We start from the raw sequence: 72,089 nt of genomic DNA, 5'->3' as shown, positions 1-72,089 counted from the left end.
AAAACATAAAGGAAATAATCTAAAATAAAAGTGAAGGTATAAACACTTATTTTAAACAGTCCACATGGCCATTCTGAATCCCTCCAACTCCAAGTCCACCGATCTAAGGTTCACCTGCAAAGATGGAGAAAGAGGGCGAGTTTGGAAAACTCAGTGTGTAAAGTATCCCAACCAGAGCCTAAATCAGTTCAAGCTTCCTGGGCCTAAGCCCTATTCAGAAATCAGAGTTAACTGGGCCTTAGCCCATATCAATATTAATTTGGGCCATAACCCCTTACAGTATCAGAGTGTACTGGGCCTAGCCCATATCAGTATCAATCTGGGCCGTAGCCCTATTACAAGTCGAGATATATTGGGCCTTGCCCATATTAACACAGTTGGGCCTATTTTAATACAGTTGGCCCATAACAAAATAGTCTCATATGATTAATGCATGATAACGCCATCCAACCTTGCACTTGCCTCCATCCATCCCTACACTTCCTGTAGGAAATAAATTACCCATGCCATCCCTACACTTACAGTGTTAGCACCGGTTGCGGCACTAACTATAATCCGCAGCAAAGCTGCTTATATCAGAATATGTGGCACAACCACCAAAACGGGTTCTTCCTCCATAACAAAACCCAACCCCATGCAGTATGACATGTATGTAGAATATATATAATTAACAAGGCATGCATCAGAAAGACAGTCAGATTATGGCGTAAGAACAGTTATTTACCCTCGAGGGGCGTAATCATAAACTTACCCCTTTAGGGGTATTACGGTAATTCTACCTTACAGAGGTATTTTAGTAATTTTATCAATCTTTTTAGGGTTTCATGCTCATTACAGTTATTAACGTGTCTTCAGAATACTTACCGGACATTTTTACCAAAATGGGCCCATTTCCTATTACCCAATTTCAGCCCATCGATGCCTAAATTCATCGAGGTACACGAAATTGCGCACTTTGCAATCTTACCGTTGAAGTTACCAAAATTATCAATACAAACAATCCCACGAGTGCTCGGACACTCGCAAGTTCTCGAAATGCCGACTTTTCGGCATTTCGGCATTTCGGCTTTTGCCCATCTAGTCTACTAGTAGGTGTTGTTTAGACACTTGTTTTACGATGAAACTTGACGAGTTCCACACATGAGCAGCCTACAATCGGTTACTATAACATTAGATTAAAACTCGATAACAACTTAACACATCAAACCCTTACCATATTCGGCCATAGTCCATATCTTTAACCCTTACCTTTATCGATCTCCAACTACCAGATCTAGATGCTCCAACAGTGTCAACCCTCTATGCTCCTTGATTGCTTGTCCTTAAATCCACACTAAATACATAACAGAACAATAAACAAAACCAATAACCCTTTAGTCTTAGTCGATAGCCACCCTATGCGTATAGGGGTTTGGGCTTTTCTAAAACCCAAAATAAAGAATAGATCTGAGTACCTACCACAGGTTCTTTCAACCAAAACGATTCCACTTTAGTTTCTATTCAGATCTAATGCAGATCCAGCCCTTAAACACTAGCAGAAATCGAATCTTAGAGATCTAAAAATTTGGCTATATGTCCCCCAAAACTATGGTGTTTTCGGCTTTTGGAACTGTGAAGAGGAAGATGATTTGGTATGGTGGTTTTGCAGTAGTATTGCCGACAGGGGTTGAGGTTTAGAGGATGTGAAAATCGGCCAAAAGAGATGAAGAAAATAGAAGGATTTTGGGTAGAAGAAATCGACATAAGAAACAACTTTCGGGATTTCGATTTTTATGGCAATCAGCTATCGAGGTTTAGAAAAAAATGGGAATGAAAGAGAAGATGAGTAGAATGGTAGGAATGTTTCGGCTAGAGAAGAAAAGAAGGAGAAAATAAAATAAAAGAAGAGAGGAGAAGAGAAGGAAGAATTCGGCACTCAGGAGATCTAACTTTGCGTTTTCGGCTTTTTACAACACTGAGAAGAGAATAGAATGAAAGGGAAGGCTCTAAGTGGCTAACCCTAATTCGACAAAACAAAAAGAAAATAAAGCTTGCCCTAATGGCCATTTAGACCCACGACCCAACCTTCCTAAAGTCCTAGCCGAATTTCCACTTGAGCTCTATCACATGCTTGGCACATGCATACAAAAAATAAAAGTAACAACACGCTTACCTTGTGACTTGAACTCTGGCTCCCCCTAAACATCCACACGTCATTCCCCAAACACCTAGGTGGTGCCACATGCCACTTTACCACGGATCTTTTTGTGTCCTAATTTACCATCTCAATTTTAAAAGCCCATATCGCCAGAACCCTCTCTCTCCAAAATTAAAAATTCAGAAATTGCCTCGAATTAAATTTACTCTTGGGCCTATTAAAGGCCCACTAACATACTCAAACCCACAACAGACAGTCAAAACACAGTATTTCTAAAAGTCATTGGAAATTATAGAAATCTCGAAAATCTCGAAAATTGGGGAGTTACAATTCATGTGTTCAAATTGGCCCATTTCCTCTTTATTTATTTTAGATTTGCCCCAAAACTTTGTTTTTAGATTCAATTTAGTCATTTTCATTACTTTTTTGTTTTATTATATTATTACTATTATTATTATACTTGTATTTATATTTATTTTATTCTAATACCATTATTATTACTACTTCTATTATTTTTTTACTATTATTATTTTTCATATATATTATTATTTATATTATTGTTATCATTACTGTTATTACTATTCTTATTATTGCTATTTTTTACTGTTATTACTATTTTATTTTTTTACTTCTATTATTATTAATATTATTATTATCATTTTATTTTATTACTATTATCATTTTTGTAATTACTATTGCTATTATTATTATTATTTTTTAACTATTTTTTTGTGTTTTTACTTATATGTTATTATCATTATTAAATTAATTAATTTTGAAAAATCATTTCTATTATTTCTTTTTATATCTATTTACCTAATGTCTTTAAATACATTTATTTCATTTTATCCCATCATTTTATTATTTATTTATCGATACCCTTTTATAATTATAAACTTTAGATTGTTCATAATTTCTTTTATTATTAATATTATTCTCATTATTAACACAATTTTTTTTAAAATTTATTGTAACACAATATTTATTTGCTCATTCGTTTAATATTTTTTTTTAGTTTCAAATTTTCAGTTGACTTATCATTTTTCCTTTTTATTTTTCGCCTTGTTTGTTTATTTTATTTCCGATCTTATATATTGTCATTTATATTAACGCATTTATCATGCTATGCATGTTATTACCGTAATTTATTTTTACATTTTACTACCAAATTGTGTTACATCTTACCTGACACATTACTTTTTGTTTTTAAAATAATCGATATTATGCGTTTCGAGATTCGAGAAAGTCGTTCCCTAACTTACGGGGTTTCAATTTTCTCAATAAATCTGAATACACGAGCCCTTTTTTTAACATAAGTTTTTTAAATAATCTCGAGAATTAAGAAAAGATCGTGTTCTAACTTACGGGATATGATCTCTTTCTAAAACCGAGATAATCTAACATCTTCCAAATAAATAATTTTCGGTGTTTATCCTCGTTTCGGGGATTTAAAATATTTTGTGTCCTAACTTACAGGACATAATTCTTTTACTCGATTAACGTGAAATACGCCATTTTCTTAAAAAAATTATTTTAACAAAGGATTATACTTTTAAAATCTTCAAAGTTCTCAAATTTTCGACATTAAGACATTAATTAATCAACTAGGTACCAATTTTGGGCGTATCGAGGGTGCTAACCCTTCCTAGTGCGTAACCAAATCCCGAACCCATTTTCTGGATTTTGTAGACCAAAAATCATCGTTTTAATAAATTTAATTTTTTGTTAAAACGATTGAATTACTAGGTGCTCCGATCATACCTAAATAAAAAGGATTGGTGGCGACTCCCATTTTTTTGTTTTCATTTTCAAAATAAAGTCGACCCTATCTGTTTTTCAAAAAAAAAATAGTTTCGATAGCTTGGCAACTCCGCTAGGGACAAGAAAAAGAGAGTCAAGCCACGAGTTGTGTGACAGCCCAAAATTGACCCTACTCGGGAAGTGGTTTCGGGACCGCTAAACCGAGTCACCGAAATGTTTGAATGTGATATTTATTGTCTAGAATATGTAATTATGAATGTGTGAAAATTTCAAGCTTCGATTTAGTCGATTGCATGTGAATTCAGTTAGTAGGATTTGTGTGACACTTTTGAAATGTGATAGGCTAATCTATAAGGATCTAATAGTGCATGTAATAAAAAGGGAGGACTTGCATGTCAAATTTCCCCCCTAATTAGTAGTGGCCGGCCATGCTATGAGTGGAAACATGTCACAAACATGTTATGTTAGTGAGGTATGTTAGGAAAAATAAAATAAGGAGTATGGGTAATAAAGAAATGGAAAAAAAGAAAGAATGTGTGTGAGTGTTCCCCCCCCCATTGCCGTGAGTTGAAGAAAAGAAAAAAAAAATTGTTCATCCTTTTTCATTTCTTTTGGCCGAAAATTCTAAGGAAGGAGGAAGGAGTTCTTGCTTCATGTTTGGTTTGGAAGAGGATTAGGAGGAGGTTTGGCCATACTTGTATCTAGATTAAGGTATGTTTGAGGTTGTGCCATGAGATTCATGCATGTTTTTAGTTGCTAGCTTGAGTTCTAATTAGCCCATGGTTCAAATCTTTGCTATGTCATGGGGATGATATTCGGCCTAGGTGGATTTTGTGTTAATGCCATTGCATGCTAAATATGAAGCTTGTTAATGATACATGTGATGGTGGATTGATGACTCTTGGATTTTCTTTTTAGCATTTTTGAGTGAGACATTAAGTTCTTTGTTTAACCATGACCAAAATTGAAATGGTATGGTGTTGTGATGTATTCGGCCATGGTATATCCATAAGTATGATTTATGCTTATTGCATGGTAGGTAAGATTTGTGTTTTGGATTTATGTTCATGTTTAGTTATAATCAACTTTGAGATTCGGCTCTTGCACATATATATATGTTTGCACATGACGTATTGGTATGACATATACAATATCTTAAGGTATATATTTACATATGATGGTGTTTCGGTTATGGAGTACATGATGGATGCGTATTGAGTTATAATATGTAATGCATTAGTTAGTAAATGGTATGCCATTTGTGTGTGGTATTGAGTATATAATTGGCCTCAACATAGACATGCATAATCGGCCACATGAATGAGTACATAGGTTGATGTGTTGTTCGGCCATAGGTAAGCATATTGAAGGCTTTATCTTGACTTAGAAAATTCGGCTAAGGAGAGTATTAACTAATGTGTTGAGTTTGATTCATGATTCCGTACATACGTGACTTTAATGTCTAATGAATATATGTGGGCCAAGTACCTTGAGTTCCTCTTTTCGATGCTCAAATGATTAAATCAATTTATTTGTTAAATTAAGCTCAAGAGCAAAGGGGAACTAAATCTGATAAAGGGAAGGAAAAAGTGGTCGAATAGCCATCGGAATCGTTCGACAACATCCGAGGTAAGTTTTCGAGTAATGGGACTTAAATTATGATTCGATTAGATTATGTCTTAAGTAAATTAAAATCATGCTCTTGTATGTGGCTATTGAACCGAAATTGTAAATGTGATAAGTGTCTTGTGTTTGAGCTTTGGTAATGAAAATAAAATATGAATGTGTCATGATTTATTGATATATGTGCATGGTTACTCGAATGATATCCGGGCTAAGTCCCGAAGGCTTTTGTGCTAAGCGACTACATCCGGACTAAGATCCGAAGGCATTTGTGCTAGCGACTATATCCGGGCTAAGTCCCGAAGGCATTTATGCTAGTGACCATATCCGGGTTAAGACCCAAAGGCCTTGTGCGAGTGGTTATATCCGGCTAAACCCCGAAGATGCTTGATTTGGGAACGAGCGATCTTGCTGTAAAAATTTAAATTAATACGCTCGTAAAATCCCAGCGATGAGGTATGTTTCGTGTGTGCTTTGAATTAGTTGATCCCTTACAAATCTGTATTCGCTCAGTCGATAAATGAGCTACCAGCCTTTGGCTAAGTTGATCTTTTGTGTATGAACATAAGGGTTGGTAATGTGAATTAAGTATGATATTGAGAATTTGTGCATATGAAATTATCCGTTTAGCTATATGAATGCTATACTTTTGTTGTGCTGGAATCCCTTGCTCAAAACTTACTAAGCATAAATTGCTTACTCCGTTTCTTTGTTTCTCTGTTTTATAGATTTTGGCTCGTCAGCTATCGGACTCGGGATTTTTGGAAGTCGAAGTCTCCCACACTATCAGAGCCCCCTTTTGGTACAATTTTGGTTGAACTTTGAAATGGCATGTATAGGACTACCCTTCTTGTTGTTGGTCATGTACCCATGGATTTTGTGTAAATTTGGATAGCCATGCGAAAATGGCTTATATACGTTCTTAGCATAGTACTATAATCGTTTTGTATGTTGATCACTAAGAGGTATGGAAATGTTTGGAAACGATTAGCCATTGGAATGGTTAATCATGATTATACTTTGTGCTATGTATGCAAAAAAAAGGGCTAATTGAATCATGGAAACTATGAAATAGGTAAAGTCTACCTTAAAGGCAGATGCTGACAGCAGCAGCGATGTGGATGTGAAAAATCACTAAAAATAGTAGTAATGGAATTAAATAGTGAATAAATTATGTAAATGAACCTTGATGAATCTACTTTCTTATGGAAGAAACGAAACGGTCATATGAGTTGTATGTTAAGAGATATTTAGGTTTTTGTGAAATAGGGCCAGAACGGTTTCTGGATTCCCTGTTCCGACTTTGGAAATTCATTATAAATTAACCAGAGATAATTAGGAGTCATTCTATATATTTATAGATTCCTCTTTGAGTCTAGTTTCTATAGAAACAAACGGCATCAGTATTGAAGCCCTGTACAGGGAGATATCCAAGTCGTAATGCGCGAAGGTCAGTGTAGTCAATCCCTGTAACATGGGAGACTTTAACTAATAAACTGTACTAATTTGCCCGACCAAAAATTATAGGAAAAAATTTGTAGATGCATATATGAGTATAGTTTTAGGGAAAAATCACGAAACTGATTTTCGAGTTGTGGAACTCAAGATATGATTTTTAAGGTGACAGTGACACAGTTAGCCAGCTGTCTGGAAAGTTTTAAAATGAACTGTGCAAGTAAATGAATTAAGTCGGTCAGCACCTCGTGTTCGAGTCCGGCAACGGTCTCGGGCACGGGGTGTTACAAGTTGATTACTTTTTGTCTTTTTGTTGACAATTGAAAACTTGGTTTAAATGTACTATCCTTTTGTTGGATTTCATCCGTTTTTGTTACGATTTTCATCATTGTGGTTTATTGAAGTTTTGAAATCTTTTTGCACATTACATTGCATGATCGGTTGATCTTACCCTTTTAAGTGGGAGTGAGAAACTATTCCTTTGTGAGGTTTTCACCTCCGTGTAGGATAATGGACCGCTTTCGGAATACATCCGTACCTATGTCTTCGTGAGATTTTCATTTTCGTGCAGCCATAGGAAAATGTATTCCCCTGAACTGAACTCGGTCTATATGAGCCTATAATGGGTGAGGATCGAGGAATCTGCTAGTTCAGGTACCCTTTCCTTAGAACCAAACCACATACAGTGAGCCATAGGAACCCGCCTTAGGTAGAGCTACACCAAATCCTAGCGGTTACTCGGATAGGTACTATATTTTGTTTATTTCTCCTGTGCTAACATGTTTTCTTTTGTTTTGATTGCATTGCATTTTCATTATAGAAAGAAGGTGTTGAGTAGCATTCGATTGCTAAATAGAAAAGCTTGTCATGGAGAATGGATTTCTTAATAAAGTGGAATATAATATGGTCGTCTGAATATGGTCTGAGTAAACAACAAGAGAAGGCTGATGGTCCATGAAGGAATACACGACTTTGCTTCATTGCCTGAGGATTCAAGTCAACAAAGATTATTCGAGAGCTGTCATGTCTTAAAGAAGCTGATGAGCATCGCGGGGATGAGTGAGCAATGGGCCGCGGTCCAGATCGAGCAGAAAGGAGATAATAGAGACATCTTTTGAAAAATTGGCAATATTTGACCATAACATCCGGATATGAAGAAAAGGATCGGTGTCTTCGCTTGGAATATGAGGACAAGGCCGCATATGTAATCCGTTTTATGTAAAGAAATTTGTTTTCTAGAAAAGTTGTTCTAATGGAATTGAATCCATAATCAATGCCTCTATTTCTTTTTGCATTTATCCTATGCATTTACATTCACATGGATTAGATTTTCACAAAAGGACCATAATTAGGTAAAATTATTTCAGCTAACTTAGGAACCGACAAAAGTCTACTGAACTGAACATCGTTACGGTACTCGCGCAAGAACAAAAGCCATGGACCAAAGGTTGGAGAGAATAGAGCAAATGGAAATACAGATACAAGAGCAATTGACCAAAATTCAACAAGATATGCGGGAACAAATGCTAGAATTCCAAAGAAATATGATGGGCCAGTTAACCCAATTACTAGTCGGAGAACTTGAAAAAAGGAGTGGCCTAGTGGTCAACAGTGGGGATGATAATGAAGACCTCATCTATTCCCCAGGTTTTACCCTAATAAGCGTCCTGACGGAACCAGACGCATATCCTCAAGGGGTACCCGTCATTATCAGACCCCAATATCAGACTGATACCTAGGCACTGTTGAACTTCCCGATGGGTTCAGGTTTTAACCCAGAGGATGATCGAGCCAAACCTGTTGTTCTTGCAAAAATAAAGGAAAGGGGAGAGTGGACTTTAAGGTCCCCAATGAAGAAGAAAAAGGAAGCGAATAGTACGAGTAGGTATAACAAGGGCTATTCAGAGTCGATTACAGTAAGCCAACCAAGAACGGAAAATACTAGCCATCAGATTTCCCCAAGGCAAGAACCCAATCCAAGACCGAGTTCAGAAAAATCCCAGCTCGCGCCCATCCCAATCACGTATAGGGAGTTGTACCAAATTTTGTTTGATGTACACATCGTATCCCCTTTTTATGTAGAACCAATACAGCCCCCATACCCCAAATGGTACGACATAAATGCCCAATGCGAATACCATGGGGGAATCACAGGGCATTCGATCAAGAACTACGTCACTTTTAAAAAGATATTCGAAAGACTCATCAAATTGGGTATCATAAAATTCGATGATCCCTTTGGTGCAGAAAATCCGTTACCCAACCTTTCTGTTAAAGGGGTAAACGTTATGAGTTCCATGATGGATATGGGCATAAGATCCAAGAATGTATTGAGCTCAGGGCCCTAGTGCAAGGCTCGATAGATGATAAAGGAATTGAAAAGATCAAAGGCCCAGTGGGAATGTTAAGGAAGCTAAAACTTAACGACATATTCGAAGAGGGAACCGAGAAATAGACTTGTCCAAGCTTCTACCCTTACATACTTGGGAGTGTTTTGAACAATGGGGCAGTGGAAGAGATCCTTGTATTTTTAGAGCTAATTTAGAGTAATATTCAGAACAGGCTTGTTGCTTTAAGCCTAGAGGCAATAAGAATCCTTTTATGAAATAGGCTTGTGTTCAAAATCTTTATTTCAATAAAATACATCTTTTTGAGCAAATATTCTTTTATTCGCTATATATTCTTTGGTTCTTTGGACTCTCTTTCAAATATGTTTTTATTTTTCATTCATGATTATACCATAAAAATAATCAACCTTAGAATCATTTATTCTTTGGAATCTGCTTTCGCACCTACAATAGGTCTCTAGATATCAATGACGTGAGTGACACTGTCACTGACTCAAAGTCTCTTTTTGGGTGAGATATGTGTTTAAGGGGATCTTAGGACTTTGAAAATGACAGAGATCATAACTTATCTCCTGATTTGTTAAAGAATGGTAGAACAAGATGAAAAACAGATCCTACTCTACAAAGGGTCAGTGGATGTTGTGAGCCTAGGAAAGAGGTGAAGATCGAAGCCTATACCACCACAGAGACAAAGCGAGATGTCAAGAATTCAAAGATATTTTCGCATGATCGCATCAAGATATGCCTGGGCTACTAAGGCCTGTGGATGCTAAAAAAGGTCCATACGGATGTCAGAAGGACACATGCTAATGGTTTTACGATTAGCCAGGCTAATCATGAGGTTCAGGTACTGTTGATCCACCATGGAAGAGGATTACATTAGTTATACCAAGAAATGCTATGAGTGCCAAATTTATGGATGCAAGATTCATGTGTCTCATTCATCTCTTCATGACTTCTACATGGACTTTCACTATGTAGGGCATGGATGTCAGTGGGCTAACCTCGCCAAAAGCTTCTAGTGGGAATCGATTCATCTTTGTGGTCGTCAATTACCTCACTAAATGGGTGGAAGTCGCTTCATATGCTAATGTCACAAAGTCGACAATTAGCATATTCTAAAAAAGAACTATTTCGTGTCGGTATGGAATGCCAAAAAGAATCGCATCAACAACACGACATCAAAAGTTTACGGTCTATTCAAGATCAAACACCATATAGCCCGAAAATGAACGGTGCAAATAAAAAGTAATAAAAATAAAATCGTGGGGAAAATGATTGACTCATAAAGATCAGCATGAGAAATTACCATCTATGCTTACCGAACGTCGGTCAAGACCTCCACCAGGATAACACCTTTCTCATTGAAGTGGGAGCAATTTTACCCATTGAAGTCGAGATTCTTTCTCTCTGAATTTTGGTTGAGCTAAAGCTAGATGAAATAGAATGGATTCAATGCCAAGATGATCAGTTAAATTAGATTGAAAGTTATCCATCATGGTCAAATGTACCAAAAACGAATGATGCGAGCTTATGACAAAAAGGTTCGTCCTATAGAATTCCACTAGGGGGACCTGGCATTGAAGAGGATCCTTCCCATACAAAATGACCTCAGAAGAAAATGTATACCAAACTAAGAAGGACCTTATGGGGTAAATAAGGTGATTTTGACCAAGATGGATGGTAAAAACTTACTCAATCTTGTAAATTTGGATTCAGTTAAAAATTACTTCACCTAAAAAAGGGAGAGGCCAATGCTAAAACCTACAAAGGGCGCTTTAAGACCTTCAAAAAAACAAAAAGGGAGAGGCCAAGGCGGAAACCAGCAAAGGGCGCTTTAAGACCAAAGGGGTTTTGAATTGAAAACCCGTAAAGGGTAATTCAAATAAAAGTGGGGCATACAGTAGTTTTGTTATGCCTGAATTAACAACGAAGAAGTATGCTACGTCTTGGGGCATCGACAAAGTGCTCCGGATCCCCTAAACACATATTGAGCTCAAAAAGGGACCTCAAGAAACTTGTACAGAGAAGCTCAGGCCACGATATCTGGGGCACCTATTTCCCTTTTTACCCATTTTGTATTCCAGTAATATTGGCTTTCTTTAATTAATTCATTCTTTTCAGACTTTGTTCTTGATAAGTTTCAGTTTTGTCCATTATTATGATCTTTTTCAAGCATTTTGCATTGAAATAATGATTATTGGACTAATAATACTTTACAAAAGGAGTTCTACATATTACTCTGAAGGCTTCTAAATAGTATAGGAACCTGAAACAGAACATTATTTAGAACTAACCAAACCTAAGGGTTGGAAACATTTGAGAAAGAAGTGTTTAAATTAAGACTATCTCTTGGGGTTTTCTGTCCAAGATCCAAGCTGAACAAAAAGACAGGATATTGTTTCAGTGATAGAACCTTGATGAACAAGGAGAAATGGCAACCCCAACATTAAGAAAGGATCATTCTCATTACATTCTGCATTCATGCAAATATCATTCATACACATCTAGTTAGGAGCATTTAATTTATTCTGATCATCACATCCTAATCATTTGGCATAAACATAGGCCCATGAAATCGATTCTACAGATCATATCCCTAAAGGATGGTGTAGCAACATTGGTAAATTCACAGATCCTATCTCCTTAAATAGTAGTGGAGTAGACTAAAAATTGTAGATCTTATTTCCATGAGGTAGCAATAGAGCAGATCGAAGACAGCGGATCTTATCTCCCTGAGGTAGCAAGGGAGTATATTTAAGCCACTAGCCTTGTCTCCTTGAGCAGCAGTGGAGCAGGTTGAAGATTGTAAATCTTATCTCCATGAGGTAGCAATGGAGCAGATCTAAGCCACTAGCCTTGTCTCCCTGAGCAGCAGTGGAGCAGGCTGAAAATTGTAGATCTTATCTCTATGAGGTAGCAATGAAGCAGATCGAAGACGGTGGATCTTATCTCCCTAAGGTAGCAAGGGAAGAGATTTAAGCCACTAGCCTTGTCTCTTTAAGAAGCAGTGTAGCAGGATGAAGATTGTAGATCTTATCTCCATGAGGTAGCAATAGAGCAGATCGAAGACGGTGAATCTTACCTCCTTGAGGTAATAAGGGAGCAGATTTAAGCCAATAGCCTTGTCTCCCTGAGCAGCAGTGGAGCAGATTGAAGATTGTAGATCTTGTCTCCATAAGGTAGCCATAGAGTAGATCGAAAACGGTGAATCTTATCTCTTTGAGGTAGCAAGGGAGCAGATTTAAGCCATTAGCCTTGTCTCTCTGAGCAACAGTGGAGCAGGCTGAAGATTGCAGATCTTATCTCTATGAGATAGCAATGGAGCAGATCGAAGACGGCGAATCTTATCTCCCTAAGGTAGCAAGGGAGCAGATTTAAGCCACTATCCTTGTCTCCCTGAGCAGCAGTGGAGCAAGCTGAAGATTGTAGATCTTATCTCCCAAGCAGTAGTGCCGGCAGATCGAAAGCGACGAATCTTATCTTCCCAAAGTGGCAGGGGAGCAGATTTTAGCCACTAGCCTTATCTTCCTAAGGAAGCAAGGGAGCAGACTGAAGATTACAGTCTTATCTTCCTGAGGTAGCAAGGGAGCAGACTGATGATTCAGATTTTGTCTCCTCGAGATAGCAGTGGGGCAGACCGAAAGCGGTGAATATTATCTTCCCAAGGTAGCAGGGAAACAGATTTTAGCCACAAGTCTTATCTCCCTAAAGTTGCAGTGGAGCAGACTAAAGATAGCGAACCTTATTTCCCTGAAGTTGCAGTGGAATAGATTGAAGCTATAAATAAACAGATCTTATCTCTCTGAACTTGCAGTGGAATATATTGAAGCTATAAATAAACAGATCTTATCTCTCTAAAGTTGCAGTGAGCAGATCATAGCAAACTTTATCTCCTTAAAGTTGCAGTGGAACAGGTTGAAATTACAAGTCTTATCTCCCTGAAGTTGCAGCGGAGCAGATTGAAGAGAGCTAATCTTATCTCCTTGAAGTTGCAGTGGAGCGGATTAAAATGGTGAGTCCTATACCTTTGAAGTTGCAGTAGGTCGGATCAGATCATAGCAAACCTTATCTCCCTGAAGTTGCAGTAGAGCAGGTTGAAATTAGTTGTAGCGGAGCAAACTGAAGAAAGCTAATCTTATCTCTCTGAAGTTGCAGTGGAGCGGATTAAAACAACGAGTCCTATACCTCTGAATTCGCAGTAAGTCGGATCAAATTTGCCATGGCAAATCTTATCCCCCTAAAGTTGCAGTAAAGCAAATTAAAGCCACAAGTCTTATCTCCCTGAAGTTGCAGCGGAGCAGACTAAAGACAACTAATCCTATCTCCCTGAAGTTGCAGTGGAGCAGATTAAAGTGACAAGTCCTATACCTCTGAAGTTGCAGTAGGTCGGATTAAACCTAAAACCATAAATCTCATCTCCTTCGAATTTGCAGCAGAGTAGATCAAAATTACAATTCTTATTTCTCTGAAGTTGCGGTGGAATGGATCGAAGCAACAAGATGTGGTGGACTGGAACGAGGCGACTTGTAGAAGAGAAAGCAACGAAGAAGTCAAGGCTCGACGAGACTGAGCAAATTTGGACTTTCTTAAAAGTCTTTGCTCTGTTCTCGTTACATGACAACAAGCAAAGAGGGGCAGCTATACAACCCAAATTCTGCCCTGGCCCAAACTAAATTACCCAATCCCAAACTAAAAACCCATCAGCTAACTAAACAACCTAAATCAAGCCTAAAACAAAAAACCCTAACCCACAACTTAAACTTTTTCTCAGCTAACCCTAATCCCACTTGCTAGCCGCCTCTAGCCCTTAGCCCTGGCACCGCTGTTGACGTCACATCAGCCACTTGCTCCATCGCCACTATCACCACCTGCAACAAAAGTGATAGAAAGATTAAAAAAACAAACAAGCTGTAAAAGAATTTTCGACTTTATAAAGCCACCAAAAACATTGTAATTTTTTTGAAGAAGACATTAGCAATAAAACAATAGATTTTCGAACAAAAAAAATTCAAATATACAAAATCAGAAATCCAACACACAGTTGAAGAAGAAGAAAACAAAGTTCAGAACAAAACGTGCTAAGATTGTTATTTGCTTTATTTTTTGTTATTTTTTCGAATCTATTTTTTCATATATGCATATATTAAAAATAATATAAAAAAGAGAGAAACTATCACTTTTTTTTCGCCTAAAAAAGAAGGGTTTTCGATCTTCCGACCGCCGTATACGGTGGCGCCGATGATGACAGACGACGACGAAGCTATGGTCGGAGCTCTGGGGAGTTGAGAGAGTTTTTTTGTTTTTTTTTTTTTGAAGAGGAGAGGAGAAAAATGAAGTTTAAAAAAAAATTCAGTCTTATATAGTAAAATAAAACGACATCGTTTTGGCTTAAGCTCATAAGCCTCAAAACGACATCGTTTTGCCTTGCCCGACCCAAATCCGACCCACTCCAGGCCTAGGTCCGCGTGTTTTTAATGGAAGGGCTAATTGCACTTTTAGCCCTTCCGTTTTTTTTATTGTTCTACAATTCAGTTTTTTTTTAATTGTTATCCCGTGATTTATTTCAATTACATTTTGGTCCATATTTAAACGACGCCGTTTTGGAGGGTAGGGATTATTTCCCTTTTGGACCCTCTTTGTTATTCGTGCATTCAAATTGGCCCATTTCCTTTGTTTATTTCGGATTTGCCCCAAAACTTTGTTTTTAGATTCAATTTAGTCCTTTTTATTACTTTTGTTGTTTTATTATATTATTACTATTATTATTATACTTGTATTTATATTTATTATATTCTAATACCATTATTATTACTACTTCTATTTTTTTATTATTATTATTTTTCATATATATATATATTATTATTTATATTATTGTTATCATTACTGTTATTACTTTTCTTATTGTTGCTATTATTATTTTTACTGTTATTACTATTTTATTTTTTACTTTTATTATTATCATCTTATTTTAACACTATTATCATTTTTGTAATTACTATTACTATTATTATTATTTTTAACTATTTTTTTTTGTGTTTTTACTTATACGTTATTATCATTATTAAATTAATTAATTTTGAAATATCATTTCTATATTTTCTTTTTATATCTATTTACCTAATGTCTTTAAATACATTTATTTCATTTTATCCCATCATTTTATTATTTATTTATCCATACCCTTTTATAATTATAAACTTTAGATTGTTCATAATTTCTTTTATTATTAATATTATTCTCATTATTAGCACAATTTTTTTTAAAATTTATTGCAATACAATATCTATTTGCTCATTAGTTTAATATTTTTTCTAGTTTCGAATTTTCAGTTGACTTATAATTTTTCCTTTTTACTTTTCGCCTTGTTTGTTTATTTTATTTTCGATCTTATATATTGTCATTTATACTAACGCATTTATCATGTTGTGCATGTTACTACTGTAATTTATTTTTATATTTTACTACCAAATTGTGTTACATCTTACCCGACACATTAATTTTTGTTTTTAAAATAATCGATATTATGTGTTCCGAGATTCGAAAAAATCGTTCCCTAACTTAAGAGGTTTCGATTTTCTCACTAAATTCGAATACACGAGCCCTTTTCTAACATAAGTTTTTTAAATAATCTCGGGAATTAAGAAAAGATCGTGTTCTAACTTACGGGATAAGATCTCTTTCTAAAACCAAGATAATCAAACATCTTCCAAAATAAATAATTTTTGGTGTTTATCATCATTTCGGGGATTTAAAATATTGTGTCCTAACTTAAGGGACATAATTCTTTTCCTCGATTAACGTAAAATACGCCATTTTCTTAAAAAAAATTATTTTAACAAAGGATCGTACTTTTAAAATCTTCAAAGTTTTCAAATTTTCGACATTAAGACTGTAATAGGCCCATTTCACCCGGGCCTACACCAAAACCAAAACCAAAATAAAATAAAATAATAAAAATAAATCCAATGTCCCTTCTACAAACATTGAAACCCAATACCCATTACAAGCCCAAACCTAAACTAAACATAACCCAAATCAAAGCAAGCCCGATAGGCCCATCTCCTTAATAGCTTTCGGAAAACCCTAGGGCAAAGGGCCCCTCGAGCCGCAAGCAGCCACAAGTGGCTTCACATTCCACGTGCGTCGTTGCTTCACGCTCCGCGTCGATAGGTCACCACGAACGGCTTCTCCACGCCATGCATACATGTAAAATAGATTGCCAGCACACAAATAACGGCAGATAGAAACAATACAGCAAAAAATAAAGATTTTTATTTATTTTTCCTTAATATTCTTGATGTATTTTGGCTATAAAAAGCCATTGTAAACACTAACTTGGGAGGAGGAAATATTGAATACAAAGAAAAGGCATTTAGAAGTCAATTTTGGAAAGGTGATTCTTAGATCTGGCATTTCTTTTGATTTTATTTCTTTGTTCTTCTTAATCTTTATTTACGGTATAAAAAAAATAAAAAGAGAGGGACTTATCTTGGTATCGGCTCTTTTGAATCCTTGCTTGTTTTGTCGTAATCGAAGTTTAGGCAAGGATTCTGTGGCTTTAGAGCAGCAAAAGCTCCGAGCATGCTTTCATATGGTGCGATCCACCAAAGTGTAGCACCCCAAACCCGGCCCAGACGTTATGGCCGGATCTGACATGCCACATCGAAGCATTCAAAATATTTCTGATCCAGAAAGAAAACTTACTGAGTGTTTTAAAAGATGATTTCATTATAGGTTAAAGGGAATGTAAGCTGTGCACCAGGTAGGAAACCGGAAAAGAGGAGGTGAGTCCGTCGGACTACTTAAGTACCAAACTCCCTTCGGATCCAATCCTAGACATGCAAACCGCCATTGCCATACCTTAACGTCATGTATATTTCTAGAAAACTGATTTGATTAAGTCCTTTTTAGGAAAAGTGATTAATTTTGGAAAATATCTTCATTGCGGAAGCTTTGCTTGTTTTCGTGTTATTTTGAAATCAATTACTGTTTTTGAAAACGTGCTCTAAAGCTATCCAATTTCAACAGTTAAATATAAATATTACCTAACTTAATAAAACATATAAAAACCATCAAAAATAAATAAGCGGCCTTATTACATTTAAAAGCCCAAAACCTCAAACGTAATTAAAAGGATGTCCAGTTCACCAGAAGAAAAACAAACTTTCAGAACAGGTGGCCACTCCGAATTCCCTCACAGTTCCAAGCCCACTATGGTTGGGGATTTCCTGCGTGGATGAAAATAAAAGGGGTGAGTTTCAGTGTGTAAGGAAAACCCATTCAAAGCCCAAGTCAGCTCAAGCCTATTGGGCCTAAGCCCATTCAGGTAACAGTGGTACTGGACCAGAGCCCTTTTCAGATGACAATAAACTAGGCCTTAGCCCCTTATTCAAATAACAGTATGGCCCATAGGCCCATTTCAAAATACATGCAACATCAATAACATATGCAAACCCATTTGGAGAGACTACTCAACCCACCAACCACTACACTCCACCCGTACCAGCCCTACACTCCATGTGGGGAATAGCTCAACCTACCCAGCCCAACACTCCACAGTTGCAGCCTTACTGCTCAGTTAACAGTAAATTGAGGCAAAGCCTCCAGTACGTGGACAAGCCACTTTCAGTACTTCCTCCGTCAATATCCTAATCCCATGCATCAGATAATAACAACATGGCATGCAGTAAATAACAACAGTCAAACATGCATTTAGGTCAATTTAACCCTAGGGGTATTTCGGTAATTTATCTACTAGGGGTAAAATTGTAAATTTTCCACTTTTAAAGGTATTTCAGTAATTTATCTATTTAAGGGTTTTTCATGCATATTCTTACTTTTCACGTACTAATAGAATCATGTACCGAGGGTTCTTACCAAATTGGGCCCGTTGGCCCATCATTCCAATTTTGGCCTATTAAGCCCAAAAATATCGAGGGCACAGAAATCATGCACTTTGCAGTCTAAATTTTGCAGCTTACTAAAAACATTAATCGATTTACCTCACGAGCATTCGCACACTCGCAAATCTACAAAATACCGATTTTCGACATTTTGGCTTTTCGACTTTTACCGATCCAGACTAAGAAAGAGGGTGTTAGTTACACACCTGTTTGCGATGATATGCTGACAAGATCCACACACGAACTGCCTACAATTGGATTACTAACACATTAATCTAACTATTCAAATACGAACTACGTATTAACCCCTTACAATATTCGGCCAACCACACCTACAAATCATAGTAAGCTTATAAGAAATCAATAAGCAACTCATTAACAAATTTTTTTCAATGTTTACCACATAATCATAATCTCACTGCAAGCTATCTTCCTGAATAACAGTTAGTAAATAATTTATAACTGGAGCTACGAAACTCTAAATCAAGTGACGTTAATTTTACCTGAAAATAGACTTATATATCTTCTATCCATAAAATTTTCAGAATTTTTGGTTTAGCCAATCAATACCATATTTTTCTTAAAGTTTCCCATGTTTCACTGTTTGACTAATCTGACCACTCTTCATTACGAATCAAATTTCTCATTGTACAGAATTCAAAATATGTTCTCGTTTATTTCATTTGAAACTAGACTCAACAAGCTTTAATTACATAATTATTCAGCTTCTAATTCATCTCTCACAATTTATGGTGATTTTCCAAAGTCACATTACTGCTGCTATCCCAAGCAGATTTATTACCAAATTCACTCTTTCACACATAACTTGCATGCATGTTATTTAAACATGTATATCACCAATCAATCATCACATATCTATGATTTTACTTAAGTATAATCTCCATTTCATCATTTTAAAGCACAACATGTTAGCCGATTTTTCCCTTTAGCATCTAAGGCACATGCATGCTCATTTGTTTGGCTCAACTTCACCTATCTTCCAATTTTCATCAAAAGAACATGAAACAACAACCATTTCCTTCATTTTAATTCATGATTAAATGCTCACAACACAACTAAAACCCAAAATATGCTTCAAGAGTTAAGGTAGAATCAAGAAGAACTCATGAACATCAAGATAGAAGCAAACTACCATGAACTTACCTTCAATTTTCTTCCCCATGTAACCGAACATTCAAGAGCTTTCTCCTCTCCTTTCTCTTCTCTAACTTTAGGCTATGATGAACAAAGATGGACAAAACTTTGTTCTTTTCACCCCTTTTTCTTTTAATAAAATTTCTTATTTCATCCATTTAATTCTTTAATACAAAAGACATGAAATGCCCATCATGGAACATTTACCTAAACCATTATCATGGAACATTTACCTAACCCATTATCATGGAATATTTACCTAATCCATTATCATGGAACATTTACCTAACCCATTATCAATTTGTACCATGAATTATGGATATCAAGTGCTCATATTGTCTACAACAACATGATGGCTGGCCACTTCATGTAAAATGGGAGGTTTGTCATGCAAATCCTCCTATTTTGCACTCCTATTTATTTGGCCACTTCAATTTATCCTATAGCATTTTCAAACATTTTCACATAGGTTCTATTTCATAATTTCACCCCATTTTTCTTATGGAACAAAAATTAACTAAAATTGCCGGGTTCTATCTTAAGCTTGGGCCTTCTAGAGGCCCACTAACATAATTAAACCTATGCCAACATTCACAGAATTCCCAAAAATTGGGGCGTTACACAAATTATGGAGGCGAAGGGGTGTTGAGTGAAGAACCTTTTGGTTCGACCGACTGAGAGGGAGAAGAGTTTGAAAATTTTTCAGAGAAAGGGTTTTGAAATTTGTCTTGAGAGAATAATCGGAGGTTATTAGGGCAATTTTTTTGGCACATATATGTATTCAAAAACGACACTGTTTGGAGGAAGAGGATCTGCGCATTGACCCACTTCATGGCCCCGAATTCGCACCTCTTTACCTTAAATGGTCAATTTGCACGATTAGTCCCTTCCTTTCACATTAGCGTGCGATCAGGCCTGTTTCAGATTTCTTTGTTTTTTTAAATTTTTCCCTAGAATTTGTGCGCCAATTCAACTGGATCCGAGCTTAAACGTTGCATTTTGATATTTGGATCATTTACATTTTCAATCCTCATACATTCACGCACATTGCGTTTTGATCCTTATTTTTGTTTTAATGATCTATTTTATTTATTAATTATCCCTTCTAATTTGATTTTATTTCAATTAAGTTTTATTTCAGCTTGTATATTTCATTATTTTTTTAAATTCATTTTAGCATTCATCTTTTAAATTTTTTTTATATACATTTTGAATTACCTTGATAAGTTTACTTTGTTTTTTTTTCAAAATTATTATTTTTAAATTCTTTTTTTTATCATATCATTTTAACATTTTGTATAATATTTTATATAAATGTTCTTATACATTATTATATGTATATAATTCATGATAAAGTTGATTTTATTCTATATACATCATTAAATTCATGTTATTTTATACATATAATTTCTTTTAAATCTATTTGTATACATAATTATGTTTATAAAATCTATTACATATACAATTTATGATTAAATTAATTTAATCTTATACGCATTATTAATTCCATGTTATTTTTACAAATAATTGCTTCTAAATCTATTTATGTGTATATATATATGTTTTGTAAATCTATTATGTGTATAATTTGTTTCCTAAGATTATATCTTATTATGTATTTTTACTATCCTTTCATATTTTATATATTATTTAAATTCTCCTTTATTGTGTGTATATTGTCAATTTTAAACAAATGTTTTTTAACACTTTGCATATTATTTGATTCAAATGTCTTCATTCTATAATATTCATTTTAATGATTGCATATATATCCCTAGTTTCTTATACAAATTATTTCAAATTCATCAATTCATCAATTCATATATTATATATATTATGTGTTCATTAGTTCATCATTATTTTAAAATTGTCTTATACTACATTGACTTCTAATTTCCATTTTATTTTGTACATTTTGTGTTGATTGTTTTATATTATGCCATATATATTGTTGTTGCATATTATTTATTCGTTTTTTGTATTGTTATATCAATTGTTCTCCATTCATGCTTGAAAATTTGGTTACATTTTTCTTAGATTAGTTATATTTAATTGTTTGTTTTGTTAGTTGGTTAAATAAGGTTATATTATCTTCATTCACCAAGTATAGTATTTTATGTGTGCATATTATCCCATATTTATTATTTTTCTTTTGGTTTACAAATATTGCTTTATAATTTCCAACTCTTTAAAATCAATTATTCCATTTTATTTCAAGTGAAATCAATGCATTTTGAGCTAGTTTACAATTGTTTACCTAAAAATTTTTAAAATAAGGCAATGTTCAATGTTTGGAAATTCGAGGAATCGTGCCCTACTGTGCTGGGTTTCGGTTTTTTGTTGGACTAAATAATTGGGCATCCTTTTATAATTTTTAACGTATGAGCTTTTGGTAGTAAAAAATTAATCGTGGTTTCGAAGGTATAAAGGATCGTGTACTATCGTACTGGATGTGATGCTGTATTTCTTTGAAACAAGAGAATTTTGACGAACAACTCGAGCCATTCAAATCTTTTAAAAGGAACCATATTTCAAAATATTTTAAAATCTTAGACATAAGGACAGTACTTAATCAATTTGGTACCAATTTTGGGCGTAGTGAGGGTGCTAATCCTTCCTCATACGTAACCAGCTCCCGAACTTGTTTTCTCATATTTACGTAGACCAAAATTGATTTAAATGTAATAAAATGTTTTATCAGGTGATCCAATCACACCTAAACAAAAGGATTGGTGGTGACTCCACACTTTGTTTTAAAAGTCGATCCCCGTTTTTTTCCAAAATAAAAATGGTTTCAACAAAGACATTAATTAATCAACTAGGTACCAATTTTGGGCGTATCAAGGGTACTAACCCTTCCTCGTGCATAACCGACTCCTGGACCCGTTTTTTGGATTTTGTAGACCAAAAATCATCTTTTTAATAAATTAAAATTTTTGTTAAAACGACTGAATTACCAAGTGATCCGATCATACCTAAATAAAAAGGATTGGTGACGACTCCCATTTTTTCGTTTTCATTTTCAAAATAAAGTCGACCCTGTCTATTTTTCAAAAAAAATGGTTTTGACAACGGCAATAAAGAGTTAAGGAATGCTATTTTAATTAGAGTGTCAAGGAAAAGAAAGAAGGAACATAAGCTTTTTTCTAATTATTAAAACATGTTATTTATTATGATGTAAGTGTAAATTTGATCAGGATGATAAATAATTATAAAAGTAATATTTTGGGTAGGATGTAATAGACAAAATGTAATATAATAGACTAAATATTGCTTGAATAATAAAAAAAACTAGAGAATTGATTCATTAGTTTTTTATGATTATTTCATTGGGTAAATTATACAATTTGTCACCCAACAATTAGCATGTTTCTGTTTTGGTCATTTCGTCACTAACATTTTCAATTGTTTTTATTTTAGTCACCCTCTATCAAAATGGGGGCAAGAACGATAATATGACCTTTTTTAATTGGTATAATAATACATTTATTCCTCAACACTTACACATTCTATCAATTTGGTCTTCAAAAACATATTCATCATAAATAAGGATTATAAATATTATAAAATATATCATATTTGAATAGGGATTGTAAATAAAATTATATATTGAAAAAAAACAGGATAATATCTTTGACTTATATGAAATGGTGGTTAAAGCTCTTGTCAGACATTTGTCTAGCACGAATTCAAACCGTGTGACTCCCATCCCCTACCCACAATATTGTATAAAAAAATCACTATGATATCGTCAATAATTTCAAGATTTGGTAATATAAGACTAATCTCAGAACCACCCTTCATTAGCTACATTACCTTACAAGTTTCTTGACAATCCTACTTCATTCTTAATAACTTAAATAATTTTCATTAAACTAAAATAATAAAATTTCATCATGTATTAACTTAAAATTTTATAAAATTTAAGGGGTTTAAAACATAATTTTACCATTTTAGGGGAGACTAAGGCGCTATCTGTCTTCCCTGCCTTTGCTCTTATTAATAATCATACAATTAAAGGCAATCTTATATTCCCTAAATCAAACACCTCAGTGTATTTTTTATATAAGTTTAATATATATACTAAAATCATATGTGTACAAGCCCAATTGTTGGGCCTCAAAACCCCAACCAACTAAACCCAAGCCCAAATTTCCTAACCCCAAACCAAACCAAACCCCATCTAAACCCAAATAAATTAAACCAACACCCAAAACTAAGGTAAACCCACTAAACTGAGCCTAAATTTTGGACCCGACTTAAACCCAATTGCCCAAGCCCAATTAGCCCATTAGTAAAACTAGGGTTTCAGAAAGGCTGAAACCCTAGCTAACCTTCTGCCACTAGCCGCACTTGCCAACTGTCACCTCTGCACCGCCACCTGCTCCATCACCCTAGTCTGCCTCCACTTGCACCTGTAGATTAAGTAGAGAAGAGACAGTAATAATAAAAAAGGCATGTAACTTGGCTTTAAAAAGCCAAGCCGAAATCAGAAAAGAGATTCGACATTTTTTTTCTTTGCAAATACAAAACATTCAGCAACTTTTTCAATACAAAAAATAGATTTAAACACAAACAAAAGCAGTGATCCTAGTAATATCAAAGCACGAGAATAGCACCAAATCAAGCAACCAAAACACCAATATCGTAATCAAAGGCCTAAGGTGATTTTAGTTCTTTATTTTTGTTTTATTTTCAAATCTACTTCCTCATATATATACGTATATAAAAATATATCAAAAATAAGAAAATAAAAAAGGGGCACCTTTTTGGAGGTCTGACCACCGCGCGCGGTGGCCGATTACGGCAGCGACGGCGGTGGTCCGGTGACCTGGACTTTGCTAGAGGGGAAGGGCTTGAGAGGATTTAGGGGGAGAGATTTCAGTTTTTTTTTAAAGAATGTGGAAAATGATTTTTTTAAAAAAAAACTTTGCTTTTATAGAGGACTAAAACGACGTCGTTTTGGTCTGGGTCTTTAAACCCCAAAATGGTGTCATTTCATGCCTGACCCGCGCGACTCGACCCGCTCCATTTTATTTTGATTTTGCCCCGAAATTTTATAATTAAATCTTTCGTTATTTTTTAATTTTGCCCCGAAATTTTATTTTGATTTCATTTTGGTCCTCCCTTATGATGCACGTTTCAGAAGGAAGGGAATATTGCCCTTTTGGCCCCCCACTTCTTTCGTGCATTGCAATACGGACCTCCCCTTTTCATTTTATTTCAGATTGGCCCCGAAACTCCTATTTTAAAGCCTGATTTAGTCCCTTTTCATTATTTTGCTATTTTATTTTCAAATTAATTATTTTTATTATTACTTTCTATTATTCTATTTATCCTTATTGTTTCATTGCTATTACTACTAACACAATATATTTATTTCTATTATTTTCTATTATTGTCGTTATTAATATATATATTATTATTATTAATATATTGTTATTATTATTACTAATATCACTATTATCATTTTTTATTACTGTTATTTTTTTTACTATCTAATATATTATTATTACCTTTTTATTATTATTACTATTGTATTATTACTATTATTATTATATTTTCTTCTTTTTTTGCATTTACTTATACGTTATTATTTTTATATTAACTAATTTAATATATATATATTTAGCACACTTATTTTATTTATATATCATTACTCTTATTTTTATCATTTCATCATTTATTTTATTTATATCTTTCTAAATAATTTCAAACTTTAGATTATTTATTATTTGTATTATTGTTATTATTACTATTTATTATTACCATTATCATTACTATTATTTTTATTATCATTATTTATTTATTTATTATTGTTATTATTATTGTCATATTATTATATATGTTTTTTATTACAAATTGTGCTTTAAATATTATTTATTTTAATTTGATTATTTATTTCCAATATTTTTAAACCTTTTCCCTTATATTTATTTATTCATTACTTTATTATTACTGTCCTCACTATTATTTATTTATTTCATCTCTACTTATTCATATTCATATTCATATGTATTATTATTGTAATTTGTTTGTTAATATTCCTATGGCTATTATAGTACATTAGTATTATCATATCATTTATTTATCACATATTCTTGACTTGTATAGTTGTTTTATATTATTGCATTATTATTCCCTATGAACTATGTTTAAATATGATTGGTTATCTTTTTATTATGTTTACAAATAGCCCATGTCGTTTTAAACTTATGTTTGATAAATTTTTAAGAAACAAAGAAATTTTCAAAGTAAGACAATGTTCTGTATTTGGAAATTCGAGAGATCGTGCCCTAACGTACTGGGTTTCGATTTTTCTCGTTTGATCCAAATGACCGAATAACCTTCTAAAATTAAAACATGTGAATTTTGAAAATCGAAAGACCAACTTATTCTCGTGGGTCTGAAATGTTGTGTCCTAACGTACTGGACGTGGCATTTTATTACTTCGTGACAAGAAGGTCTTTAAAATCCATTTCGATTTACTCAAGATTAAAACACGTGAGTTTTGAAAATCGAAAGGCCAACTTATTCTCGAGGGTCTGAAATGTTGTGTCCTAACATATTGGATGTGACATTTTATTACTTCGGGGCAAGAAGGTCTTTAGAATCCATTTCGATTTACTCAAGCAAAATCTTCGTATAGATCAACATAAAAAGGATCGTATTCTAAATTCTTTTCGAGTTTTTAAAATTTGACATTAAGACATTAATTAATCATTTAGATACCAATTTTGGGTGTTACGAGGGTGCTAATCCTTCCTCGTACGTAACCGACTCCCGATCCCATTTTCTCGAATTTCGCAGACCAAGATCGTTGTTTTAGTAAATCAAAATTTTTATTAAAATGACCAAATTTCTAGGTAATCGAGCACACCTAAACAAAAAAGATTGGTGGTGACTCTCAATTTTCGTTTATCATTTTCAAATCAAAATCGGTCCTTGTTTTCAAAACAAATGGTTTAGACAATATGTGTCGATACTATTTTTAAATCGAGTTTTGGAAAATGGGAATCGACTTTAAGAAAAATGAAAACGGGAGTCGCCACCAATCTTTTCGGGAGTCGCCACCAATCTTTTTAGGTGTGATTGGATCACCCTATAAAATGTTTTGTTTTAAAACAATAATTTTGGTCTACGAAAGTTGAGAAAATGGATTCGGGGGTCGGTTACGTACGAGGAAGGGTTAGCACCCTCATTACGCCTAAAAATTGGTACCTAATTGATTATCAAGTGTCTTTAATGTCGGAAGTTTAGAATTTTTAAGATTCAATCCTCTTTAGAGTTCTTTAATTTCGAGAATTAGGGTTCTCTTATATCAAATGAATCAAAATATTATATCCAATAAGCTAGGAAGTAATATTTTTAATGCATTTGAAACTAAGCTAGCCCTTTTTTGAAAATCCCTATCTCGAAATGGTAAAACACCATATCCAGTAAGTTAGGACACAACGCTTTGAAATTCCAAAACAGTTGCTCGCATTTTGAAAACCTTAAAAACTTAGAAGGGTGCTTAACCATTTGAACTCAACGAGAAAAATTGCAACCCAATAAGTTAGGGCACTACTTTTCTCGAAGCTTCCAAACAGCAAACATTGCATTTTTATTTTTTTTTTGAAAACTTTGGAATCTTGTTTTTTAATAATGCATGAGGATGACATGTAATATTTAATATTATGAACGTTAATACTAAGGCAATATGTAACAGAAACCTAACATTTCCATATAAAAAGAAGAATAAATAATAGGATAATTATGCATATAATAAAATAATTAAACTAAAGCAAATAATAGGCAAATAAGAGCATAATACGACCTAATGATATACATGAATCATATATTAATTAATAGACATGGCAAATCTTTAACCTAAAACATATATACAAAAATATGTAACTTGCATGAAAATAAGCAAAATAATCATATAAAATGGTGATTCAACATATATTTAAACAAATTTATTGAACAAAAATGATGCATGATATACAATTCAACATATAAACATACATACAAAAATATCATAAAAAAAAGGTAATAATAGCAATATGTATATATCAACATTAAAATAAAAACATCATTTAATAATGATTTTAAATCGACATTTGGTATTTAAAAAGAATAAAAGAATTAATACATTTTTTTTAAAAAAGGAGAATAAAAAGGGGTTAATAATATAAACATAATGTTTTTAAAAATATATAAAAAAATAATATACATATTAAATAAGATAATTATATAATATATAATATAAAAGTATATGGGTTTAAAATCACAATATATAGTATATAAGTAATTAATTAATAAAATATAACAGGTAAGGATAATAACATATAAATAATAATATAACATAATGTAAATATGTGAAATGTATAATACATGAAATAATATATGAAAAGTAATAATATAGAAAAGTAAAACAATTTTTACACTTATAAAATGATTTAGAATACACTAAATAATATATGAGAAAAATAATGAATGAAACAATATTATTAAAATAATTTAATGTAAGAAAAAGATTTAAGATAAATATATATACAATATAGTAATATAATAAATAATACAAATTTAAAAACATATTACTTCATAATAATTTCAAAATAACATTTACTAAATTATATAATAATAATAAAACTAATGTATATATATATGGATTAATACATAATAAATAATAGGTAAAAATAATTGTATAATTATATAATTAAATATATATATAGGTTTAGAATAAGACAAATAATATAATATAAAATTAATAAAAAAAACACATAGGATTAAATTTAAAATTTTATAAAATTAAAGGGGCGAAATTAAAAAAATAAAACTGAATCTAAGATTTAAATGAAACATACGCCAAGGGTGAAGGACTCATAGGGCAAAATGCCCTATTCCCAAGGAACGACGTCGTTCCATATTCACTCCCAAGTGGCCCCAAAGATTAAATTGGATTGAAAGACAAAGTTCTGGGCCAAATTAAAAATAAATTGGATCTAATTACAAAAGTTAAAGAAACGGAAGGACCAATTGGGATATTTCCCCGAATATCAGAAACGCGCGGATCTTCCCTGGGTTCGGGTCAACATGCGGATCTTGAGGCCTAGAAATGACGTCATTTTGTGTTTATTGAATTAAACCAAAACGGCACCGTTCATCAGGTTTATATAAACCAAGTTTAAGGCTTTGAAATCATTTTTACATTCTATTTTTTTAAAAAAAAAAAAAGAAAAATCCTCTGAAAGGAGGATGTGGGCGGACCCTCGGAGTGCCATCGTGCCTCCCTCATTGGGTTCCCACGCGCCCACGTGCCACCTTTGAAGCCGTCGCGTACGGCGAGTGTAATCCTTTTTCAACAAAACAAAAGGTATTCTTCTTTCTATTTGTCTTAACCTTCATATGCATATATTCATAAAAAGAAATTAAAAAAATGAATCACCTTTATTCTTTGATAATACTGTTGTCTTTAATATGTATATGTGCTCCCCCCCAAAAAAAAATCGTAACATTTACAGATTATAAAAGGGTTTTTATAGCCCTTTTGCAGATTATTGTGTTTTGGGGAAAGAAATCTTTGATTTCTTTCCCTACTTGTTTCCCTTTTTGCTGTGGTTCATTTCCTTTCTTTGCAGGTGCTCGCGAGAAATCCGGCGATGATGAAGGCCTGACGATGGTCTAACGGTGGCGTTGATCACGGCGTGACTCGGAGCTTGGAATCGTGGCCTTGATGGAAGGTAGCTAGAATGACGAAAATCGAAGGGTCGTGGCGCTTGGCTTGTCTTCTAGAACTTTCAGTTTACGGCACCTAGGGTTCCCTCATCTGTTAACACATTGGGCCATTTGGGCCGTATCTGCTTGTGGGTTGGATGTAAACAGGTTAATGTAGTTTTAGTATTTTGGTTTAAACCCATTGGGTGTAACTCGGTTTAGGGTTTTGGGTCAATAAAATGTATTTGGGCCTGTAAATGAACTGTACAAATGGACTTTTATTTATCAATTTATCATTTTTGGTTTTAAGGCCTGGACAAATTTGAGCTATTACAGCTACCCCTCTTTGCTCATTGCTATGTAATAGGAATCGAGCAAAGACTATAAAAGTAGACCAAATTTTCCCGGTCTTATAGGGTCCTGGTCTTCAATCTGCTACTTGCAAACTCATGACTGTCATGTTGATATCTTCGATCTGCTCTCTGTCGAACACAGAGACGCCAAATCTGCTTCTTCAATTTGTTCTCTGACAATACAGAGATGCCAAATCATCTTAAATTTGCTTCAGCGTAAGCAAGCAAAAACCAAATCAGCTATGTCTTCGATTTGCTCCTTGTAAACACAAGGATACCAAACCATCTTGGATCTGCTTCAGTCTAGTCATCTGAAGGTTAGATCTGCTATGTGTCTACCCTCCATCGAATATGGAGACGCCAAACTTTGATTTGTTCTCTAACAATATAGAGATGCCAAATCATCTTAGACTTTCTTCAGCATAAGCACGTGAAAGCTAAATCAGCTATGATTTCGATTTGTTCCTTGTAAACACAAGGATGCCAAATCATCTTGGATCTACTTCAGTCTAATCATCTGAAGGTTAAATCTGCTATGTGTCTACCCTCCGTCGAATATAGAGATGCCAAACTTCGATCTGCTCTCTGACAATACAGAGATACCAAATCATCTTAGATTTGCTTCATCGTAAGCACGTGAAGCCAAATTAGCTATGTCTTCGATTTGTTCCTTGTAAGCACAAGGATGCCAAATCATCTTGGATCTTGCTTCAGCCAGATCTGCTATGCTGCAGCTTATTACCATACTGCTTAGGGTATTAAGGCGTGTCGTTTTTGATAACCTGTAGAATGATTATGCCTGATGATTAGGATGCCATGATCGAAGTGTGTCAAATGTTCCTAATTAAACATGTTATGATGCAAAATGTTGTGAACATGACCCCTATCCTAGACGTCACCACTCATTCTTTCATTTGTCTTTTCTTTTCTCAAAGTATTATTCTTGCTCAGCCTGTAGGCCTGTACCCTTCTTCAAATGCTACGATCCACTAAGGATGTTTGTAAGATAATCTTTCCTTAAAATTGAATCATTGGTTTTGTCCATTTTCCTTTTGGTCTGGAAGAAAGAAATTCCTCGAGTTCCTTCATCCCTTACTTATGTGAATTTCTCGAACAATTTTCATGTTTTAGTTTCTTGTATTATCTAGAAATTCCAGAGTAATGCGCAAAACTTTGTTTGTGAATATATTTAGTTCATCCATCATTATTTCAATGTAACATACTTAAAGAAAAATGGAAGATAAATAAATCTCAAAGAATAATTGGATTTGAATAAATTATAGAAAAGATACAAAGGAAATTAATCTGAAAGCCTATCTTTGAAAAGAGAAAAAAAAATCTAAAGATAGCAAACAGGCCAAAAATTAGATGCCCTGGATATCACCACTTGAGCGCTTATACATCAACTTCATGAAGGCATGTGTTTAGAAGATTCAAAGTACTCTGTCGATGCCCCAGTATGCAACATTCTTCATTCTTTGTTGAGCAAGATTACCAGATGCTTCAAAATTTGAGTCCCCTTTCGAGTTTTCAACTCAAAACCCTTTTGGTCACAAGGCGCCCTTTGCGGGTTTTCACCTTGGCCTCTCTATTTTTCTCTTTTTCCTCTTTTTTTTTGATTTTCGAAATCTCAAAGCGCCCTTTGCGGGTTTTCACCTTGGATTCTCTTCTCCTTTAGACAAAGTATTTTTTTAACTGAGTCTGAGTTCACTGGGTTGGGTAAACTTTTTCCATCCATTTCCATTAATATCAATGCACTGCCAGAGAAAGCTTTCTTCATGACATACAGCCCATCCCAGTTCGGCATCCATTTCCCCTAAAGTCCTTTTGAATAGGAAGGATCTTTTCCAGTACAAGGTCTCCCTCGTGGAACTCTCTTGGTCAAACTTTCTTGTCATAAGCTCGCATCATTCACTTCTGATACATCTGACCATGTCGAATGGCTCTTAGCCTCTTTTCCTCAATCAAGTTCAACTGGTCATATCGGGATTGAACCCATTCAGCTTCATCTAAGCTTATGTCCATCAAAATTTGAAGAGAAGGTATTTTTACTTCAATAGGTAACACTGCTTCCATCCCATAAACTAACGAGAATGGGGTTACCCCAGTAAAGGTTCTGACAGATGTTCGATAGGCTAGGAGTGCAAACGGTAACTTCTCATGCCAATCTCTATAGGTCTCAGTCATCTTCCCCACTATTTTCTTAATGTTCTTTTTGGCGGCCTCCACTGCCCCATTCATTTTTGGACGATAGGGAGAAGAATTGTGACGCTTGATCTTGAACTGGTCGCAAACCTCTATTATCGTTTTGTTGTTCAAGTTCAATGCATTGTCGGATATGATCTTCTCAAGCATTCTATACCGACAAATGATCTCCTTCTTTAAGAATCGACTCACAGCTGACTTAGTAACATTCGTATAAGAAGCGGCTTCTACCCATTTTGTAAAGTAGTCAATTACCACGAAGATAAACCGATGTCCATTCAAAGCTTTCAGTGATATTGGTCCAATGACATCCATCCCCCACATGAAGAAAGGCCATGGAGAAGTCATAACATGCAAAGGTGAAGGTGGTATATGAATTTTGTCCCCATAAATCTGACATTTGTGGCATTTCTTGGTATAGTTGATACAGTCCCTTTCCATAATGGCCTAATAATAGCCAAACCTCATGATTTGCCTTACTATCGTGAACCCATTTGCATGCATCCCACATACACCTTCATGAACTTCTTCTAAAATTAGCTTAGCTTCCATAGCATTGACGCATCTCAAAAGTACTTGGTCTTTCCTTCTCTTGTACAGGATATCCCCGTCCAAGACATAGTCGCAAGCTAACCTTCTCAAAGTTCGTTTGTCATTTTCATTGGCCTGTTCAGGGTATTTACGATCTCTCACATATCGTAATATATCCTGATACCAAGGGTTATCATCCTTTTCTTCCTTCTCAATGTTACAACAATGAGCTGGAGCCTCGTAGACACTCATTTGAATTAGTCTCATCTCTTCCTCTTTATTCGCCTTAATCATTGAGGCCAAGGTTGCTAAAGCATCTGCCATCTGATTTTCGTCTCGTGGGAGATAATTGAAGGTGATGTCATCGAACTCCTTAAGTAACCCCAAAACTATCTTTCGATAATTGATCAATTTAGGGTCCCTTGTCTCCCATTCACCTCTAAGCTGATAAATTACCAACGCAGAATCTCCATATACTTCTAGGGTTTTTATACCTCGCTCTATAGCTGCTTGAAGTCCTATGATGCATGCTTCATACTCAGCCATATTAGTCGTGCAATCAAAGTCCAACTTGCACGTAAACGGCTAATGATCGCCATTCGGGAATACCAAGACTGCCCCAATTCCATTTCTGACTGCATTAGAAGCCCCATCAAAATTTAGCTTCCAAGGAGAATCTTCGGTCGTTGCTATACATATTAACTCCTCATTTGGAAAATCAAAGTTCAATGGCTCATAATCCTCTAAAGCCCTACTGGCCAAGAAGTGTGCTACCGCACTTCCTTTTATAGCCTTCTGACTTATGTAGACTATATCAAACTCTAAAAGCAAAATTTGCCATCTTGCCATTCTCCCATTTAGAGCTGTTGACTCTATCATGTATTTCAATGGATCAAGCTTTGAGATGAGCCAAGTGGTATGGTATAGCATGTACTGTCTTAATCTCCGAGTTGTCCAAATCAGCGTACAGTACAGCTTTTCAATTGGTGGATATCTCATTTCACAATCAGTGAATTTCTTACTGAGATAATAACTTGCCTTCTCATTTTTCCCTGATTCGTCATACTGACCAAGCACACATCCCATAGAATTACTGAACACTGACAAGTACAGTATCAACGGTTTATCTAGGCTAGGTGGAGATAATACCAGAGCATTCAACAAATACTGCTTGACCTTTTCAAAAGCATTCTGGCACTCCTCATACCAAGTACCTTGATTGTGCTTTCTGAGGAGGCGAAAGATAGGATCACATTTCTCAGTTAGTTGTGAAATGAACCGAGCGATGTAATTCAACCTTCCTAGGAATCCTCAAACTTCTTTTTGAGTTTGTGGTGGAAGCAATTCTCGTATTGCTCTGACTTTGTCTGGATCAACTTCTATTCCCTTTTCACTAACTACGAAACCCAATAGCTTTCCCGATCTAGTTCTGAAGGTGCACTTTGCCAGATTGAGCCTCAACCAAAACTTCCTCAACCTCAAGAACAGTCTTCTCAAAACTTCAATATGCTTTTTCTCTGTTCGGGACTTAGCAATCATGTCATCAACATATACTTCAATGTCCCTATGCATCATGTCGTGAAACAAGTTCACCATGGCCCACTGGTAGGTTGCCTCTGTGTTCTTCAATCCAAATAGCATTACTTTGTAGCAAAAAGTGTCCCACAAGGTTATGAAAGTGGTTTTATCCATGTCCTCTAGATGCATCTTTATCTGATTGTACCCCGAGAAACCATCCATAAAGGAAAACAATGAATGTCTCGCCGTGTTGTTTACCAAAGTGTCCATATGCGGCAAAGGAAAGTTGTCTTTTGGGCTAGCTTTATTCAGATCTCTGTAATCAACACACATTCGTACCTTCCCGTCCTTCTTAGGGACCGACACAATATTAGCTACCCATTCGGAGTACTTGACCTCTTGTAAGAATCCTGCATCGAACTGCTTCTTAACCTCATCTTTTATTTTTAGAACAATGTCTGGCCGCATTCTCCACAACTTCTGTTGGACTGGTTTACAATCCTGTCTTATCAGAAGATGATGTACTACAATGCCGGTACTCAATCCGGGCATATCCTGATATGACCATTCGAAGATATCCTTGAACTCTTGAAGCAACTCAACCAGACCATGCCTTGTGTCATCGGTAATCAGTGTTCCAATTTTCAACTCCTTCCCTTCCTCTATGGATACATTTTTTATTGCCTCTTTCTCATGCGGCATAATTCTTTTTTCCTCATGTTTTACCATTCTTAACAGATCAGGAGACACATCACAATCTTGAACATCTTCAAAATCCTGAGATTCCTCTAAACACATGTCTTGCTCGCAAGAGAAATCAGGAGTTGCAGTATCAGTGCTCATATCATTGATATCTAGGGACCTGTGGAGGTATGAAAGAATATACAAAGAATGAATGAATCTAAGAATGATTGTTTATGTGCTATGAATGAAAGAATGAGAATTCCAAAAGTTTAACGAAATATTGATTGATAAAAAGAAACCATATTCGTCCAAATTGATAATAAAGTTATGTTTTATTAAAATAATAATAGATGATCATAAGCCTTTTTCACAAACGTAATCTTACTACTCCTAGGCCCTAGAGTAACAGACATGTTTCGAGAATTACTCTAAAAAATTCCTAAAGACTACAGGAAGGTCCTCCGCAGTCCAATTATTCAGAGAGCTCCCCGGTTCATAAGGGCTAATGCCCTCGAGGCTTCTTTGCTCCAATCCCTCATTGTGTACAGCATTAATCTGATGACTTTCTTCTACCAGTAACCCTCCCGACTTAAAGGATTTGGATATAGATGGGAATGTCATTGATTCCCACTCCACTTCTCCTCCATTCAAACGTGCCTTTCTTCTCGCTTGGTGCTTCTCAATCTCTTGCCTCTGGTGCTTATGGTCTGGTTTGAAGCCCAAACCAAAGCGATCTTTCTTCTCAATCAGTTTTGGGATTTGAACCCCTCCTTGCAACTATCTTCCTAGTCCTTTTCCTGGCAATTCTCCCTTCCCCATCATCATTTGCAAGGCCATCCTTGTGGCTCTAGACATTTTAGGTGTCGGTACCTCACTTCCTTCCAAAATGAAGGTTACATTGATGATTTCTAAAGAGCGAAAAGAACACTCAATAGCCTCTCCATTCGCCTCGACATAAGGGGTCTTGCTAGTGACTGCTGCTATAATATCCTCATCCGCATTGATGGTTATTAACCGTCTATCTGTCACTAACTTTAATTTTTGGTGCAATAAGGAGGGCACTCTCCTGCCGAGTGTATCCATGGTCTCCCCAATAAACAATTATAGGAGGGCTTGATATCCACCACCAAGAAATCAACTTCATATGTATTTGGCCCAATTTCCAAAGGGATGTCAATTCGTCCCATCACTTTCCTTTCGGTCCCATCGAAGGCTCTTACCACATTGTGACATGTTTTCATATGCGAACTGTCAATGGGTAATTTGTTTAATGTGGATAATGGAAGGATGTTCAAAGTTGACTCGTTGTCAATGAGTACACTTGGAAGCGTGTATCCCTTGCACCGAGTAGTGATGTGCAAGGCCTTGGTTGACCCTATGCCCCTAGGTGGAATTTCATCATCTTTGAAGTAGATGAAATTGTCAGCACTGATGTTATTCACCAACCGGTCCAACTTGTTAACGGATATGTCGTGGGTGACATATGTTTCGTTAAGTACCTTCAACAATGCATTCTGATGCACCTCAGAACTCAGAAGTAGGGCTAATACTGATATACACGCTGGCTGCCTACACAACTGCTCGACCACACTATACTCGCTATGCTTAAGAACTTTAGAAACTCCTTAGCCTCTTCCTCCTTTATCGGCTCCTTGACAGGCACTTCAATCTCTTTCCTCTTCTCAATATCAACATCCTTTTCTTTCGTGGGCTCCACTCTGATGACCCCCATCATAACGCTTCCCACTTCATGTATGGGTAGCTTCATTTTGCACGCCCCTAGACGCACTGGCTATACTCTCCCCCTCAGGTACTGTTACACTACAGTCATAGCTCCATGGTACCCTTTTGTCATCCTTGTAAGCGAAAAGAGTGGGTTTATGGATAAAGACCTTGGGCCCGGTTTGCGCCCTCACTTCATTATTCCTTGGCAAGGAAATAATAATTTTTGGTCGGCTGATTCCTTGTCGTTCATTTTCCAGCACACATATTTTTCTTTTGCAAGAACTACCCTTAAGAATTTGTAGCTCTTTGTTAACCATAAAGACTTGCACCATGGCCTTGAACTCTTCACAATTTTGGATCATATGACCCACCTCTTCATGGAATTCACAATAGTCCCCTATTCTTTCTCTACCTTTTCCAGAGGTCAACATACCTCTCTTCACCATCTCCTCCCATATTACTTTCATGGGTGTTTTCACCTTAGCAATATCTTCGTTGATTCTTCCTTCCCTAGTTTCATCAATGGCATTCACTCTTTGATTGCCATGATCTGGTAACGGGTTTTCAGCATTAGGGGTACTGTCGAATTTCACAACCCCCATCTTGATAAGCCTCTCCACGGCCTTCTTGAATCTGGTGTAGTTTTCAATCGAATGCCCTAGTATTCCCGCATGATATTCGCATTTAGCATTTGCATCATAACATTTGGGGTACGGTGGCTCTAGCAGTTTCAAGTGAAATGAAGCAATGGCATGTGCATCGTATAAGCTTTGATAAAGCTCATGATACGTCACAGGGATAGGCGTGAATTGCATCCTTTCCAAATTCTGTCTTGTGCCCGATTCCTATCATTGAGTACTTTATTACTCGACTACAGCTGCTTTGGGTTGACCAACTGTGATTGTCCTCGAGTTGAGACTATTCATGTTATTCACCTCGTTGTCCTTTCTCATTGGGGCCGATCTTTTAGCCGTTTCCCCCTCAATTTTACCGCCCCTTATGGCGTTTTCAATCATCTCTCCTGCTATAACGATATCCGCAAAACTTTTCGTGGTGCTTTCAATCATGTGAGTGATGAACAGTGCTTTCAAAGTGTTGATAAACAACATGATGGTCTCCTTTTCTAACAGTGGTGGTTGTACTTGTATTGCCACCTCCCTCCATCGTTGTGTGTATTGCCTAAAACTTTCATTAGGCTTTTTCTCCATGTTTTGAAACGTGATCCTGTCCGGCGTCATACCAGTCACATGGCTGTAAGGCTTGTGCAAGATCTCTCCATGAATTGATTCTTACACGGTTCAATTGATTGTACCACCTAGCCGCTGCTCCTACTAAGCTGTCTTGAAAACAATGGATCAATAGTTAATCATTGATCACATACCCAGTCATTCTCCTACAAAACATTGTTATGTGTGCCTCTGGGCAAGTAGTCCCGTTGTACTTTTCAAACTCCAGCATCTTGAATTTGTGAGGAAGTGCCAAATTTGGGACCAAACTTAAGTCTTTGGCATCAATATGATGATTGCCAACGCCTTCTAAAACCCTAAACTTCTCCTCCAACCACTTGTAACGATCCTCTAACTGTTTTAAGGATTCGGTTTCCATTCTTTCCCTCTCCATCATATCCAGATCAGGAGTGATAGGGTTGATCGGGCTATCACCCAAACTATTTCCTGACCCAGATAGGAAATTCACGACGATTCCAGCATTAACCGGCCCATGTTGAGGCTTTATAGTGACAAATGGTCTTTTAGGAGGTGCCTCGATTTGCAGTGGCATATGAGGCGGAGTAAAACCCGGAGGATGATCCTCACCTTCCTCACCAGTGATAGCCACGGGGGCTTTCCCTTTATCAGTGGCCCTTAGCAGCTGAGCCATTTCAGCCATCATATTCCTCTAAGCCTCTAGCATTTTCTCCCTCATGTCATTCTACATTTTGGCCAACTGCTCTTGCAATTGGTCTTGCATATCCTTTTGCCATTGTTCGAACCTTTAATCCGTACTCTTAGTTTTAGTGCGAGTGCCGTAAGGATGTGTGATTTCCATATTTTCTTTTCTACCTCTCTCTCTGGAAGTAAACTTTAACTAATTAGGGTCTTTCTATAACTTTGAATGCATATGATGTGATGTAATGCAAATGCATGAATGCAAAAAGGTATCGATCTCGATTCAATCTCATTTAGAAAACTTTATTTAGAAAAAGAATATCTTTACATACAAATGGATTGCATATATGCCTTTGCCCTAATGCACAAAGTTCTAACTTTATCTAATAAAAGGGCTAACTCTCGACCTTTATCAGACACTGACTCATACATCATACGCAACGCATCAGCTCGTACTGCTAAGTCTCGAACATATTCAGCAATCTCTCAGATCTGGGCTATAGCCTCCCCAATAACGTAATCCCTGTCTCTGACTTGACCATTAACTTGATGGAGCTCTCCTTTTATACAATCTTCTTACGCCTCGAGCTGTTCAATTCGAAGTTCACCATCATGTAATGCCACTTCCAAATCTTCAACCTTTCTTTTTAGCTCCTTTAACTCGACCGTAGGATCATGGTTTCGATGCCAACGAAGGGATATTCCAAGCTCAGTTACCTTGGTCTTCAACCCTTTATTATCTTCCTCTAATGCCAAATTCTGCGACTGCATCTCTTGGAACTTCCTCTCTCAATACTCGGCTCTAGCTTTTTCCACTTGAACTTCTTTTTGCCACTGTTCTGAAGACCTTCCTAACCCCACTCGCTTCAAAGATACTTGTGCCTTCTTATACTCCTCTTTTAAATCATCTCGGTCTTTCTCAACCTTTCTTTTTTCCTTCCTAACTTTTTCAACCTCCTTCTTTTGCAGGTCAACATCTAGACTCAGGTACATCTTCTCCTCCTCAAGCTTTTCTATCTTCTTTTCAAATTCCAAATTCTTTCTCTTAAATTCTTGCTTTATGATATCAAGCTTCGAGGGTATCACTTGTAGATATTCCTCCATTGGTTGAACTTCCTCCATTTTTGTTATAGGGACATTATCGTTAATCCTTCTACTCCTCCACTCGACATATTCTGGTGTCGTAGCAGGATTAATGGCCATTCCCTTCAACCGACAAGTCTTGTTCCAAGCACTAGGACCCTCACTAACCTTCCTCTTGTAATCGGCTCCTCTGTATACAAACTCACTTTGAGCCAACCCATGAGTCGCTGGTACGAACTGACTTAATCCATGCTGCCTCAGCACGAGCAAAAGGGCATAACCAATGACACCCCAAATTCCCAACAGGGGAACCCAATCAAAGCTGCCGCATCGATAAAGTGTCTCACCAGGAACCATCCATGGAGCTCTCCACTCAACATCCTTCGATTGAAGATTCCGAAGTAATGCTATCAATTCTCTTTCAACACATCCACTTTCCTAAATGAGGCTACTATATCTTTCAACGGGGAGTAGTTCTCAAAGAAAACTCGACAAACAATCCTATCAATCAACCGGAAGTGACTGTAGAACCAAGCCAAAAGTAACTGAGCACACCCTATAAACCTGCCTACACCAGCCCTCCTACATGCCCCTAAAGACCTGAATGTCTCTGCCAAAATCGCAGGGATGGAAGTGACCCTTTTGCTGAATCGATGAAAAAGATTCATGGTTGCCTCGTCCACATATCCCAAAGCCCTAGGGAAAACCATCAGTCCATACAAACTTAAGGCAAAAATGTCTACCTTCTTCGTCTCATCAGGGTGTGTCAAAATCAAATCTTTCAAAGCGTCCCACGAAATGCACTTACACTCACTCTTCTCTTTAATTCTGGCTGTGATCCACTGCTTGCTCATCCCCGTAATGGTCATTAATTTCTTCCAAAAGGTAGGGACGCAAGCAGCTCGAGAATAGATCCTATCACTCTAAAACCTGGGACAACGAAGTAAGGCAGTGTACTCCTCCACGGTAGGTACCAAGTCTACTTCCCCAAAAGTGAAACAACTGTACGTCAGGTTCTAAAACTGAGCAAGGGCTCGAAACAAGTGCTCATCTACCTGAATATCGAGCAAGTGAGGTAAATCTTCGTAATTATCGTAGAATAACTGCTTGGTCTCATTGCCCTACTGATCCCAAATTTCCTTAAACTCTTGGAGATTATTCTGTGTGACACTAATACGAGTATAATCCGACAGCTCTGACACATATCCCATAGTTATACTGTCTCCCTTTTCTAGCTGAGTTTGCTCTGACCATCTATGAACATCGACGTTGCCCTCCACTCTATCAGGAAGTCTGTTCTCCATAATAAAACTTCCTAACTTAGAAACTGACCGTGAATCGATACCTTTTAAATGTGAAATGACATGCAATGAAAAAAGGAAACAGTCAGTATCACATAATATTAATAAATCTCAACGATAATTTATAAGGGTAATATCTAAAGTTTAACTTTAACTAAGTTGGGCTCTTACAGTTTTTCTATATGTGGTTTGTTTCTAAAGTTTAAGGTACCCGAACTAGCAGATTCCTCGATCCTCACCCATTATAGGCTCATTTGAATCGAGTTCAGTTCAGGGGAATACATTTCCCTATGGTTACACAGAGATAAAAATCTCACGAAACCCTAGGTACGGATGTATCCCGAAAGTGATCCACTATCCTGCACGGAGGCGAAAACCTCACGAAGGCGTAGTTTCTCACTCCCACTTAAGGGTGTGACCACAACGGTCATGCAAATGCAATGCGTATCAGAATATATAACATATGCAATTATACAAACACATGTAATGCAAAGAGGATTGAATTTTAAAATTTTTCAAATTTTCGACATTAAGACAAAAGGTAATCAATTATACGGCTTGACTCTCTTATTGGTCCCCAGCGGAGTCGCCAAGCTGTCAAAACCATTTTTAAATTGAGTTTTGGAAAATGGGAATCGACTTTAAGAAAAACGAAAACGGGAGTCGCCACCAATCTTTTTAGGTGTGATTGGATCACCCTATAAAATGTTTTGTTTTAAAACATTAATTTTGGTCTACGAAAGTTGAGAAAACGGATTCGGGAGTCGGTTACGTACGAGGAAGGGTTAGCACCCTCGTTACGCCCGAAAATTGGTACCTAATTGATTATCAAGTGTCTTTAATGTCGAAAGTTTAGAATTTTTAAGATGCAATCCTCTTTAGAGTTCTTTAATTTCGAGAATTAGGGTTCTCTTGTATCAAATGAATCAAAATATTATATCCAATAAGCTAGGAAGTAATATTTTTAATGCATTTGAAACTAAGCTAGCCCTTTTTTGAAAATCCCTATCTCGAAACGGCAAAATACCATATCCAGTAAGTTAGGACACAACGCTTTGAAATTCCAAGACAGTTGCACGCATTTTGAAAACCTTAAAAACTTAGAAGGGTGCTTGACCATTCGAACTCAACGAGAAAAATTGCAACCCAATAAGTTAGGGCACTACTTTTCTCGAAGCTTCCAAACACCAAACATTGCCTTTTTATTTTTTTTTTGAAAACTTTGAAATCTTGTTTTTTAATAATGCATGAGGATGACATGTCATATTTAATATTATGAAACGTTAATACTAAGGCAATATGTAACAGAAACCTAACATTTCCATATAAAAAGAAGAATAAATAATAGGATAATTATGCATATAATAAAATAATTAAACTAAAGCAAATAATAGGCAAATAAGAGCATAAATACGACCTAATGATATACATGAATCATATATTAATTAATAGACATGGCAAATCTTTAACCTAAAACATATATACAAAAATATGTAACTTGCATGAAAAATAAATAAAATAATCATATAAAATGGTGATTCAACATATATTTAAACAAATTTATTGAACAAAAATGATGCATGATATACAATTCAACATATAAACATACATACAAAAATATCATAAAAAAAAGTAATAATAGTAATATGTATATATCAACATTAAAATAAAAACATCATTTAATAATAATTTTAAATTGACCTTTGGTATTTAAAAAGAATAAAAGAATTAATATATATTTTTTAAAAAAGGAGAATAAAAAAGGGAATAAAAAGGGGTTAATAATACAAACATAATGTTTTTAAAAATATATAAAAAAATAATATACATATTAAATAAGATAATTATATAATATATAATATAAAAGTATATGGGTTTAAAATCACAATATTTAGTATATAAGTAATTAATTAATAAAATATAATAGTTAAGGATAATAACATTTAAATAATAATATAACATAATGTAAATATGTGAAATGTATAATACATGAAGTAATATAGGAAAAGTAAAAATATAGAAAAGTAAAACAATTTTTACACTTACAAAATGATTTGGAATACACTAAATAATATATAAAAAAAACAATGAATGAAACAATATTATTAAAATAATTTAATGTAAGAAAAGGATTTAAGATAAATATATATACAATATAGTAATATAATAAATAATACAAATTTAAAAATATATTACTTAATAATAATTTCAAAATAACATTTACTAAATTATATAATAATAATAAAACTAATGTATATATATATGGATTAATACATAATAAATAATAGGTAAAAATAATTGTATAATTATATAATTAAATATATATAGGTTTAGAATAAGACAAATAATATAATATAAATTAATAAAAAAATACATAGGATTAAATTTAAAATTTTATAAAATTACAGGAGCGAAATTAGAAAAATAAAACTGAATCTAAGATTTAAATGAAACGTACGCCAAGGGTGAAGGACTCATTGGGCAAAATGCCCTATTCCCAAGGAACGACACCGTTCTATATTCACTCCCAAGTGGCCCCAAAGATTAAATTGGATTGAAAGACAAAGTTTTGGGCCAAATTAAAAATATATTGGATCTAATTACAAAAGTTAAAAAAACGGAATGACCAATTGGGATATTTCCCCAAATATCAAAAACGCGCGGATTTTCCCTGGGTTTGGGTCAACACGCAGATCTTGAGGCTTAGAAACGACGTCGTTTTGTGTTTATTGAATTAAACCAAAACGGCACCATTTCATCAGGTTTATATAAACCAAGTTTAAGGCTTTAAAACCATTTTTACATTCTGTTTTTCTAAAAAAAAAAAAGAAAAATCCTCTGAAAGGAGGATGTGGGCGGACCCTCGGAGTGCCATCGTGCCTCCGTCATCGGGTTCCCACGTGCCTACGCACCACCTTTGAAGCCGTCGCGTATGGCAATTGCAATCCTTTTTCAATGAAACAAAAGGTATTCTTCTTTGTATTTGTCTTAACCTTCATATGCATATATTCATAAAATGAAATTAAAAAATGAATCACCTTCGTTCTTTGATAATACTGCTATCTTTATTATGTATATGTGCTCCCCCCCAAAAAAAACCGTAACATTTACAGATTATAAAAGGGTTTTTATAGCCCTTTTACAGATTATTGTGTTTTGGGGAAAGAAATCTTTGATTTCTTTCCCTGTTTGTTTCCCTTTTTGCTGTGGTTCCTTTCCTTTCTTTGCAGGTGCTCGCGAGAAATCTGGCTATGACGAAGGCCTGACGATGGTCTAACGGTGGCGTTGATCGTGGCGTGACTTGGAGCCTGGAATCGTGGCCTTGATGGAGGGTAGCTAGAACGACGGAAACCGAAGGGTCGTGACGCTTGGCTTGTCTTCTGGAACTTTCAGTTTACGGCGCCTAGGGTTCCCTCATCTGTTAACACATTGGGCCATTTGGGCCGTATCTGCTTGTGGGTTGGATGTAAACGGGTTAATGGGTAGTTTTAGTATTTTGGTTTAAACCCGTTGGGTGTAACCGGGTTTAGGGTCTTGGGTCAATAAAATGTATTTGGGCCTATAAATGTACTGTATAAATGGACTTTTATTTATCAATTTATCATTTTTGGTTTTAAGGCCCAGACAAATTTGGGCTATTACAATATGTATCTAAAATGTTATATCTCTATTATATATGTTAGGAAGGGATCCACTTACATAGGTTTAAAACTATTTTTTCGTATATTTTTGTACATTTAATACTTTAACGATCTAATAATCATATTTCATATTTCATATTTCATTCATATAGATCAGGCAGGTTAAAATTAATGTAATCTGTGTTTTATGTAAAAAAAATCAAAATATTTGAGTTGAAAGTAGGTACTCTATCACTTCTGGATACTCTATTCGCGCAGTTCTAAAACTCCATCAACATTAGTACAAATCATATTAACTGGGAAAAGAAAACATTTAATTCAACTCCATCATGACCTCTATGTATATATTCTGCGAGAAGTTGAAACGAGAAAAGAGAAAAGAGAACATAAGGTGTTAGTGAACACTACAAGAAAACAGACTTTTAGCGGCGCTTTTTTTTAGCCTTTAGCGATGTTTTTAAGCGCCACTAAAACTATTTGCGGCATTTTTACTAGCGCCACAAAAAACGCCGCTATAGGAAACACCGCAAAAGTCATGGCTTTTAGTGGTGTTTGTGGGAAAAGCGCTGCTAAAAGTCATGGCTTTTAGCGGCGTTTGTGGGAAAAGCGCCACTAAAAGTCACAACCTTTAGCAGCACTTTTCCTACAAACGCCGCTATAAAATAGACCTTTAGCGGCACTTTTCCCACAAACGCCGCTAAAGAATATAACCTTTAAAAAAATTATTTTAATTAAATAATATTTATTTCTATGGTAAATATTATATTATGTTTAAATTTTAAAATTTGAACTTTAAATAATACTTATTTCTATGGTAAATATTATATTATGTTTAAATTTTAAAATTTAAACTTTAAACTATACACTTTTAAGGATAAATAAAAAATATTAATTAAATTAAATTTCCTATTAAAATTTAAACTTCAAAACTAAATATAAAAATTAATAAATTTAAATTAACGAAACAATAACATTGATCAAGTTAAAAAAAAAAAGACAATGAAGAAATTAAGGGTCAAACATATTAGCTCCAATAATTGTTCAAAATATAAGACAGCTACATTCAAATAGAAACTAAATAACAACTAAAGCATCCAATGGAACATAATTTCACTCTTCATCACTAAATGTTTCCTCATAAACATGGCTTCATCCAAAACAAAACCTTATACCATTACAATTTGCCTTTTAAGCAGAAACTGCTGCAACCTTCTTTCTTGGTGCTGCTTCAGTACCTATACATCACCCCCAATAAAAAATAAGAACATTTTGAAAGAAAAAAACCCAAAATTTCTTACAAGAACAAAAATACGCAATGGAACTAAAATAAAAAAGCAATGAGCCTAAGGACATTAGCATTTTCCTACCTTCTCTGAAACCTCTCTTGAACCTGCGAGGAACGTGGCAAAGATACCTCTATACACTGGTGATAGAGATGTTAGCCTCATCTAATTGAAACCAATAGCTAGAAACACAAATAATCACACAAGTTAAAAAATCCAAAATAAGTACTTAAACACTTCAATTTGCAACATTTAAGCACTTCAATTTACAGCATTTAAACACTTCAATTTGCAGCATTCAAACACTTCAATTTGCAGCACTTTAACATCTCAATTAACAACATTTATACACCTCAATTATAACAATAAAACATCTCAATGTCCAGCAACTAAACACTTCAATTTGCAGTACTTAAACACTTCAATTTGCAACATTTAAGTACTTCAATTTACAGCATTTAAACACTTCAATTTACAACATTCAAACACTTCAATTTGCAGCACTTTAACACTTCAATTTACGGCATTTAAGCACTTCAATTTGCAGCACTTTAACATCTCAATTAACAACATTTATACACCTCAATTACAGCGATAAAACATCTCAATGTCCAGTAACTAAATACTTCAATTTGCAGTACTTAAACACTTTAATTTGCAACATTTAAGCACTTCAATTTACAGCATTTAAACACTTCAATTTACAGCATTCAAACACTTCAATTTGCAGCATTTTAACACCTCAATTAACAACATTTATACAGCTCAATTACAGCGATAAAACATCTCAATGTCCAACAACTAAACACTTCAATTTGCAGTACTTAAACACTTCAATTTGCAACATTTAAGCACTTCAATTTACAGCATTTAAACACTTCAATTTACAACATTCAAACACTTCAATTTACAGCATTCAAACACTTCAATTTGCAGCAGTTTAACACTTCAATTTATAGCATTAAAACACTTCAATTTGCAGCACTTTAACATTTGAATTAACAACATTTATACACCTCAATTACAACGATAAAACATCTCAATTTCCAGCAACTAAACACTTCAATTTGCAGTATTTAAACACTTCAATTTGCAACATTTACTACTAATATATAATTTTAGGATTCATTAACCAAGAAAAGGAAGGAAAAATATTCTTACTGCCATGGAATATCGCCTGCAATCAGCCATTCTCATTCTTTGTCCTGGTAGGTGAGAATATAATGATCTTCATCACATTTCTTGTTTGTTCATAACATGAAAAAGAAAAAAGCAAGCTGAATATTGAGATTTTTGGTATTCTTTTATCTTTTGAGGAATTTATGTATATAATCAATGACTTTACCTTTGGCAAACATGGTGATCAAAGAGTGATTTAAAATATAAATCATGAAAATCTTTTACACTAAGGAAAATAATGTTTTAGTATATATATTGTTGAAGTGATTTAAACCTTTTTGGATCTTATGCGTTTAAAGACAGAATCAAGTTGTTGCTCCAAATTTTGAAGCTCTCTAAGACTCAAATTCTAGATATCTTCTCCTTCATAATGCCTAAAAATATAATTAATTATTTATTAAAAGAAAAAGATGCATGCCTTGAATGTATCTAAAATTTGAAGCCATTGGAGGGTACCTCAGGTTTCTTTGTAAAGTCTGCATTCTAGCTTTAAGTTTTGCATGTTCCCAGATCCAGTTTCCCTGTAAAAGAACATATTGAAATAATCCCAAGTTAACAAGTAGAACATATTTGGTGTAATAACTATTATGATGTTGGTGTAACAATTTAAGTCAACAATAATAAAGCATTCAAAAAATATATAAATTCTTTAAAATTTCAAGTAATAAATAAATATTCAACTTTATTTCAATTTAGATATCCCATTGAAGTTGATTTTCAATGTAGTTTTTTAAATTATAAAATGAAGTTAAATTTTCTGAAAAATATACAAAAATTTATTAAAAATTTGTGAAAGATTTTAAGATTTTAAACATTTAATAGTCATTTCCATCATAATCGACAGCAAATTATCCACCATTTAATTAGCTTAGTTTCAGCATTAATTTGGTAATGAGCAACAATATACAGCAACATTCAATCCACCATACAAAGATATTTCAAACATCAATTTACTCACTTCTGGACCTCATTAATAGCAGCAATTTAACTGATTTCTTTTATACAGTTCTTCCAACCCGAAACAGCAAGTAAACCACCAAGGATTGATCTTAACTAAACCTAATAAACCATTTTATTAGGATGTTGAAATTTGAAAACCAAGATCATTGCTAGTGCTAATTAATAAAAACAACAAAACATCTAAACATTGCAAGACAATAAGTCAGGAAAAATAGGGCATGCTTTCAATACTTAAAGGCTAGCTCAAAATGTTCCTAAGTTGCCAAAAGGACTACTAGAGCACTGAAATTTAGTAGGGACTTGAGACAGGTAGAGTTCCTTTCTTTCTACCTTTTTCATTTCATTTTGTCCTCCATATAAATTAATTAGAGCTATAATTTCTCTTGCAAAAAAAAAAATACCAGTTGCTATCATGAACATTTAAATACTTGTGCACATAACGAGATGAATTATTTCAAGGAACAATTAGTATAAAAAATTAAGGAGTTGTTTCAAGGAACAAAATCATAGATACAGAGCATGTTCTGGGTAAAAAATTAACTTTGGAACAAATTATAATACAAAAATAACAATAGTTTTAAGCTCAAACTTATACTTTATTCAATTATATAATTAAATCAACAATATAATACATAAACTCATATATGACGTTGTAGACACTCAATTTTGCCCGGGCCCAGAAATAAGTCCAAAAACAAAAATAATAAACCCAAAAAAAATGAAGTCCAAGTTCAGTTCAAAATTACAAACATATAATTTGGCCCAATCGGAATGGCCCATTACTTGAAAAGATTTAAGGTCCATCTATAAGCTTGACTCATATGGAAATATAATCTTTAAAGATATGCAATCTTAGATATGATATGCAATCTTAGATATGATATGCAATCTTGAAGATATGATCTTGTAATCTTGGAGATTTAATTTGTAGATATCCTTTAATCTTAACCGTTGATGTAATTGATCTGTACCATTGGATTTGGGGAGGCTCAACTATAAATAGAGACCTCTCCCTTCATTGTAAATGACTGGAGTTGTGGGAAGCAATAAGAACTCTTGAGAGCATTCACTCAAATTTCTCTCCCTCTTTCGTTCTTATTTTCTACGGTTTGTTCTTATTTATTCTTTGTTTATCTTCGTTTTCAACATTTTTATTTAATCCCTATCTCTTTGATTTTTTAATTCTCTTTTATATTTTATTTTTTAATAATTTTAGTATTATATCAAATTATTTTTTTATTAAATTCTATATTATTCATTGTTTTTAAAAAATATATTAAACCCCTTTAAAAAAATAGTTTCGACAGCTTGGTGACTCCACTGGGGACGTAAGAGAGTCGAGCCAAGAAATTGATCATTTTATGTCTTAATGTCGAAAGTTTTGGAAAATTTTTAAAATATGTCATTTTTACATATGTTAGTTGCATATGTTTGTTATTGTTTACGCACACATTGCATTTGCATCACCGTTGTGGTCACACCCTTAAGTGGGAGTGAGAAGCTATGCTTTCGTGAGGTTTTCACCTCCGCATGGGCTAGTGGATTGCTTCCGGGATACATCCGTACCTATGTCTTCGTGAGATTTTCATCTCCGCATGGCCATAGGGAAATGTGTCCCCCTAAACCAAACTTGGTCCATATGAGCCTATAATTGGTGAAGATCGAAGAATCTACTAGTTCAGGTACCCTTGCTTTAGAACCGAACTACATATAGTGAACTTTAAGTGCTTGCTCCAGGTAGTATGATGATGACCTTTAGTGTCTACCTTTATAAGTTTTTATTTGTTATATATTTTTTATATATGTGACACTGACTTGTTTTTCTTATTTTGCTATCATTGCATGCCATTTATCATTAAAAGGTGTCGATTCAAGGTTCGATTTCTGAGTTAGAAAGTTTTGTAATCGGGAACGAATATCTTAATAAAATGGAGGACAACTCTTTCGTTTGTGCTTGGTCAGAGAAAACCTAGATAGAAAAAGAAAATAGTGTCATCGAAGGATACACATCAGAATTATGGGACAACACTCTCATTAATGTGATGCAAAATAACCTCCAAAAGTTAAAAGAAATATGGAATTAATGGAGTAACGAAGCCAAGCAGTTGTTCTACAACATTTATGGGGAATTGCAGTATTTGCTTGACATGAAGATAGATGAACAATTCAAGGTGAGCGTGGGGAGTACTGATGGACACTTCTACCATTACAGTTGAAGATAGTCACTTCGTGGATGGTAAGGGTTTAAGACCTACAAAATTGAATTGGATGGAAAGAATTTTGCTTATGATGGTAGAAAGGCTCACTTACTATAGGACCACTACCAAACAACAAGCTGGAATTTACTGTGGTACTTTAGGATGTTGTACTTATCAGAAATAATGGAAATGCAAGCCCTGATGGCCAGGACAACCCAAATGAGAATGAAAGAAAGAGATTAAAGAAGATCGTATCGTTTAAAGACCTTTAAAGTAGAGATTAGCTATGCTGCGAAGATACCCATGCAAGCAATTCAAAATGTTCTGTGGAGGCAAAAATTTAAAGACTCTCAAGAAGCGCTGAGGATGTTTGATATCATTTTAAGGAGTATGCTGCGAAGCTAGAATGCCTACTTGTTCCCTAATCTTTCTTTCAAGGTAATCAGAGCAACTTCACAGATATTGGAAGAGGTGTCTTTGGCTATAGAGCTTACTTCATAGGTGAAGCCATAATTCAAATTCAAGAGATAGCTGATCATTTACAGATACTGGTAGAAAGGGCAAGCACGTTGAGCACCAATGTGAGCTACAGTCAGATCGTGGTCGAAAGTTAGCTTTGTTATTAGATAGGGTTAAGACTCTGGGCCTACGGGCGAAAGTGTATTTGTAATGAAAGTGTATTTGTAATTCGTTTTATGAAAAGATTTTTGTTCCTTAAATAACGTTTTCTAAAATGAAACTGAATCAGAATCGCATCATTTGCATTCAAAATTATAAAAAGACTCTAATTAGTTAAAGTTATCAAAAAAAAAAAAGAAAAAGAGAGAGAGAAGAGGGTCACAGCTGAGTGAAAAAGAAGTTGAATGGGAATTAACGACGTTCCCTTACATATCCCCGACTTTTGTGTCAAGAGGGATAGCTTACCCGAAGAAGGGAGTGTTTGGAAATGAAAATCATCAATGAGGAAAGGACTGAACAAAGAAACCTTGAGGGCATTAGCCCTTACGAACCGGGAAGTTCTTTAAACAATTGGACTGCAGAAGAACTTTCTGTAATCTTTAGGAATTTTACGGAGTAATATTCAGAACACTCTTATTGCTCTAAAGTCTAGGAGTAATGAGATTTCTTTTGAGAAGTGGGCTCATGTTCAAACATTTTTATTTTCAATAAAACATAATTTTATTATTTATCCGAGTAAATACTCTTTCATTCTGATTCTTTTGACCTTTGACATTCTTTATAAATTTTCATTTCATGTAAATAGTCATTTTTGAATTCATTTATTCCTTGTATATTCTTTTATGTGCCTATCATAGATCCCTAAATATCAATGACACGGGCAACGATACTATAGATTCAGAGTTCTTTTTGAGTGTGATATGTGTTTAGAGGAATCTCAGTACTTTAAAGGTGACAGAAATTGTGACTTGTTTCTGAATTTGTTGAAAATGGTTTATACCCCATGAAGTGGTGGTAGGAAATATAACCTTAGAGGAAGGAAAGATTGCGAAATTAGAATTAGCTGAGGAGACAAGACAAGACCTTGTTGAGACTATTATGGGAATTCAAAAATGTGGTCCAAAGACGCATGCAGGAGGATTTGCAATTGCTAGGATAAACATGAGGTTTTGGAGCACTGTTAGTCCACCATGGAAAGGGATCGCATCAGTTGTACAATGAATACCAAATTTAAAATAGTCAAGACTTGTGGGGCATGTATGTTATGGGCCCGAGCTCGTCAAAAGTTTCAAGCTGACAATGACTCATCTTTGTGGACGTCAATTACTCCATTATGAGGGGGAGATAGCTTCATATGCCAATATTACAAAGTCAAAAGTCATCCATTTCAAAAAAAAAAGGAAAAAGATTATATATAACTGCACAATGCCAGAAGTTTGCAGTCTTTTCAAAGATAATGCGTCATACCACAGTACAACAAAGGTTGCCAAAAGAAAAGAAAAAGAAGAAAAAACAAATTACAGAAGATGACCGAGACTGGTAAAAATTGGCATAAGAAACTACCGCCTACTCTCTATGCTTACGCTGGGGCAAACAACTTCAATTCCAGTTGTTTCAAACGTTCCAACCATCATCCTTAAAATGGGTGCACTGTTTGGCTTTCCTGAGCAGTCTGATGTGCTGTCAATGGCTGTGATGGTTAGCTCCAAGCGGTGGCCATTGATTTCCAACTATGGGGCATCAGGCCGTACGCAGTTTCTGAAGCTTAAAATGATAGATTCTTTCTTCAAAATCAGTTTCTAACAAAGTGGATAACGGTATCATGAAGGCAGCTCTCTTAGACTTCTATACAAGTTCAGGGAAGAGGAAACCTGATCAAATCATTATTTTCAGGGATGGGGTTAGCGCGTCTCAATTCAATCAAGTTTTGATCAAGTTGTTGAGGCTTGCAAGTTCTTTGACAAGAAGTGGAACCCTAAAGATTGTGGTTATTGTTATACGAAAAACCATCATACCAAGTTTTTTTTTCAGTAGGGATCTCTTGACAATGTGCTACATGGTACTGTCATTAACAACAAAGTATGTCATCCAAAGAACAATGATTTTTACCTTGATACCCATGCTGGAATGATTAGAATCACTAAGCAGACCCACTATCATGTTCTCTTAGACTAGGCTGGGTTTTTGGCTAATGATCTGCAAGAGTTTGTTCATTCTCCATCCTATATGTATCAAAGGAGCACCACAGCCATATTTGTTGTGGCTCCTATTTGTTACACTCATTTGGCAACTTCACATTTGGGGGCAATTTATGAAGATTAGGGATGCTTAAGAAACATCATCGAGTCATGGTGGAATGTATGCTCTGGGAGTAATCTCTGTACCTCAGCTTTCCAGGTTGAAAGATAAAGTCAGCAACTTCATTCTTGTCTGTTGAGAATCATTAAACCATCTTTTTGTAGGGTTTGACAAACAACAGCCAGGACTGCTGCTGGGGCAATCCTTTTCTTATGGGTTTATGAATCAAGATTTTTTCGCCAAGCTTTGATGGAGTCAAGAATTGAATACCTCTAGTAAACAAAACTTGAAAGTATTCATTCTAAGAAAATGTACCAAAAATGGATGACACAGACTTATGACAAAGAAGGTTCGTCCAAAAGAATTTCATAAAGGAAACCTTGTGCTAAAAGATATCCTTCCCATACAAAAGGATGCCAAATTGGAAAGGGCCATATGTTGCGAAGAGGGCTTTCTCTAGAGGTGCACTGATTTTGACATGAAATGGATAGGAAGAATTTATCTGATCCAGTGAATTCAGACTCGGTCAAGGAATACTTTGTCTGAAGAAAAAGGGAAGCCAAGGTGAAAACCCGTAAAGGGCACTTTGTGACTTCTATTTCAAAAAAAAAAAGAAGAAGAAAGAAAAAAGAAAAAAAATAGAGAGGCCAAGGTGAAAACCTGCAAAGGGAGCCTTGAGACCAAAGGGGTTTTGAGTTGAAAACCCGAAAGGGCAGCTCAAATTTGGAAAGTCATACGATGACCTTGTTATACCGGATTCGACGAGAAGTGAAGTATGTTACATATCGAGGCATCAACGAATTACTTTGGATCTTTTAAACACATGTTGAACTCAAAAAAAAAAGTCTTCATGGAGCTGGTGTATAAGCACTCAAGAGGCGATATCTAGGGCATCTAACTTTTGTCTTGCTTGCTATCTTTAGATTCTCTTTCTTCTCAAAGATAAGCTATCAGATTAATTTCCTTTGTATTTTTGGACAAATTCATTCAAATTTAATTATCCTCTGGATCTATTTATTCATCCTCTGTTATTCATAAAGTGTGTTGCATAAAAATAATGATTGATGAACTAAATATCTTTACAAACGAAGTTTTGCATATTACTCTGGAAATTTCTAGATAATACAAGAAACTGAAATAGGACAATTGTTTAAAAAATTCCTATATGTGAGGGTCAGATGTACTCAGGGAAATTGAAATTTCTTCTTCAGTCTAAATGATGATTGGATAAATCAAACGATTCGATCAGAGGATCATCTTACAGACATTTTCGGTGGGTCATAATATTTGGAGGCTGAGTAGGAGTGATATTTTGAGAGAAACAAGGATGAGCTACGACGAAGGAATGAGTAGTGACATCTAGAATAGAGGTCATATTCATAAACATTTTGCATTATAACAGGTTTAATTAGGAGCATTTGACTCATTTCGATCATAGCATCCTAATCATTAGGCATGAACTCATACACATTATACAGGTCATATCCTTCAAAGGGACAATGAAGATTGGTGCGCCTTAACCCCCTAAACAGTAAGGTAATAGGCTAAAGCATAGCAGATCTAACCTTTAAGTATTTACACTGAAGCAGATCCAAGATGATTTGGTGTCTCTGTATTGTCAGGGAGCAGATCGAAAATACTAAATTTGGCGTCTCTATATTGGCAGGGAGCAGATCGAAGACATATCTGATTTGGCTTTCACGTGTTTACGTTGAAACAAATCTAAGATGATTTAGCGTCTCTGTATTGGCAGAGAACAGATCGAAGATGACTGATTTGGCATCTCTGTATTCGGCGGAGAGCAGATCGAAGACATAGCTAATTTAGCTTTCATGTGTTTACGTTGAAGCAAATCTAAGATGATTTGACATCTCTGTATTGGCAGAGAGCATATCGAAAATAACAGATTTGGCATCTCTGTATTGGCAGAGAGTAGATCAAAGATGACAGATTCGGCATCTCTGTATCCGGCGGAGAGCAGATCGAAGACACAGCTGATTTGGCTTTCATGTGTTTACGTTGAAACAAATTTAAGATGATTTGGCATCTCTGTATTGGCAGAGAGCAGATCAAAGATAACAGATTTGGCATCTCTGTATCCGGTAGAGAGCAGATCAAAAATGACAGATTTGGCATCTCTATATTCGGCGGAGAGCAAATTGAAAACATAGCTGATTTGGCTTCCACGTGTTTACGTTGAAGCAAGTCTAAGATGATTTGGCATCTCTGTATTGGCAGAGAGCAAATCAAAGATAGCAGATTTGGCATCTCTGTATTGGCAGAGAGTAAATCAAAGATGACAGATTTGGGATCTCTGTATTCGGCAGAGAGCAGATCGAAGACATAGCTGGTTTGACTTCCACGTGTTTACGTTGAAGCAATTCTAAGATGATTTGGCATCTCTGTATTGGCAGAGAGCAGATCGAAGATAACAGATTTGACATCTCTGTATTGCCAGAGAGCAGATCGAAAATAATAGATTTAGCGTCTCTGTATTGGCAGAGAGCAGATCGAAGATAGAAGATTTGGCGTCTCTGTATTGTCAGAGAACATATCGAAGAGAAGAACAACAGATTTGGTATCTCCGTATTCGACGGAGAGCAGATCCAAGATGATTTGGCATTCCTGTGTTTATAGGGAACAGATCGAAGACATAGCAGATCTGACATTCCTATGCTTGCAACGAAGCAGATCAAAGCTTTTAACATGACATCCCTGTGTTTATAGAGAACAAGTTAAAGATAACAGATTTGGCATCCCTGTGTTTACAGGGAACAAATCGAAGACATAACAGATCTGACATTCCTGTGTTTACAACGAAGCAGATTGAAGATTTTAGCATGGCATCCCTGTGTTTATAGGGAACAAGCTGAAGATAGTAGATTAGGCATCTTCATATTCGACGGGGAGCAGATTAAAGACATAGTAGATCTGACCTTCATGTGTTTACATCGAAGCAGATCCAAGATGACAGATTTGGCATCTTTGTATTAGACGGGGAGCAAATCAAAGATAATAGATTTGGCGTCTCTGTATTAGACGAGGAGTAGATCAAAGATAGCAGATATCGCCTTCCTGAGTTGCAGTGAAGCAGATTGAAGCTGTCAAGAGGCCATTTAAAGAAGATCAATGATCAAGAACTGAAGACTCGGCGAGCCCGGGTAAAATTGGTCCTTTTATAGTCTTTGCTCTATTCCTGTTACACAACAATGAGCAAAGAGAGGCAGCTATAGACACTCAATTTTGCCCAGACCCAGAAATAAGTCCAAAAACAAAAATAATATACCCAAAAAAATGAAGTCCAAGTTCAGTCCAAAATTACAAACATATAATTTGGCCCAATCGGAATAGCCCATTACTTGAAAAAATTTAAGGTCCATCTATAAGCTTAACTCATATGGAAATATAATCTTTAAGGATATGCAATCTTAGATATGATATGCAATCTTAGATATGATACAATCTTAGATATGATATGCACTCTTGGAGATTTAATTTGTAAATATCCTTTAATCTTAACCATTGATGTAATTGATCTGTATCGTTGGATTTGGGGAGGCTTAATTATAAATAAAGGCCTCTCCCTTCATTGTAAATGACTGGAGTTGTGGGAAGCAATAAGAATTCTTGAGAGCATTCACTCAAATTTCTCTCCCTCTTGCGTTTTTATTTTCTACAGTTTGTTCTTATTTATTCTTTGTTCATCTTCGTTTTCAACCTTTTTTATTTAATCCCTATCTCTTTGATTTTTTAATTCTCTTTTATATTTTATTTTTTAATAATTTTAGTATTATATCAAATTATTTTTTTATTAAATTCTATATTATTCATTATTTTTAAATAATATATTTCATTTAATTGAAAAAGTTTTTTTTTAAATAAGGCAATGTTTGGTGTTTAGAAATTCGGAAAATAGTGCCCTAACATACTAGGTTGCGATTTTTTCGTTTGACTAAATAACCAAATATCCTTTTTAATAAATTTTCAAAATCATAAGATAAATTTAGTTACGAGGATTTAAAACATTGTCCTAACATACTGGATGTGATGTTTGTATACTTTCGGAACAAAGGAATCTCAAGTTTCAACTTTAAATTGTTCAAATTTTAAAATCTTTTCAAATTTTCGACATTAGGACAATAAATAATCAATTCGTTACCAATTTTGGACGTTATAAGGGTGCTAATTCTTCCTTGTGCGTAACCGACTCCCGAACCTATTTTCTTGAATTTCGTAGACCAAAATATTTTATAAAGGTGATCCAATCACACCTAAAAAGGTTGGTGGCGACTCCCATTTTCATTTTTCAAAAAGTCGAACCCCTTTTTTCAAACTTCCCCTTTAAAAAATGGTTTCGACAGACGTTAAAGCTTAAAAATCAAACTAAACTGCTCCATACCCCCAAAACAGCAAAAGAATCAACTTTCCACAACCCATAACCCTAGATATTCAAATATGGAAAAAAGTTTAATAAATAAGATTGATAAGACCATCAACTCTAACAAAAAAATAAGCTAAAACTCAGCTTAATTAACCAAAACAACCCCAAAAATATATGAAGAATTCATTATAGAACTCAACTTTGACAACCCAATTCTAGAAAGAATATACACAATGAGTAAATGGAAAAAAAGGAGAAAATATTGTACCTTGCACTCGTTGAGGTTAATTTCATTACTTCCAGCCATTTCTCTTTCTCTAAACACTCAAAAACAAAACCCAAAAGCTTAAAACAGATCCTTGTGAAGAACAAACCAAAAACTCACAATTCATATCCCAAACCCAAATAAATAAAAAGTAAAAAAAAAACCAACAAAGATGTTAATTTGATCTTATTCTCTTTTTTTCCACTTCAAAAGATCCCTCCTTTTGTTTTTCCTGCCGTTAGAGCTTATTATCAAGAGAAAAGATAAATAGCTTAAAAATCTCTTCAAAAGAAAACAAAGAGAGAGTAAACGATAAAAGATGAACCATCCGCACTACAATTGAACAGAGAGAGAAGGGGGTTATATGTATGTCGTGTGGAGTGGGTGAAGGATAGGAAAGGTGGCGCAGATTAGAAGACAGGAAAGATAAATGCTAAAATATACACAAGGTGAAATGTGGAAATGAGTGATACCAAGTAGTAAGCAAGAGCAAAATCACAAGAGTTTTCCCCTGTTGAACCACTTTTATTCCTAACCATTTTGCACAGATTTCATCATCAGAGGAAGAAATAAAATCAATACCTTGCAGTGCATTTCTCAAATCACACACTGTATAAAAACTTCTCCTATAAATTTTGCAAATAATATCTCCACCAATGGAAGCAGTTACAGCTTCAAAGGCAGGCCATTATCTAGAACTGAAGGTCTGAAACTGGGATCCTAAATAAACCTTAATCTCGTAATTGTCAAATTGTAAAACATCTGCTAAAAAGAATGATGCATCCCCTTAGTTGACTCCAGCATTTATGAAATTCAGAGTTGACCTTCCAAGTGCAAAATTGATGCAGCAAATGACCTCACAACAAATTTTTTTTGTTATAATTAAAATATCCAAATATTCATTTTACGGTCGACAAAGATCCTTTCAAGTTCATAGCTACCCTTCATATTCTACCTTATACTCTACCTGGACAACCTGGTAATTACATCTAATGATCACTGTTAAACAACAAGTTTTAAGACTCAAAGAATCCTAGCAGGCACATAATATAAGCAAATAATTTAAATGAACTATATTATCCATCTAACATATATAAAGAAGGTTGTAAGAAGAACCTTTTCTCTGTATGGCAAGAGAGTACGGAGGGTGTCCAGGTGAGCATTAATCCTTTCTCTCCTTCTCTCAGCTTCGCTATGACTCTTTAAAGCTGCTATAACTTTCTCTTCCGCCATGCTTTTCTTCCCAACCTTCACCGGCGACTTCACCACCAGCTCACGTTTCTCATTATCCAAAACTAAGGACTGTGAAATCCCATTGCATGGACCCAAATCACAGGAAAAGGGATCGAGGAAACCAGAATAACAATTCCCAGATAAAAAAATGTTGCCGTTGAAATAGTAAGCAGCCATATAAAAACACACACAAAAATAAAAAGAAAGCTAAACGAAGTTGTATGAGAGTTTGTCTTTGGGAACCAGAAGTGAAAGAGAGTAGACCAGGTGGACGTGTGGTGGGAGCGAACCAGAAAGATAGCTTTTGAAGAACAAAGTTTTGATGGTTAGCGACTTTCTTGTTGTTTCCGATGATCAGTGCTATGATTGTTTCGATGATAGCTTCCATAACGCAAGTGAAAAATTCTGGGGAGATCGTTTTTTCAAACAAAAAGAAAGACTAAAGAGAAAACATCCACATTTTCTTCTTGATCGTCTTGAATTCCTCCATAGGTATGTGTGATTCCTTTTTAGAGTTTTGAGACGTTTGAACCTCAAAAACAAAACAAAAACAATATGGGATTTTTGGAATTTCAGTGAATATTCAAGAGGGAGCAAACAACAGAGGGAAGAACAAGAGTATTTGTTTTCTCAAATTGCAAAATTCAAAAAAACAAGAATCGATTTATCTCTGAGCACAAGGAGAACTGAACAAGTGAAATTACTTTATAGCTTTTTCAAGCATACCAATAGCACACTCTCGAGTCTGAACCCTTAGAACACTGTCAACTGTAGTAAAATTAACGATCAGGGAAAGTGTTTTCGAAGACTAAAGAGGTCTATTCCCGATGGCATATAAATTGAAAAGAAAACCCATTTGAAGAGATAGTTATTAATATGAAAATTACAAGTAAAAACAGTGATAGTAAACAAAGAGAGAGAGGGCTACCGACAGCAGATGTCGACAGAGATATAGTAGCGGGCTACCGACGGAGATGCAGAGGGCTGCTGATTTGAGGAAATTGGGGGAAAAAATAAAGGGAATCGGGGTAGGGGAGAAATGGTTTGGGAAAAATAAAATGGGGAAAAAAAGAGAAGAAATTTCAAGTGAAATTTTAGGATTTCTTCGGGGATGGGGGAGGGAACTGATTTTGGGAAAAGAAAGGAGGGAAAAAAGAAAGATTTCTTGTCAAATTTTGGGATTTCGGGGGGAAGGGGGAACGAAAAAGTCTAATGCATTTTGGGTAAAAAGACGGCACTGTTTTGTGTAAAAAATTTTGTGGCGTTTTTTTATAAAAAATGCCACTATTGCTTACTTTTTGCGGCATTTTTAATAAAAACGCCACAAAAGTCATTTTTCCATCTTTTTACTCTGTTAAAAATTTTTTATTTTGTTTTAATATATATAAACTTTATCATTATCTCTTAAATAATTTAAACTATATTTAATTATATGTATAAACCTAAATTTTGATAGAGATATATCTCAGAATTATATATGAATTTTGGTTTAATGTGTAATTGTAGACGTGAAATTCTAATTGTGGTTTAAATGTATAGCTGAAACTTTAATTTTGATTTAATCATACACGTTTTAAAAAATAAATACATCAATATATTTTTATATTGAATAAATATAAATATTTATGTATGCAATAAATAAATATAAAATGATGTTATATCAATAATTGTGTTCATAATTTATGCTTTTAGGATTTAACCCATTTTGATATATATATTTTTAAAATAATAATTTATATTTATCTTATTTAGATTTATATTATAAAAAAATCCAAGATACACAAGTTAAGTTGTTCACTATATTTACCCCTAAACCCCAACCCCTAAACCCTTAAACCCAAAACCCTATATCATAAATCATAGACCATAAACCCCAAACCTTAACCTATAATTTAAACTATAATCATAATTTTAATATATTAAAATTAATCTTATCTCTTTTACAATTATATAATAAATTATTTAATATATAAATTACAAAGCATTAATTAATTTAAGCCTTAAACCCCTAATCCTTACCCCCTAAACCCTAAATCATAAACATAATCTATAAACCCTAAAAACCTAACACCTAACCCCTAACCCCTAAGTCTTAAACCCCAACCCTTAAACCATAAACCATAATCCCTAAACTCATAATCCATAAACCTTAAAATAGTAACTCATAAACATTAAACCCTTAACCAAATACCGTAAACCCTAAACTATAATGATAATTAATTCAATATTTTAAAATTAATACTATCTCTTTTACAATTATATAAGAAAAAATTTAACATATAAATTAAAAAACAATTAGTCATATACCAAAAATCTTTAAAATTATTTTAAATAATAGTATTTTAATTTTTTTCATTTTTTGTGGCGTTTTTCAAAAAACGCCGCTAAAGCCACTAAAAGCTCAAAACAAAATGACGGCACGGCGTTTTTTCAAAAGCACCGCTAAAGCCACTAAAGGCTCACGGCGTTGTGTTTCGGCATCATATAGCGGCGTTTTAAAAAAAAGCGTCGCTAATACTTGATCTTTAGCGGCATTTTTAAAAGCGCCGCTAATGCTCGTTCTTTAGCGGCGTTTTTCATTCAAACGCCGCTAAAAACCTGTTTTACTGTAGTGGAAACTACCTTTACTAAGGACCCAATCACACCTAAGCTGGTAATCCTTAGACATTCATAGCTCCTTTCATTGCCCATGGTGTTCACGAAGGTATAAAGATACAATGGCATTGTAGCTACAAAATATATATTTATTTCAATTAGAGCAGCCAACAATAATTGAATTTGATGACTCAAAAGTGAAGTTACCTCTGATAAATGGAATCCTTATATCAGTGTAAGAAGAAGCTACACACTATAAAAATACAAAGAATGATGTCATTAAGATTTTCATACAACTGAAATTTAATATAATCTACAAATACAAACTTTACTGGTTTTAAACTAAAGTCTCACCTTTGAGATTCTTAACATATTAAAACAAAAATGAAAGTGGAAGAGTGGACCTGGAAAAGGGCCATAGCATTGCAGACCTGTGTTACAGCATTTTCAGTAAGGCCGTCGGATAACAGTGGACGGTAAGCTGAAGTTATTAACTGAATAATGAACAGTTATATAAATCCATTTACTACAAAATTGGTGTGACCAATGTATCTATCAACAAAGCTTTGAAGTTTATGATTTTCTTAGAGACTAACATGGTCCAGTAGATGAATATGACTATTCTAGGGTCTTGCTGTATTTTTTTATGTTTATTTCTTGAAAAAAAGTTTGAACAATAGAAATGACTACAAATTAATGGAAAATAAATCATTTATCCTGCAAATTGATTTATCCTTTTAAAAGGTGTAAGCCATTTTTTGAAGAAAAAAACTCTAAAGATATTCTTTTTTTATAAAGATTAATTTGAATCAAGTCTAATATTATTATATCAAATATTATAATGTTCAATATCATTAAACATACATATTTAATTACTTATTTTAATAATATAATAAATTATTAATATAATTTAATAATTTAATATTAAAATTTTATTTTAATTATTTATTTTTTACGTACTATGCCACTTATGAACGTCACGAATAGAATACTATTGTTTTTGAAAACACCACAAAATTCGCCATAAAAACTTATTGTCGCTAATTATTGGTGGTGATTTGAAGCAAAAACGTCACCAACATCATAGTGATTTCATTCCTTTTGGCGGACTGGTCGAGTTAATGATGGAATCGCAGCAACTGAAACCATTTCCTTAAAGAGAGATGTTACAGAAATATTAAAACTCTAGGTGATATTCTCCTTATTGTTCTAGTAATAAAGTTTTTCTAATACTGCATTTCCTAGTATGAGTTGTACAAGGAAAAAACCAAACAAAAAATAATAAAAACAAGAAAGTTGTACTTTTTTTTTTTTAAAACGCACACATACACTCGTATTCTTAGTTTATTTTTCTATCTTTCTTGAGTTTTGTTGTTTTGTTAATGGTGACAAATGTATTATTTAGCATTAGTTAATAAACTATTTTGGTACTTGAGTTTGGTTTCAATATTCAATTTGGTACTTGAGTTTGCCTTCAATGTTCAATTTGATACCCAGACCAAATAACCTAATGAACGTTTGACATATGTACTCTAGTAAAAAAAAACAATGGTACTTAATTAGGATAAAAAAATAAAGGTCGGATGCCAAATTAAACATTGGAACTAAACTTAAGTTCTTAAATAGGCCAAAGAAAAACTAAAGTATCAAATTAAAAACACTCAAGTACAACGTGAACATTAAAATCAAACTTAAGTACCAAATTGGGATAAAAAAAAAACTTAGGTGTCAATTTGGAAATGGAATAATTTTGGAATTGGCGTAAATCTGCCCACTCTGCTCTTGAATTTATGAAATTACAATTCCATAAATTAAGTTAGGTTTAAATTAATACTCTCTCAGTCTTAAGTACGTTAGCAGCCTTTTATCTTAGTTTTAAAGGTCTTGATATAAACTCAAAATTTAAAGATAACTAATATATGTATATTTTGTGTGCCTGCACGCACGTGAAAACAAGCCAAATTTGTTAGCAAAATCTACAGCAATGTCAACAAATTGATTTAACTAATTTATATTAAATTAATTTCTTTAAAGCAATAAAATGAAATAAAACTCTGGCCGGGATGCCAAGCTACATATTATTATTTCTACTTAACTATAGCTTTTTAGCCAAAAATATGTACAGGTCCAATTAGAACATGTCATACAATTTGAGGGCTAATCTTTTATTTAAACATTTTTCCTAAATATAAATACAAATAATAATGTGGGGAAATTATGATATTGTATATTGTATGTTCCCCACTCACTGCCTTGCGCAGTCTGAAAAAGGTAACCATCATGGAATGGTCGGCCCGGGTGAGTTGCTGCTAGTCGGTGGCTCGTCGGTACAATGGGTTGTACAACTCTTGCTGGTCCTTAAATTGCAAACCAATTTTCGTAGGTCAGCAAGAGCCTCTGGATCACTCTGCGTAAAGAATTGAATATAATGTATAGGGTTTAGGGTTTAGCTATTCTAATTCGCATGTGTTGATATGCACGAAATGAAGTTTTGAAGCTTACCCGAACGATGTTAGCATATTTGTGATACAACAACTTCCATGGAACATAGCTTAACAATTGTGGCCTTGTCCTAAACACGGAGTTTCATCCATTAAAGAATATTGAACTGGTAAGATTAAAACGTGTGTTTTTAGCTAACCTTTCGTTTTCGGAGAGCCTGAGGTAACATCCGATGATGTTTTTGAGGAGGTGAGGCAAATTTTCTACATCATCGTCACCAAGGTTTCCAACCAATTTCCCCAAACATTGGGATACTGAGAGATATCGTTCAGCAAGAACGAAACAATACTTGAGCCCTTTCTCACTTAGTAAAATTCTATAAATTATAAATGTGGACACCTGTACCATCCATTATTGTATTAGCAGCTGATAATGTTAAACATATTAGCATCAAGAATATATCTAAGAAGCTTGCATGTCTAAGAATATATCTAAGAATATATGAAGAATATATCCAAACTCAACATCATGTGGCCCAATAAATATTTGATATATGTACTCTAATAAAAAAACTATATGTATTTAACTGAAACAGAAAAAAAAAACTTTAAGTATCAAATTGAACATTGAAGTCAAATTTAAGTATCAATCTGGAAAAAAGTCAAGTACAAAACTAAATATTGAACCCAAGCTCAAGTATCGAATTGGGGCAAAAGAAAACATAGGTATAGAATTAAATATTGAAACCAAATATAGGTACGAAATATTAACCAAAATTTATCAGCAAAGGCCCTGAAAATAATGCCAAAATTGTAACTTTCCAATAAAATAATGTCTTTCTTAACCTCAAGTCACTAGTCATGTTGGTTTTATTTCATATCCATTGTTGTTAACATTAGATGACATGAGTATGAACGTAAAAGGAAAGGGAAAAAAAGTGAAGAAACAAGTGAAACAACATTTATAGGTTTGTATATTAGAAGAAAGTGCAGTGACTTACTGTTCTTGACAATGTTTTGCCAAGCTCCATGCAGCGTAGGCAACTAGGAAATATTTGAGTTGAAAGCAGGTACTCTATCACTTCTGGATCCTCTACCTGCACAGTTCCAAAACTCCATCAACATTAGTACAAATCATATTAACTTGGGAAAAAAAAATTTAACTCAACTCCATCATGACCTCTATGTATGTATGTATGTATGTATGTATGTATGAATGAATGTATGTATTCTGCGAGAAGTTGACACGAGAAAGAAGAACAGAAGGTGTTAGGTGAAGCTACCTTTGCTAGGGACCCGATCACACCTAAGCTGGTAATCCTTAGACATTCATAGCTCCTTTCATTGCTCATGGTGTTCAAGAAGGGATAAAGATACACTGGCATTGTAGCTACAAAAGAAATATTGGTGTTCAAGAAGGGATAAAGATACACTGGCATTGTAGCTACAAAAGAAATATTTATTTCAATTAGAGCAGCCAACAATAATTGAATTTGACGACTCAAAAGTGAAGTTACCTCTGATAAAAGGAATCCTTGTATTAGGGTGAGAAGCTACACACTATAAAAATACAAAGAATGATGTCATTAAGATTTTCATACAAGTGAAATTTAATATAATCTACAAATACAAACTTTACTGATCTTAAAACAAAGGCAGGCTTACCTTTGAGATTCTTAACATATAAAAACAAAAATGAAAGTAGAAGAGTGGACCTGGAAAAGGGTTATAGCATTGCAGACTTGTGTTACAGCTCTTTCAGTAAGACCGTCGGATAACAGTGGACGGTAAGCTGAAGTTATTATCTGAATAATGAACAGTTATATAAATCCATTTACTACAGAATTGGTGTGACCAATGTATCTATCAACAAAGCTTTGAAGTTTATGATTTTCTTAGAGACTAATGTGGTCTAGTAGTTGAATATGACTATTCTACGGATGATTAATGGAGAAAAATTTAGGGTGGATTGGTATGACGAAATTTTTTTTTTATGTTTATTTCTTGAAAAGTCGTTTGAATAATAGAAAATGGTTTGTAAAATAACGATAAGTTTATATCATTTATCTTGCAAATTGATTTATCCTTTTAAAAAGTGTAATTCATTTTTAGTTAAACAAATCTATCCTTGTACCTCCACCCATGCTCAAATATGTTCTAAAAGTAACATAGAATGAAATAGCAAGACCTACCTTCAAAAGGACACTCATAGTACCAAAAGAATTCCATAACAGCACTGCCAAATTGTCATAAGCCAGTCTATTCTGTAGAGAGAAGAAAAGATTACAAATGAGCAGCCATTTTTTAGAATTTAGAACTTGAAAAGTCAAAAAAAAAAAACTATGATGAAAGAGAGAGCAATGTTTGAATATCAAACTCAAGTCATCTGCATGTATGTATTCAGGTTGGTAAAATCTTTATTACTCCAACTCATAGGAAGGTTTAATTTACTTAGAATTTCGCCCTTTTTCAGTATTTCAAAGAAAATGTATATGGAATTTTTTTAATTCTTCTTTGATAAAAAAAACATATATTCATTTTAAAAATTAAAAAATGGTTCTACCATATTCCTTTATTAAACAAAAATGAAAATAAAGACCCCAAAATTGATTAGTTATTTATTTTGTATATTGTTATCTTATGTGCATATTATAGCTTTTTCTATGTTTTTTGGGTTATTTGATCATTTTTTTTTTCAGAAATCAAAAAGGTAGTTAAAAAGAAAAAAGTAAAGGTGTCTGATACCTTGCAAAGCACATCAAGTGATTGTTCTTGGGTTTCTTCAGAAGTAAGCCCTTGAATCAAATTTCTGACTCTAGCAGGAGGGTTGGAAGTGAGTGGAGCAACCGCACCGGAAACCATTTTCTCCGACGAGGGATGAGAGAAGAGACTGGAAAATACGTTACAGAAATATTGAAACTATAGGTGATGTCTTCTTGTTTTTCTAGCAATAAAATTTCAGATACTGCATTTATTAGTATGAGCTGCACAAGGAAATAACCAAACAAAAAATGATACAGGGAGCACGTCGTGCGTTTTTTTCTAAACACACACTCAAACTCATATTCACAAACTTGTCATTATGCGAATGGTGATAAATGTATTAACCTATTATGACAACAAACCATAAATGTTTTATTTTTAAGGCTCAACTAGGGATGAAAAAGAATCTAAAATCAACTTGTTTCGATTTGATTGGTGAAGGTCGGATTATTTTTCAAATTAAGTTTCGAATGGATTGAGTTGGGTCAAATTTATTTTAGTATATATTTGAGATTGGATTGGATTTGGTTTTGAGGTAAACTCGTCCGCTTTGCCTCTCGGAACATTTACAAAATTACCTATATATATAATAAAAAAATTAGGTTAAATCTCTAAATTATACTCTCTTAGTGTCGAGTAATTTAGTGGCCTGTCATCTATTGCTTTAAATTTCTTGATATAAACTCAAAATTTATAGCTAAAAATATACGTATATTTTGTGGAGTGAGTAATAGCTTAGTTGGCATTGTTGCTATTACAACAATTAAGAGGACGTGGGTTCAAACTTGATTAAACATGTCTTTTTCTCCTATTAAAGACACTTTTAAGTGCGTTCGAACTGATAAATGGTTCTTCTTTGTTGAATTTGACTTTTAAAATTACTATTTTACTTTCATAATTACTTTGGGAGAGACTTTAGTTTAGGTAATTTTAAATTACGTTTGGTAATAAAAGATTACTTGGTATAATACTCAATATGATACATTGCTCTATTTTATTCCTTTGGTCGAAATATAAAATTTGATATTCAGTTGACGAAATTGAAGATGACCTAAAAACATTTCACCAAATTGTCCTTATAAATTTGTTTTTTTATTTATTAATACAAACAAAATTTGAAGCTTGTAGTATTTTATTTTACTAATAACTTAATGCATTTTTCTATAAAATTAATTTCATATATCTTTTCTCAAATAAATAAATGAGAATTGAAACTAAAATAAAATGATATATTACTCGCTTTTTCTTTTACGTAGAGAGAGAGAGAGAGAGAGAGAGAGAGAGAGAGAGAGAGGGAGAGGGAGAGGGAGAGGGAGAGGGAGAGGGAGAGGGAGAGAGAGAGAGAGGGAGGGAGAGGGAGGGAGAGAGAGAGAGAGAGAGAGAGAATAGGCAAATAAATAAATAAAACTAGTGAAAGTTTTGTTTAGAAATAAACAAAAAAAAAGAATATTAAATAAAACGTTATTTAGAAACAAGAAAATAAAAACAAAAATGAAAATAAATCAATTAAACGGACTAAGGATGAAATTGAAATAGAAATTAAATTTGGGGTACAAATTGTAAATAATAAAAATAGGTTAATAAGGATTAAAATAAAATGCGCTAAAACCAGCAAAGGGTAAATAGAGAATTAGCCCATCCCCAGGACACGTGTCCTTTCCTCTGCGAATCAACGAATTGAGGACTAAATTGAAACACGAAAATAATCAGTGGCCAAAATTAGAAAAAGAACAAAAGGCAACAAAGGACTAAAATTGAACATGTGAACAAAGGCAGGGGCCTATTGGGAAATTATTCCCTGTCCCCAAAACGACACCGTTTGAGATGTTGGCCTCTTCTAATGGTCTTAGGACCAAATTAAAAATAAAGCAAAATCAAACGAAAAAATTAAAAAAAATAAAAGGATTAAATTGAAATGGGCCGAAAAAATGGGAGGATTAATCACGTAAATAACCCATTTTACGAAAATACGTTTATCCTCAGGTATTGAGTCGGGTCGCGCGTGGGTCAAGTGAAAAGGCGTCGTTTTAGGCGTCTGAGGCTTGCTCCAAAATAACGTCGTATGGGGGTAGTATATAAGCCAAAATTCTATCAAAAAAATCATTTCCCCTTTTACTTTAAAACCCTTCAGAAAAAGCTCTCCCCTCCCCCATTTTTCAGCCATCGATCCAGCCTTGCTCTAATCACAGGACCGCCACGCCTCCGCCGTGGTAGCCGCAGTCCACAGTGGTCGAGGAATCAAAAAAGCCATTTTTTTTTAGCTTTCGACCTCCTGAGCCCAATAATCACTGATTTTCATCGGAATCGATAGACCTTAACCACCTATGGCGGCAAGTGCACAAAAAGGTAAGATTTGATTTTTTTTTATTTTCTTTAAAAACTAGTAGAAATATATGTAAAAGAAAAGAAAAATAAGTAAATAAAAACAAAAGATCACCTTTTCTTTTCTTCTGTTGAATATTGCATTTTCTTTGTATTTCGATTTCTCTCTAAAAAATTACAACTCATGTGTGGTGGCTTTTATAGCCGAAAATGCAATTTTTTGTTATCAAATTTTTGCTTGTTTTTGCTACTTTTTGTTTTCTTCTATGCTGTTGTTGCTGTCTGTTTCTGCAGGTACAGAGGAGGCCAGCTGGCACGCGGTGGTGCATAAGGGGTACGGAGGTGGAGGAGGCAACGACGCCTAGGGTTTGGGGTTTCTGAGAATGTTTTACTTTTTAAGCCATTCAGGCCTCGTAATTTTGGGTTTAAAATTTAGGTTATGTTTTTATTTTTGGGCCTGGTGTAACTGGACTGTTGTAAATGGACTATTTTTTGTTTATTTTAATTTTAGACCCGGGCAATTTAGGCCTGCTACAAGTCAAATTGTACCTTCCTGGTCACAATCCATCATATGCTTTATCCTATTACTGTGGAAGCATTCCACCCAGTTTTCTCACTTTATGGATTTGTGGAGAAGATGTCACATTTCAAAAGTCAGATGTCACATTTGTGGAAGCATTCCACCCAGTTTTCTCACTCTATATTATGTTCATTGGTATTCGGTTAGATTTGTTAACCCTTGCAAAACTGCTGCTTTAGATTACTTAGGCAGTGAGTTATTCAAGAGTTCCTCAATTACCTGTGCTTCTTGTAGTCCACACATACCTGAAGAAAGTGTGGTTTTGTTAGAAAATGGTGTACGAGTTAGATGAATTCAGTGGGTTTATTTTGATTAGGCTAATGTCTTCAGGGAAGATTGAACCTCAACGATATTGTGCCTTACGGGATTTGGTATAGAATTTTGATATAGCTCACAGAGAACTATTGTTCAATTTTGAGGATAGTTTACTATACTCCTCAAGTGATGATGAATATGAATTTCCTAAAAGGTTTAAGTATTTGAACCTTGACTATCTTCGTGGTTATTTGAATGACAATATCGCAGAAAGCCTAGGTTTCAGAATGCAGAAGTCCCATAAGGATTTTCAGCAGGAGGAATCTTTTAACCTAGACTTTCATGAAATTTTGTATGAGAAGTTAACGGTCTGCGGATTTGGTTGATTCAGGTCTTCTCTTCCACTTTATTTTGTCTTCAATAACATTAGCTTACCAACAAGGATATGCAAAGTTGCTTCGAGGCAAACGTGGGCAACCTTCCCTTTGAGACTTTTACTACTAGCTTTCTCTAGCTATCCTGAGTTACGTGATGTGCCCTTCGATGACATGACCATGCCTCTGGAATTTTTCAATTTTTCAGTTGCACTAAGTGGTCACATAAAATGCAGCATGATGATTCGCTTGTTGGTCTTGTTCTTCCTCTTCCTATCCTACTTACACTTCATGAGTTTCGTAATGGTTGTCCTGATTCAGAGAAAATGTGTGGATTTTTATTAGATGTGGAGTTTAGCTTTAGGTCCAATGAAGTAATGCGGGTTATTGTAGAAATGGCTGTATCAGATTTTTGCTTGCTTAACAACGATGATATCGTCTCTCTTGTGAGATGTGGGTTAACTCTCAAAAGCCAAAATAACTCCTTTTATATCATCCAATTGTAGGTGAGGCACGTGGAAACCGAATTTATAAAGATGTGAAAGTTACTACCATGATTACCAAAGTGCAAAAGGTTACTATCCTAATGACACAATGGATAGCGTTCGGCTAGAACATTTTGATGATCTATGTCCCATTGAATTCAAGTTTGATGTTCCTGTCATGAACTTTGTGATGGATGCCTTATGCTTGATCGAAGAATGGATACTTATGGTTATCCTATTGAAAATTCAAGCACTTTTCTTCACTTTAATCCTTGAGGACAAGGATTATTTTGAGGTGGAGGTATTTGATACGAGCCAAAATGAAAATACCAAGCAAAACGAACGATGCATTTTGCTCTAATGATACAATGCACAGAAAACTCGATGATAAGGAGTGTTTCATCCAACAATTTTCTTTTACTTTTTATTTTCTTTTTGCTGTTATCTTCCCTTATATATGCTGTTCTATTTTGGCTAATGTCATTGAATGGTTAATGAAAATTGTTGAGGAATTGTTCTCCTTTTCTCTCTCTTTTCTATCTATTCTTCTTCCTTCTTCTCAAACTCGTCCTCTCCTCTCTGGAATTTCTCTTTTCCTTACTTCTTTCTTTGCCATTTTTGGCTTCTCGATTTCTGTTCGTAACAGATTGCATTCTTCGTCATCTGATGACCAATCCAGGTGGCTCACCGGGAGATTCTCTTGTATGCCTGTGCCACTTCCAAAAAGCCAAATCAATCTCCGTAGGTTACATAAGGCTTCTGGATCACCCTGGAAAAGGAAATTGGCATGAGCCTTTTCTTTCTGGAAACAAAGATGGTAATTACCTAAATTCCGATTGAATATTCTAAATGGAAGTTTTGAAGCTTACACGAATGATATTAACATATTTGTAATCTACCAACAACCATGGAATGTAGCCTGACAAGTCTGCTCGTATCCTACTTTTCCAAACACAATTTCAAACATTAATGAATGAACAAGTAAATATGATACATCCATCCATACATAATATATAGTATATAATGTACTATTTGCTAACTTTTCATTTTCTGAGATCCTGAGATAACAGCAAATGATGTTTTTCAGCAAGTGTGGCAAATATTCTTCATCTTCTACATCAAGTATTTCAACCATGTTTTCCAAACAATGGGTTACCACGAGATATCGCTCCGGCATAGAGAGCAAGTAGTTGAGCCCTTTCTCATTTAGTAAGATTCTGTAAATTATAAATGTGGCCACCTGTACCTCCAATTGTTGAACATATTAGCTTCAAGAATATAGCTAAGAAGGTTGCATGTCCAAGATTGTAGTAAACGCCATAGATGATACAATTAAGGTCCAGAAATCACGATATGTCTAAACTTAATTCTTAAAATAAGTGTAAAAAAAAAAAGAAAATTAAAAAGATAAAATGTAAAGTTAGGTAACTAAAATGAGTGTATGCAATGAAAAATTAACAATGGGTGACTAAAATGATAAAAGTATGTAACGGCTATGCCCATATTGTAAACTTTTTTTTCGATACCCAATGAAAACTTATAAAAGTTGGGTGACCAACCGTTTATTCCATTTTAACTCAATTTCATTTTCTTGGACTTCCTAAGATTTCATCGCTCCAATTTTTACAGTGCAAATGTGGAATAATGCACAGTTTGTCACATGATCACATCATAAACAGAAATGTCAAGGATGTTACCAGGACTATACATGTATTTGAATATGGTTAAACTTTGAATTTAGCCGACTCTTAACCCCTAGCTTTATATAGCAATTTTTCCCTCATAATTATCAAGCCAGAAAAACAAATGATATAACAGTCAAAGAAATCCAGTCACCCACTGTTTTTGACAATGTTGTGCCAATTTCCATGCAGCATAGGCAACAAGGAAACATTTCTGTGGCAAGAAGGTAATCAACAACTTCTGGATTGTCAACCTGAAGAAATCAAAAACGAAGAAACTTAAAAATATTAACTGAAAACACATTTTATCCAACTCCATGAG

The 72,089-nt window shown here is 34.5% G+C and overlaps 3 protein-coding genes across 16 annotated transcripts in view; all 3 read right to left on the bottom strand.

Annotated features, from left to right (window-relative positions):
• Positions 1 to 45,022: 45,022 nt before the first annotated feature.
• LOC107955646 (agamous-like MADS-box protein AGL8 homolog) lies at positions 45,023 to 59,514 on the bottom strand. 12 transcript variants are annotated; one of them, XR_005929836.1, is made up of 7 exons: positions 59,199 to 59,489; positions 58,154 to 58,339; positions 57,041 to 57,089; positions 46,933 to 46,997; positions 46,459 to 46,502; positions 45,382 to 45,479; positions 45,023 to 45,249 (listed from the first exon to the last, which is right to left on the bottom strand). XR_005929836.1 is itself a non-coding variant. In XM_041116541.1 (3 exons), exons 1-3 carry the CDS (start codon positions 58,445 to 58,447, stop codon positions 46,826 to 46,828), a joined length of 384 nt encoding a protein of 127 aa, XP_040972475.1. In that variant the 5' UTR covers positions 58,448 to 59,484; the 3' UTR covers positions 46,547 to 46,825. The 12 variants fall into 12 exon arrangements, 1 of the variants encoding a protein (XP_040972475.1); XR_005929831.1 differs by having other exon boundaries at positions 46,459 to 46,538; positions 59,199 to 59,488; XR_005929832.1 differs by having other exon boundaries at positions 58,154 to 59,488.
• A 3,394-nt stretch (positions 59,515 to 62,908) lies between these two features.
• Positions 62,909 to 66,315, bottom strand: LOC107956907 (cell differentiation protein rcd1). Of its 2 annotated transcripts, none has more exons than XM_041116540.1 (9): positions 66,052 to 66,315; positions 65,499 to 65,570; positions 65,022 to 65,111; positions 64,824 to 64,866; positions 64,590 to 64,750; positions 64,308 to 64,403; positions 63,507 to 63,706; positions 63,368 to 63,437; positions 62,909 to 63,272 (listed from the first exon to the last, which is right to left on the bottom strand). In XM_041116540.1, exons 1-9 carry the CDS (start codon positions 66,166 to 66,168, stop codon positions 63,144 to 63,146), a joined length of 978 nt encoding a protein of 325 aa, XP_040972474.1. In that variant the 5' UTR covers positions 66,169 to 66,315; the 3' UTR covers positions 62,909 to 63,143. The 2 variants fall into 2 exon arrangements, with proteins under 2 accessions (XP_040972474.1, XP_016747875.2); XM_016892386.2 differs by having other exon boundaries at positions 64,590 to 64,696; positions 66,052 to 66,311.
• A 4,047-nt stretch (positions 66,316 to 70,362) lies between these two features.
• The window catches only part of LOC107955643 (cell differentiation protein rcd1), a 3,601-nt gene continuing 1,874 nt past the window's right edge, over positions 70,363 to 72,089 (bottom strand). Inside the window, exons 6-9 of one of the 2 annotated variants that reach the window (XM_016891447.2) lie at positions 71,926 to 72,021; positions 71,126 to 71,325; positions 70,955 to 71,024; positions 70,373 to 70,854 (exon numbers count right to left, since the gene is read on the bottom strand). In XM_016891447.2, coding sequence (XP_016746936.1) covers positions 70,645 to 70,854; positions 70,955 to 71,024; positions 71,126 to 71,325; positions 71,926 to 72,021 — 576 coding nt within the window. In that variant the 3' untranslated portion in view covers positions 70,373 to 70,644. Of the gene's footprint in view, positions 70,855 to 70,954; positions 71,025 to 71,125; positions 71,326 to 71,925; positions 72,022 to 72,089 lie in introns of both variants that reach the window. The other variant, XM_041116539.1, reaches the window with a different exon arrangement.

The sequence above is a fragment of the Gossypium hirsutum genome, chromosome A07 (assembly GCF_007990345.1).
Source record: "Gossypium hirsutum isolate 1008001.06 chromosome A07, Gossypium_hirsutum_v2.1, whole genome shotgun sequence".
In the NCBI taxonomy this organism is placed as follows: Eukaryota; Viridiplantae; Streptophyta; class Magnoliopsida; order Malvales; family Malvaceae; genus Gossypium; species Gossypium hirsutum.
Note: the sequence above shows the minus strand (reverse complement) of the source record. Positions and strands in the feature narration are given on the sequence as shown.

Bases quoted from the DNA above. Each gene is read 5' to 3' on its own strand.
- LOC107956907 (XM_041116540.1), bottom strand. From the start codon at position 66,168: ATGGTTTCCGGTGCGGTTGCTCCACTCACTTCCAACCCTCCTGCTAGA. The intron at 65,571-66,051 runs GTATCAGACACC...TTCTCTCTACAG, and splicing joins CACTTGATGTGCTTTGCAAG to AATAGACTGGCTTATGACAA. The intron at 63,273-63,367 runs GTAAGCTTCAAA...TTCTTTACGCAG, and splicing joins AATATGCTAACATCGTTCGG to AGTGATCCAGAGGCTCTTGC.
- LOC107955646 (XM_041116541.1), bottom strand. From the start codon at position 58,447: ATGGCTGCTTACTATTTCAACGGCAACATTTTTTTATCTGGGAATTGT. The intron at 46,998-58,153 runs GTTCTTCTTACA...GTTCTTTTACAG, and splicing joins TCTTGCCATACAGAGAAAAG to GGAAACTGGATCTGGGAACA. The intron at 46,851-46,932 runs GTACCCTCCAAT...TTATATTTTTAG, and splicing joins ACTTTACAAAGAAACCTGAG to GCATTATGAAGGAGAAGATA.